At 44.0% G+C, this 53,757-nt stretch overlaps 4 protein-coding genes across 14 annotated transcripts in view; 1 reads left to right on the top strand and 3 right to left on the bottom strand.

Annotated features, from left to right (window-relative positions):
- Positions 1 to 550: 550 nt before the first annotated feature.
- On the bottom strand, positions 551 to 9,083 carry LOC142962763 (uncharacterized). Its single transcript, XM_076103398.1, has one exon. The coding sequence runs from the start codon at positions 9,081 to 9,083 to the stop codon at positions 1,068 to 1,070; it is 8,016 nt and encodes a 2,671-aa protein (XP_075959513.1). The 3' UTR covers positions 551 to 1,067.
- Positions 9,084 to 12,487: 3,404 nt separating this feature from the next.
- Positions 12,488 to 23,902, top strand: rmnd5b (required for meiotic nuclear division 5 homolog B). Of its 11 annotated transcripts, none has more exons than XR_012957393.1 (15): positions 12,554 to 12,643; positions 13,976 to 14,149; positions 14,349 to 14,491; positions 14,573 to 14,710; positions 14,914 to 15,014; positions 15,373 to 15,539; positions 15,783 to 15,948; positions 16,133 to 16,235; positions 16,318 to 16,472; positions 16,572 to 16,655; positions 18,842 to 18,897; positions 19,283 to 19,322; positions 21,140 to 21,444; positions 21,804 to 22,533; positions 22,622 to 23,902. XR_012957393.1 is itself a non-coding variant. In XM_076103905.1 (10 exons), the coding sequence occupies exons 2-10, from the start codon at positions 14,011 to 14,013 to the stop codon at positions 16,633 to 16,635; spliced, it is 1,176 nt and encodes a 391-aa protein (XP_075960020.1). In that variant the 5' UTR covers positions 12,554 to 12,643; positions 13,976 to 14,010; the 3' UTR covers positions 16,636 to 18,567. The 11 variants fall into 11 exon arrangements, 1 of the variants encoding a protein (XP_075960020.1); XR_012957396.1 differs by having other exon boundaries at positions 21,925 to 22,533; XR_012957397.1 differs by having other exon boundaries at positions 22,196 to 22,533.
- On the bottom strand, positions 19,693 to 42,452 carry n4bp3 (NEDD4 binding protein 3). The gene is made up of 10 exons (XM_076103906.1): positions 41,269 to 42,452; positions 24,644 to 24,915; positions 24,338 to 24,500; positions 23,533 to 23,742; positions 23,091 to 23,212; positions 22,752 to 22,947; positions 22,550 to 22,642; positions 22,204 to 22,455; positions 21,792 to 22,050; positions 19,693 to 21,348 (listed from the first exon to the last, which is right to left on the bottom strand). The coding sequence occupies exons 2-10, from the start codon at positions 24,880 to 24,882 to the stop codon at positions 20,963 to 20,965; spliced, it is 1,920 nt and encodes a 639-aa protein (XP_075960021.1). The 5' UTR covers positions 24,883 to 24,915; positions 41,269 to 42,452; the 3' UTR covers positions 19,693 to 20,962.
- A 10,719-nt stretch (positions 42,453 to 53,171) lies between these two features.
- The window catches only part of adrb2a (adrenoceptor beta 2, surface a), a 5,447-nt gene continuing 4,861 nt past the window's right edge, over positions 53,172 to 53,757 (bottom strand). Inside the window, exon 2 of the mRNA XM_076103128.1 lies at positions 53,172 to 53,757. This exon is cut by the window's right edge and continues 4,392 nt beyond it. The gene's annotated coding sequence lies outside the window, so the exon portion shown is untranslated.

The following is a 53,757-nucleotide window of genomic DNA, read 5'->3' on the forward strand; positions in this document are numbered from 1 at the left end:
GTCAGGGGTGCAGCTAAATAAATTGCTTCTTTTCAAAACTGGTCTCAAAGCAGCAGCTGTCGAACATTTGATGCATTATAGTGGAAATATATAAATATATTTAATGCATTGTCTAAACTCATAAATGTTTTAAGATAGCCTCATTTATATGGTATACATGTGTAAATTTGGTGTAGTGATGTAGTGTGCCAGCACTATTGTCTGTGCACGGCCCACACCCTAAAACTTGTTACACTAACTCTTTGTTATCCATATAGACAGATCTCTCACTGCTTGGTTTACCATTTGATTATGAAAACCACTGACTTCATAATATTTGTTAATGCATTACAATATTTTCCTTAAAATAATGCATTGCATTTTTTGATTCTGAAATTAATACAATGTTTAATGCAGTTACTGATTCAAATACCAATGCATATGAAGTTTTTGCAAGACTATATTTGCATGACAGTTTTAGTATTTGACACCGTAGGCCTAATTACATGATGAACCACAGAAAGAATCTATATATAAATAGATGAAGGCATGGGAGAGCAGAGCATTTCATACATAACATGTTTTATTGGCATTGTTGTTGCAGACATCATGTGCACAAACTCACTCATCCAATATTAGAGTAACACAATAATAAAATAAACATGAGGTTCTTTTAAAACAGTGTTTTCAAGTTTTTTGGAGATATTTGTTGTTAAAGTACGCACGTCAGTAAAACCTAATAATTTGTCGTGCCTGAGCAATACTGGTGAACTTACACTATGACGTTTTTACCCTGTATCAAAAGTGACAAAAATTGTAATCGATCATTTTTAGATTTAAGAACACCTCATAAAAAAATCTCTTCCTCTCTTGTGTTTTCAAAACTATTAACTCAAGAATCAGATATCTTGCGCTATTAAATCAGTCCAGCACAGAACAAGCAGCAGCAAATAAACAACAACCAAAGAATTGCTTCAGTTGCAATGTGAAAACTCAAATAACATTACAGGCCAACATTAAACACCTCCTTTATACACTGTGTATTTAAAACCCAACAGGCTCCAGGAAGGCGGCCTCTGTCCTCTATTTCAGGACCTTTTCCCCCCTGTTGGGGGAAGGTTGGCGGGATGTTTGTGGTAATAGTCTGGTGGGGTGGGATTTGGGCTCGCATTCATCCCTGTAGGGACATAATACATGCTCTCCAGGTAGCTCTGGTCGAGCGGTGGATGGCTCTGAGGCTCTGGCTTGGACTGACCGGAGAGATTCCTATAGCTGACCCCAGGCCCACCTGGGTGCATTGCTGCAGCGGTAGAGGCCTCAGGATATCGGGGTGGCTGAGGCTGGGCCTGGGGGTGGGCTTGGGGAGGAGGAGCTGCATAGGGCATGTACTGTGGAGCAGGAGCGTACATGTTTGGGTTGTGGACAGATGTGTAGGGGGCTGCTGCGGGAGGATACAGGCCTGAATGTGACATTGCTTGCTGCGGGATGAGCACCTCCACATATTGGCCTGTCTCTGGGTCAAACAACATTTTTCTCAGTGGCTGCACAGGCACCTCGATGTAAAAATACTTCCCTGTCTCAGGATCCAGGAGCACTCTGCGAGGTGTCTGTCCATAGCTGCTCTCTGAGTACAAACTGGAGCTGTCACCCCCATATTCAGAGCCATAGGACGGCCCCAGGCTTTGAGGGCCACACATGTACTGCGGATCCATTGGAGGTAGGCCAGGAGAAAGGCTGTGGCCCGGATCGCTGTAAGGAGCCATGCCTGGAGGCTGTTGATGGGGGGATCTGTGGACAGGGGGTCGTCGAAGGTCAATATGCTGGGGTGGCTGCAGCGGGCGCTCAGCAGGGCAGGTCTGCATGAGTGAGGGGTGGGGAGGGCAGGGAGGAGGCTGGTGGAGAGGCTGGTATATGGCCGGTGGCTGGCTCGGACCAAGAGGACTTGATTTGGGAGAGCCGGGCTGGTAGCTCATTGGCTGAGCGTCAGGTCTGCACTGGTGGAGACGGAGAGGGGGCTGAGCCACCGGGTAAGGCAGCGCCTGGCCTGGAGAGTGTGGCGGGGCAGGAGGGGTGAGGTTATGGGGGCTGTGGTGATGGTGAGGAGGGGTGAGACCAGGGTGGGAAGGGCAGCCAGCTGTGCAGGAGCAGGGAGGAGGGCGAGACGAGGGTTGATAGCGATTTGACCTCCTGGAGGTCAGATCTGGGAGCATGAGGGGACTAAAGCTCTCTCTTTCATCGTAGCTCGGAGGGTCGTCTGAGGTATAAAACAGATGGTCATCTGTCCTTTGGGAGCGCTCGCTGGAGAGGGATCTGCGGCATGGCTGGGGTGTGTATCCTGGCACTTGTGTTGTGGAAACAGCTGCAGGTTGTTTTGTACTGTTTGAAGTTGCCGGCATAGCTTGTTCATGAGGGTATGCCGACCTGGTATACTGGGGTTGGCTGTCTAGATCCATAACAGCTGGCTGGCTTGGCTGGTTGGCTCCAGCTGATTCAGATCCAGGGACAGGGTTTGATTTGGGGTCAGAGACTGGACCCTGAGCTGAGGTGAAACCTGGCCCAGTGGATGATATTGGAGCTGTAGCTAAGGTTGTGGGTCTCTGTGTATATCTAGAACTCTGAAGTGAGGCCCCTGGCCTTTGCTGCTGACCTCTGTTATTAGATGCCTCTGTCTCTGATGCTGTTGACTGGTTTGAGAGATTGGAGATGGTGGTTGCTGTTGCTTTGCAAGATGGAGGTTTGAGGCTGGATACTGCAGACACAGCCAGTTTTCTTGTATAGTTTGACGTTGATGTGGACTCATTAGAGATCTTTCTATAGATTGTCGGTGACGACACAACAATTGTTTGAGGCCTCTCCTCACCTTGTGGCTTTACAGATGTTGCTGATGGTCTCTGCGTTTCACTTGGCATTGATCCTAAATCTGCTGGTATAAATTTGCAGCTTGGTTTTGGAGGCACTACTGGCTTTTGAGAAGTTTTAGCTATAGATTTAACCTCAATGGTTTGAGGCCTGCTGTTTCCTGTAACGTTTGTGGGTGTCTCTTGTTTCTGTGTTTCCTTAGACAGCGACTTAACCTCAATTGCCTGTGGTTTGAATTTCCTTACTGCAGGAGACCTTGGGGGGAAAGTTGGATCTAGTCTTTTCACTGCTTCAAAATCTCCAAGTTCCTTGTGTCTGGCGGTAGGTGGTGTTTGCTCCTGCGTATTCCTTAGCGGAGAAGCACTTTTTTGCTTTGCTGTGTCTGTTACTGTAGGCGTACTGCTAATGCCCTCGTCTTCTCTTGCCTTTGTAAGGGTGTCTGTGTTGTCAGATGCTGCTGAGGGGCCAGACATGGTGGATGAGGAGGAGAATGTCCTCTCTCTATGAGACTCCAGCCGACCTCCATGTGAAGGACTCGGGGTCTGAAGGGGGATCTCCAGGCAGTTCACATGTTTACGTGGAACCCCTTTACCCCCATGTCCATTCATGTCACCCACCACTGCTCCAATGTCAGCTTGGTAGCCTTTCTCTTTTAATAGCATTGAAACTGAGTGGCCACCGCTAGCATGGTTACTGCCGGGGGTAGTGGGTCCAGGTGAGTGTGAAGCAGCTGGGGCTTGGATTAGGGTGGGAATCTCTTCCTGGGATGGAGATGCAGATGTCTTGGTCTTACTGGATCCATCTCTTATTAACACTACAGCAGTGGACACCTCTCTTTCCTTACTGGGCAGTTTGTGGAGGCTGCCAAGCATGGGAGGCTTTCTGTCGGTCTTAAGCAGCACAGGTTTATCCTCATTGTCTGACACTTTATGTACATCCGTCGTAGTTTCTTGTGTTTCCGATGCCATGTTCACACCATGTTGACATGACTTTGTAATTGCCGCGTCTCCGGTTGTGTAACTCAGTGTGTTGTGTGATTCTCTGCTTACCTGTGTGACGAGCTTTTGAGCAGCCTGGGGTTTGTCACCTGGGTTCTCTGGGTCTTTCTTGCCGCGTGACGTTTTATTTTTTTCTTCTTTCCAGCAAACAGCCTTGTATTGTATTTGCATCGGCTGTGGACGAGACGGAGGACTTCCTTTGTTCTGAAGAGGTGGACATAAGGTTAGCAGCTTTGAGTCTTTTACCTCCTCTTTCTGTTCCTCTTTCCTCTCCACCCTGAACTCCTCCTCCCTCTCCTTCCTCCTTATCTCCTGCCTTACCTCCCTCTCCTCCCGTGCTGTGACCTCTTCACTCCTTTCATCTTTGATTTCTTCCCTCCTATCCTCATTTAAAGTGTTCATCCTTTCTTCGTCCACATTTGATGGCATTACAGCACTAGTTGCCTTGAAGGACAGGTTATATGTATTTTTTACAAGCCGCCTCACATCTCTAACTTTGTGAATGGGGACCTTAACTTTATTATTCCCATTTCCTTCTTCTTCCTCTGTTTTCTCATCCACACTGGTCTCTAGCCGTTCCTCCTTCAAATCTGGTGAAGAAGCCCAAGGTTTGCTCTCTGCCTCAGGTGTGAGACAGACATTTAGGGAGGCTCTCTTTTTCTCCACGGCTCTGAGTTTAATCTCCTGTGTTTGTGACATGTAAGCGCCCTTGGCATCTGGTTGCAGTTGTTTATGGTCCTCTGTGTTTTCACATTCCTGGTCTCTGTTTGTCACCCTGACTTGCATGCGGCTGGCTCCTGTGGCAGAAGGAGCTCCTGAGTTCCCGGCAGTGGCATTTGCTGAGTCACCACCCTCTCTTCCGTCCCATGTCTCACTGTCATCAGCTCGTTGTACTCCAGTTGTTGACTGTTTACTATCAAACGGCACTTTCAATTCTGATCTCATTGCGGATCTTAATGAGGCTGCATTCGTGCTTTGACAATCAGCCTCCTCACTCTCGGTCAGTGAAAAGTTAACACTTCGGCTGCTGCTGGATGAACTTGGCCTGTTACTGGATCTCGCTCTCAAGCTTTTTGGTGGTTTGGCTTCATCCTTTGTGCTTGGCTCTGCTCTCGCAGGGAGACCCTCAGATGAAAGTCTGTGATCTGACTGAAGACTGGAACTAAGTTTATGTGGGTCAGGTAGTGGGGACTCTTTGAGCGGTGCCGCTGCGCTTTCTGTTGGTCGTCTGTTTTCCTCAAAAGCGGGGCTCACTTCTTCTCCTGCCTGCTCATCAGGTTGATTGTCAACACTTTCCATCTTCTTGGACAACACACTCTTAATGAGAGAAGTGGCCATCTTGGTTTTAGGGCATGTTTCATCCAGAGAAGCAGATTTCTGGAGTTTGGATTTTCTTTCATTTTGTTGATTGCGCTCACGGCTGCGTTCAGAAATGTAGCATTCTTGCATTGCTGCTGGTGTACTGTGTTGTCTCATGAACGTCTCACTGGAATGACTCTCTAGAGAGGGGCTTTCCACCATCACTGGTAACCCAGGACTACTATTTTCACTGCTCTCATCCTGCCTCCCTTCAGCATTACTCATTCTCTTCAGCTGGATCTGTCTCTTTGGCACTCCTCTTCTCACCCTCCTGGAGTCCTCTCGTTCCAAGGCCACATCCACGCACTCAAAGCTACCCATCTCATAGCGCCTTGATGGATCTTGGCTGTCTGAGTAGTATGCAAGTGGTTGCTGGAAGGAGAGTTCATCATTGTCCAGCCTGGGAGCAGAACCCCTGAAGTCAGCATAGGCCGGCCAGGCGGCACTGACCCTGGCTGGGCTCTCCTGTGTAGATGGTTGAGAAATGTTGGTAGATGAACGTTGGCTGGAGTTGTACATGTCAAGGTAATCTACCTCAGGGCTTGACAGGCTGCTGAAAGCCAAGTCTGTAAACCATTTCACCTCATCGTCTGCCTCATCAAGCTCACTTCCCATGCTGGAGCTGGAACTCCGGCAGGGCCTGTTTACGGCCACGCGTCCAGGAACACTGCTCTTGTTGTGTGGTGAAGGAGGTTGACGCCGTCTGCTAGGACCACCACCCCTGCTGTCTTGTTGGGAAGCAACTCTAAGCAGACTCTGTTGTTGCTGTAGCTGTCTGGTGGCAGGCAAGCTCTCTGAGTAAGAATGCACTGTTGGCAGTCCCTGGCGGGTCTCTCTGGTTGTGGGAGCTGTACTGCGACTCGCAGGCCCTTTTCTATTCCTGGCATTGAATGACAGCTCAACCTGTTCCCCTCTGTAACTGGCGTCCCACTGCCCACCCTTCCCCTTTTCAGGAACTCGCTCCTCCCTCTTCTTTCTCTCTCTCTCCATCTCCCTATCCATTTTCCTCTGCCTACCTACCTCCCTTTCCTCCTCCAGCTCCATCTCCAATTGCCTGCCTTGCCTGACCCAATGGGCCTGGCTATTATTGTCCACATAGGCAACATTGGGGCTTTCCCTGTTTGTCGTCACTTTCTTTAAATTACCACTCGGTGAGGATGCTACAACCTGAGAGGGGCTACTGCTTCTGTTCTGCCACTGTCTGTATGGTTTCTCAGGGGCTATGATGTGGACAGGTGTAAACCTGGTGAGTGGCGGAGAGGGAGTCCGCCTTCTGTTTACATGGTGGGCCATGTCCTCTGTTAAACTCTCTCTGGTTTCTTGTCTAATTTTGGGCAACAGCTGTCTTCTTGCAGGCTCAGGTGTACAGGCAGATTTCAATGAGCTGCTGCTTTCAGAAGTTAGGGTGTACGTAGTGAATTGAGGCTGTGCGGTTTCCAGTCTCTGCACAGGTGAGGTGGTTGCAGCCCTGTGGACAGGTGAAATACCTGGACTCCTGTCTTTGGAGACTAGAAGATTAGGAGAAGCAGACTTTATTTCAATGGGGAGATTATTATAAGTGTTTTCTTTCTGACCAAAGGTGGGGCCAAGGGTTTGTTTTTCCTCTGGGAAACTTGAGTTATCCTGAAGGTTTGCCTCCTTTGGTGTTGCTTCTCTTTCTGTGCTTTGTTGTTTAAATACGGGTGAAACACTCTCTTTTGCCAAATGTGTTGGGTACTGTTTTTCTGTAATATCAACTGAAGAGGAATCCCCCTCAACCTCAGGTGTATTTCTTAGAGGAGTAGGCCGGGTACAATCAGGGTTGTGCTCAGTAGAGAGGGTCACTTGTGAATGCTGATGATACGTCTGCTCAGGAGATGGGGCAACAGGGGATGGATCTCTACTTCTGTGCTGAGGCGAGGGACTTTGATACGTGTCAGATGAAGGGGTTTGATATCTTGGCTCAGGTGAGGGAGTGTGATGCTCTAGCTGAGGTGAAGGTGTTTGATACCTGGGTTGGTGCAACAGAGTTATTTCAGGCTGCAGGACAGAGCTTGTGAAGCCCGGTATATGAGGTGAATCTCTTGGTGAACTGGTGGACTCTGCTATACTGCTCTGTATACTATCTCTGCTTGGGGTAGGGCTCCTTGCTTCAGGGGACACAAGTGTCCTATCAGGCTCTGGGGTGGAGAGGCGAGAGAGCTCGGGAAATGGGGGAGTGTCCCTGTCCTCGGGCTGAACAACAGAGTAAGAAATCCCTGTTATGTGTGGGGACGAAGTGAGGCTTCTTGATGAGGCAACGTCAAAGTGAGGATCTAGGAAAGGAGATGCAGCTGTTGTTTCCTCTTCAGAAGACGACTCTCTCCTACTGACCTCAGGGGAGGAAGCTGTAATCCTAATTTCAGGTGAGGGAGCAGTATATCTGTGCTCTGTGGGAGAGCAGCTGCTCGTAACTTCAGGTGATGGAGATAAGCTATAATTTACCACAGATGAAGAAACCTGGGTCCTGCTCTCAGGAGGTGTTAAAATGTGTCTAATTTTATGCGAGGGGTCGGGAGACGGAGTTCTTGTCCCAGTCTTAGCTGGAGAAGCAGCACAGAGCAGGCCAGGTGAGGGAGCTTTGTGTGTCAATTCAGGTGAGACACTACTCTGCACAAGTTCAGGAGATGTTGTTGTTGAAATAACAGGTGTGGGATGTGTATGTCGTGGGGCAGGTGTAGATACAGCACTGACTCCTGTATCCTGGCTCTCAGGAGTAGTCGTAGAGTCTCCTTCCGCAGTGGAATAATCTGAAATCAGCTCAGGGGTGTGGATAGAATCTTCGTTGTCAGGTGTTGAGCCTCTGCTGAGGAGATCAGGCAGGGAGACCCTCCCTCTCAGCTCAGAAAAAGGAGATGATGCTTGTGTATCCGGGGAGTAGGGCCTATTCTTCAGCTCAGGAGAGGCCAGTGTTTCTCTCGACTGGGATGATAACTCTGTAATACTGGATGAAGGTAAAGGAGATAAAAGTGTGACTCCAGAATCAAACGCTAACTCTGTAAAATCCAGAAAAAAATCTTTGGATGTGGTCTCAGGTGAGGGACTGCTTTTTTGATTAGAGCAGCTGCTCCTTGGCTCAGGGGAGCCTTGTTCGTCCCTGAACTCAGGTAATAACTGGGTGTTCACTGATTCACAGGAAGATGAGCTGACACAGTTCCTAGGCTCAGGGGAGGGACTTGGAGATAGAGACTGAAGTCTATCTTTGAAAGTGGGAGTGGTTATTCTTGGATCCGTTTCTGAGTGAGCTTGTCTTGGACTAGGTGATGATGGTGAACATCTTTTTTCAACTGAGGAGGAAGACAAGGATGACGCTCTTCCCTCTGTACCGAGGGTAAAGGGGCTATTATGTCCAGGAGAGGGGGTGCTTTCACCAGTGTTGAGGACTGATGACGATGGGCTCGCTGTACTAAACTGAGGTACTGGTGATTTCCTTTCTGGTTCTAAATTTGGGCTTCTGTCCTCAGAAACTTCTGAAAGCGCTGAGGTCAGTCCCTCACCCACCAGCTGCCTCCTCTTTGAAGACTCGGTCTGCAACAGGGGGCTGTAAACCCTTTCTCTTGAATCTTCAAATCCCTCCTCTCCTTCACTGGAGCCTGGTGCAGTGTGGTAAGAGCCCGAAGAGTCGTTCAGATCATCCACCAGAGCCCCTACAGCAGGGCTGCTTGAGAGGGAGGGTGACTCACAGTCGTCTCCAAAAATGTCACACAGGCAGGTGGTCTCGGAAATGGCACTGCGCTGACTGGGGACGTTGATGATGTCGAAGAGTTCAACGTGGTTGGGGGTGCCGTCACGATGGCACAGGGAATAGGTGTGGTGGGGTGCACTGCGCAGGAAGGAGTAGCTGTCCCCCTGGAGAGTCCAGCTGTCCATCGCTCGTCCACAAGCTCCAAATTCTCACTGTGGCCAGTCCAGTCTGCTCCTCTGGTCTGCTTTGGGCTCTGTTCCTGGACTGGAAGTAAGATATGGTCACCTGAAGGGTGTGCAGCTCATTCATTTAAATCACCAACACTGATGAATACTATTATGATGTAAAAGCTTATTCATAGAAAATATAGAGGCTATTAACTCTGCATTGTTCCTGTTTTGTTAGCTTGCCAACAACAAATATAGCTTTCAACCCTCAACTGTCCAGAGTATAACCGCCATATACGGAGATATTGCCAACCTCAAAAGGGGTTCAGAACAGAAATGAAACTGTGGGTATGTCCTAAAAAGCAATAGCAAGCAACTTGAAATTAAAACAATACAAACATACAGAAGATTTCATCATGATTTGCAACTTATTTTGAATGAGATTTATTCGTCCTAGATTGAAACTGACAATGGTTAGATTAGCTCCGCCAAATACATGCCCTTTATCTTAACTTTCCACTTTGCCTTGGTGTACGATGACAAGAGAGAGAGAACCTGCTCCCCATGCAAGCAGAGAAAGACAGAATGATTGGTACTGTACCTTCGACCAATGATGAGGCTTTACCGAGGGCATGGAGTTCCTCTGTGTTGCAATATCTGCCCCACATCCACCAAACTGTCTCTCAAAATCCACAGCACATTGCTCATTTGCAAGACCCGATCCAGGACTGAGAAGCTCTGTACAGCCCAGACTGGCAGAGCCACACTGGCTAGACAACTTCAGAATGTAAATGCACTGCCATGTATCAGACTTGAATAGAAAAAGCAAAGAGAGGCATCTCACTCAGACCCATTACATCTTCCAATGCTCCCATCTCTATTTCGGCCACTCCCCTCTGAGCTGGCCTCGGGGAAATTGCTTACAGAGTAACCTGGATCTTTTTTTTTCTCTCCGGGCTGAGGTTTGGTTGGACATTGGCTTTCCTGTGTGAGCTGGACTAGGGGGGCGGCACTGGGGGGTGGGGGGGGTTTATAGTTAGAAGCAGGTGCTGATCCGGCCAGGATAGATGAGTGTGCCTGGAATCTGACACTTACAGCTAGATCAGTCACAGGCTCGTCTATATATAGACCCATACTATCAGGGCCAGATAGCCATAGCTTCAGCTTCTCGCCTGGGAACGCTGGTGGGGAAAGAAAGGGGAAATACAAAGCTTGAAGTACAGCCCACACATTGTCCACTTAACCTCACATGTGAGGTTATACTTAACATTGAGGGTGTGGGGAATGTATGTATGATTGGGTTTGTATGTGTGTGTGAATGCTACTTTAAAGTGCAACTGGGGTACAACAGGTCAAAGGTTAACATAGACCACCCAACTTTGACAGCTCACATGCAGAACTCCTGGGCATGGTAGCTGACAACATTCTTTAAAGTGCTTTCACATGTTTTAAGTCACATTTTTCCTTTTTCATGTCTGGATATTTTATGTTCCATGCAGGATCACTTCCGCCATTGGACATTTTTTTGCTTCAAATTCACTTTTAAGCTTTCTTGTCATTCAACAACATATGCCAACACGTTTGATTAAAAGCAATCATGCTATTTCACTGTACTTATTATTGTTGCTACAATAGCAGGAGCCTCTAAGCCACGTTGTGGCTGTCTGGGCATGTTTGATGGTAAACCCTCTGTCCCAAACCTAATACCTCATGAGATTACCATTCATTCTCAGTCATTAAGTCTCTCAGGGAAAGCCAATGGAAAATCTTTGATTGCAGCCTGACTAAATAGCTAGTGCTATGACTGAGGGTATAATATCTGTTGAATCAAGCAGTTGATACAACACTAAAAAGTCAACTATCTATTAAACGTATGGCATTATACATTATGTAATTTGTCCCCTTTTACTGTCTGAAATGTCACACATGGCCACAAGTGCACATATTATTAGTGTGGCTGGCCAAAATAGGAACTCAGTCCATAACCTTGGTGGAGTTGTCTCTTTCACAGAGATATATACTATTATTTTTTTTACATCATTAATGCTGTATAAACTCATTAATTTACAAACCACTTTTAGAGATATCATGTAAATGATTTCATGTTTCATTAGAGGCTCTAATGACATGGCAAACATAAATCATCATCGCTTTAAACTCTAGGCACTAAGGAGAAGATGGATGATAACAAAACATCCAGTAAGCACTATCGCATTATGTTATAAATAAACACTGATATTTGAAAAACACAGAGTGAAAGTGTAAAACATGATCATTCAGAACTGTAAAGTTTCAAAAGGTTGGAGAGGCCAACATGTGTGCTGGGTAAGAGATAGTGTGAACTAAAGTGCAACGCAGTGCTGATATATTTGAACCTCTGTGGTTAATGGCAGAGCAGTAGGCTGGTGGAGGACTCAGAGGGAAAGAATGATGAGCACCTCAGCAATGAGAAGCTTTAGTGTAGATCACTGGTAGATTAGTCACACCAGCCTGCACAAGTCCAAAGACCTCACCCACCCTCAGCAATGCAACACACCATAAAGTTGTGCATAAAGAATACGCTGCGGGGGCCATCTATAAGCAGACAAAAGTATAACAGCACTTTCATATGTATGAAGACAAATAAACATGCTTCATACTTTTTCTGCTTGTGTCCTATTTGTGGGATATGATGCTAAACAAGGGTTCAGTCTCATGATGGCTATTTAAATGCCAGTATTTTATGACAAAGAATATAAACATAAGATCACATGTCAAATCTACCTTTTTTTAAAACTGACCTAGTTCCTCTTTTAGCCAGGCTCTATACAAGCCACATTTCTAATACTCAGTGGTGAATGTAACTATGTACATTTACTATTAATTTTGCTTCTTGTCTTAAATTACGTTGCACTGCATAGCTTTGAGGTTCAAACAAAAGTTGAACAAAATTGAATACTTTTTCTGAGAGTACTTTTTTCAATGCATGCTTTTTTACTTGTAATGAAGTACTTTTACAGTGCGGTATTGGTACTTTTACTTAAGTAAAGGATCTGAGTGCTTCGCAATATTTTAATTTCAGTGTTGGACAATTTTGAGGTATTGTACTCTACATGAATATTTATATTTATGCTACTTTATACTTTAACTCCACTCCCTTAAATATTGTATTTGTTTACTTCACTGTATAGATATGCATGCTATACTAACATTAATTATTTTGCGGTTCAAGACTTTACATACACAACACATGATTGATGAAACTACCCGAGTAAGTAGTTAAAATGAGCTCTACATTGACCAGCTGTAACATTAAAATGTTGTCTACATGCTGATACATGTAGTATCCTTACTGTGCCAACCTTTAAAGGATAAGTTGTGACAGCTCCAAGACGCCCGTGTGCAAAAGGGAGAACGTGAAAATCATATTGTACGCGGACAGCTGGTGTTTGATGTCGCAGAGAGAATAACTTTTATTGTGAAATGTCCAGTCTAGGCTGAATGCGACACAGGAAGATCCGCATTACGACTGCTGGTGAAGTGTTGCCATAACAGGCAAGTGGCTAACGCTAATGTTTGCTAACTAATTAGCAGGATAGGTGAGTGGTGCTTATTTCAACGTATCTTACAATTCGGTTAAAGGCGATAGATGTTTCAAGTGTTGGGATGATGCAAAACAATGAAGACAAGCGGGTTGTCATTCTCTCCTGAAATAATTTGGGCCTTGTCAGTCAGCAGCTGGCTAACATCAACTAACAGCTAGCCTAGTAGCTGCTAGCAATGGCGAGCTTTTGTAGCTAGCCAGACACTGACACCGTTTGTTTATGTTAGCTGTGCGACTCCTTCATGTTATAACTTACGGCATCGAATCAAAACACATAGTTAGTAGTTTGTGGCACTTAGTATTTATCATTGTTAGTGAGTAATACAAATAAGAAAGGTGGCATTTTCAATATTAAAATAGAAACACAGCTCGCGTTTATGTTGGTTAGCTCTATTACGGTTACTGCTAGGTGGACATTTTCTGTATTCGGCTTATAATGGGTGAGTTACAGCAAAGCTATACCTACCAATGACTTTGTGCTTTTTATAACAAGAAAGAAATACTACCCGAAGTCAGACCAGATGCGCTAACAAAATCACTGACATGTTCTTTCGTTGTCAGATAATTAATTTGTACTTCGTCTGGTTGAGAGCTAGTGGTGACTTACGTTAGTAAACACTAGGCCGCAGAGTACAGAGTGCCTGCGTTTAACGGTTTAAAGGCCTTGCTGGTTGCTAGCAAACTTTTAATCAGGGCAGTACTTCAGGGTCGGTTTGCATCTTTATTCTCTGGATAAAAAGATGAATGTCTACCAGCTGTCAAATGTGTTTTTAAAACGTGGTAGCACAGCGTAGACAGCTGTGTGACTATCATGGGATTGTCAGCATGATCAGATTTGTCAAATATTGCAGACAACTGGTTTGTGACATTAAAGTAATGGAATCAGATCCTACATCTTTTTTTACAGGTCCACAATCTAAATTTGTAGGAGTTTCTTTTGTGTTTTATCCACTGCAGCAAACTACAGAGAGCTGCAAACTAACGAGAGAAAACATACATTATTCCAGCCTGATCTATGCATTAGCTGGGCTAACATATCACTAGTGCGTGTCTGTTGGCCGAAGATATATTTGAGATAGTTTACCATGCCATGACATTGCACTGACAAGTTTATTTTTTTGACATTAAAGGTCACACCTAGTACATATCTTGGTCACAAATCTTAACAAAATAATTGTAATGAAAAAAGGATTTATTGTGCTTTGTATGAAGGTAAAATGATAGAAAAATATCAAGTTTTAATTAGAATTGATCAAATTATCTATATTGGTACTTTCACTAAAATAAAAATGGCTTTGACTTGTAGTTTTTTCTCTCTCTCATCCAGGTGTTGTTGTGTGTGTGCGTGTTCCAGTCTGAACCATGGAACAGTGTGCTTGTGTTGAGCGGGAGCTGGAGAAAGTGCTTCATCGCTTCGTAATGTACGGCCACCAGTCTGAGGAGAGGCTAGACGAGCTCCTGCGCAGCGTCTGCGAGATACGAGGACAGCTGGTCGCTTTTGGTAAGAAAAATTGTTTGCACACAAGGTGACTGAACACTCTGAAGATATTTTCTTAGCGTTTTTTAAATTTCTTTGTATTTAAATTAAAAGGGTGCTTTGTTTTTTACGCTTCATCCGAGCTGTATCGTAATGAATCGCTCACATAATATTGTAGAAATGCAGAGTGAAGACTTTTTTTTTTTCTTTTTCTCTCTTGCAGGAGTACAAGATGCAGACTTATCGGTCCTATCTCAGACTATGGCACAGTGTTGTAAGAATATCAAAGAAACCGTGCAGATGCTAGCCTCCCGACATAAGGACATCCATGGCAGTGTGTCCAAAGTGGGCAAAGCCATTGACAGGGTAAGGACTCGCGAAACAACTTTATTTAACATTTAACAATGGGCGGACATAAACTTAACCTTTTGACGTGCTTCTCTGCAGAATTTCGATGCAGAGATCAGTGCTGTGGTGGCAGAGACGGTGTGGGACACCCCGGAGAGACAGAAATATCTGAGTGAGACAATTGTGGAGCACCTGTACAGACAAGGGATGCTCAGTGTAGCAGAGGATCTTTGTCAGGTCAGTAACCGTGAAGCCATCAATATGTTTTTGGTGTAAATGCAGCTTGAACGGCTTTAAGATGATTCCTATTTGAAATGTATCGATGCAAATTGAGGCAACATTATGGGCCTTCAAATCTAGTATAACCCTTGTTTTTTTTAAGTCGGGATAACTAATGTAAGAATTCTTGATAATTCAAAATACACTTGTCTGTTTTCCAGGAGTCTGGTGTAGTTATAGATATGAGTATGAAGCAGCCTTTCCTGGAGCTGAACAGAATCCTTGAAGCTCTGAGGATGCAGGACCTCAGGCCGGCACTAGAGTACGTTTTATTTTTCCCACAATCTGTGTCTAGATGGTCATCATCATTGTAAAGAGAATAAAATGACTCGGACTATTTTCACACATGGATGAAGATAGATGTTATAGCTGCTTTACGTTAAAACGCACGACAAGAAGTACAAAAACCTTTATCAATACAATGTATCATGGGGAAAAATGCCATAAACGAGATAGTTGTTTGGTACTTCTCCCATCTGGCTGACTCCTCAAACTTGTTCTTTATTGACATTAAGATTAGGTTTACTTTGATCATGCCAAATACATCCCTTTTGAACACATGGTGATGATTAAATGAACACTGTCGACATAGTTGACTGTACTTATTCTCGTCTTCTTAGGTGGGCTGTGACGAATCGGCAGCGCCTTTTGGACCTGAACAGCAGTCTAGAGTTCAAGTTGCACCGCTTGTACTTCATCAGCCTGCTCGGTGGGGGAATCAACAACCAAATGGAGGCCTTGCAGTATGCCCGGCACTTCCAGCCCTTCGCCTCTCAGCACCAGAGAGGTAGAAGGCACACAGTGGCCTCATTGTGAAACCTCCCGACACAAACACACAAAGATGCCTAACTTGAGTTGTGTTTCACTGTTTTTCTTAACCTTGAAATAATTAAGAGACTCTTAATTGCAACGAATAAAGAACGAATGTGTTCTTAAGGCAAATACACGATTATTTTGAGGCTTACCTCACAAACTCTCATGTAATATTTGATTTAGTCGTTCTCCACACTTTACACTTTTGTCCATGCAGATATTCAGATCCTGATGGGCAGCCTGGTGTACCTGCGTCACGGCATCGATAACTCTCCGTACCGCAGTCTGCTGGAGACAAATCAGTGGGCCGAGATCTGTAACATCTTCACCAGGGATGCCTGCGCTTTACTGGGTCTCTCTGTAGAGTCTCCACTCAGTGTTAGGTGACAAACCCACGAACGACACACACAAGACTCATCTCTGACTCACTTTACAAACTTTACCAAAGTCATTTATACCAAAGTCAGGATGAAGTATAAACTGTGCCATCACCATGTAGCTTGTTTGCTTAAATTATTTCATCAAAAGTTGGACTTAATCAATGCTGCCATGTCTATTTCTCTGCAGTTTTGCATCAGGCTGTATGGCTTTGCCAGTGCTGATGAACATCAAGCAGGTGATCGAGCAGAGACAGTGCAGCGGAGTCTGGACGCACAAAGACGAGCTGCCTGTAAGTCCCTCCTGGTTTCCCAGCGACGTCTTCAACTCCTTTTTCACCGTTCAACTGACTCCCATCATGTCTCTTCCTGTAGATTGAAATCGACCTCGGGAAGAAGTGCTGGTACCACTCTGTGTTCGCCTGCCCGATCCTCAGGCAGCAGACCTCGGAGAGCAATCCTCCCATGAAGCTCATCTGTGGCCACGTCATCTCCAGAGATGCCCTCAACAAACTGACTAACGCTGGGAAGTAAGTCAGCAATACAGCCCGGTTCATTCATTGATATGTGCATGGGAGGATAAGGTTGTGTGAGTAGCTTTGGTTGACACTCCCCCGTCTCGTCCTCAGGTTGAAATGTCCGTACTGCCCCATGGAGCAGAATCCGTCACATGCCAAGCAGATCTACTTTTGATACCGCACATTTCCTCACAAGTAAGGATGAAGTTCCCTGGAGCTCTTTTGCGTTTCCAGGACCGTTTGCTCTGGCCCTTTTTCCTCTGTCCCTGGCCTCCTGGCCTTTTTATTGTAAGCATTAAGGTTTTGTCCCAGTGCTCCTCTGGACAGCCTTGGCCTTCCCGTCACCCACCTCGGACCCTCCAACTTTGCGTAGTGTACAGAGTCCAGCGGGGATGGTCTAACTACAGCCTGTAGTAAAGAGAGGAGTCTGTCAGTAATGAGGAGCATCCTCACAAAGAAGCACCTCCTGGAAAAGGTTCATTCATTGAAACTCATTTGCAAATGCCTGCAGAGTTATAGGCTTATCTTTCTTAAGTATGTAATACTTTATAGTGGTTTTTTTTTTCCGGCTTTATAAAAGTGTTTGAGTTGGATGACTGCTTCTCTTTTTTTTCTTCTTCTTTGTGATGGAAGCAGTTGAATGATTATGGATGAGTGAGTGTGGGTAAATGGTTTAGATAGGCAGTTTTCAGAATGGTAATAAAGTTCTATGATACATGAAAAAAAAAAAAAAACACAGAAAAAAAAAAAGCTCTTGATTGTGACCCATTACTTCTCCATAATGTAATAAAGGCCTCACGTAGCTTGAACGTCTCTGTTGGCTGATGTAACCGTTTGAGCAGCAAAATAATTCACCCATCAATGCAGGAACAGCTTTTCATTTTATTTTTTTATTTCTTTCTGTGACTGACTGCACCAGCAACATTTTCCTCATTGTAGAAGCTATTTGTCTTGTCCTATGTGTGTATTTAACAAACAGTGACAAAAAGGAAACACAAAAAATATATACTACTGTGAAATGTGCTTTGTTTCTATTTTTCATTGCAGCCGCCACAACGGCTCGTGTAAAAAAAAAAAAAAAAATAGTGAATTAAACTGACCGGCAAACATGCATAATCGACACTACTGCGCAACTCTCCGAAACATCGGCTCGACAGTTCACATCACGGTTGTGCCGTCGCCTCACTCTGCCCCGCATTGTGTGTCCTAAGCTTGCAAGCCATGTGATTTGGAGATGTAACGTGGCGTGATGGTAGCCGTACGGTCCGACTTGCAGTGACTGCAGGCTTGTGATTCAGCTTTACTCGTCGTGGGTGGGGAAGTCCTCTGATCATTGTGGCTGTTGTTTAATATATACTTAGAAAATGCCTCTTCTACATAGCTTTTATTTGAAATGGAGTCAAAATAGAAACAATAAAATCCATACATTTCCTCAGGGCTCATCGTAACAGTTCATACCACATTATGCAGTTAGTATTAAAGTTGTACATTTATATATATATATATATATAAGGAGTCTTGAACAGAGATGACGCATATTTGACTGCTGCTCATGGTTTGGGTGTTTATTGGAGTTTGTATATATTATTCAGCTGGTGTTGTGTAACCATACACCGGGGGGGAAAACGTGTCACATGGTCTGAGGCATTTGGGTGTACCATGTATGTTTTAGATCAATAATAAAAGTGCAAGTTCCCCGTGTCCTCTGGGAAATGGTGATGTCACCTCACACTCCAGTGAGGCAAATTTGTTCAGCAAGCACCGCACCAGCATAGCTCACACTGATGATGCAACATTACACTGTATTTTAATTGTCAGAGTTCAAGATTTTTTTTTATTTTGATCTTGGTTTCATTAGGAAATGTTTTGTGTGGACTTTTGCTGAATTTCCTGTTTTTCCTTTCTTTGGTTGACAATCATTCGTTGCTTCTCCGAGTGTTCCTTCAGATAGACCGCTAGCGCTCCGTATACTTCTGTCGTATTCATCTTTGTTGAATGTTTCATTTCCTGCTTGTGTGTGTGTTATGCAACTTTTATTGTAAATATTTACCCTCTAACATGTTTCATATACTTGCATCTGAAATTAAAATAAAAATTTATACTCCAAGTCAGTTTTGGAGGCGTGTAATGGCGTTTGACGGTGGCCTGCTCCCACCATAACTCACTGACCATTTATTTCCCTTCATGGATTTAAAGCTGCGCGGCCTTCCTTTCCTCGCTACTTGGTGGCGCTATTGTTGCATTATCCAAACTCGGACTAAATAGCTTTGAAGTCTATTAGACCTCAAGCTAAAGGGTTTTAAATGTGAATGAGTTTCACAACAAGGAACCATTTCTTTTCCTACATGAATTAATGTTGAATAATTGTGTGAATTCATCAGATAAGCTGCGTTGATGGCATTCAGCACTGCAGTCCTCCTACAGACTAACGTGTGAGGTAAGAATCCGTTCTCATCCCACTACAGTGAACCACGACTGGGCTGTGCGGTTATATTAAGCCCCAGTTTATATAATGTTTTAAATGCCAAGGTAAGGGCCCTGTGAGTCAGACACAGCTCATAGCTGATCAGATTTTGACCCTGTATAGAAAATAAACCTGCGCTGTGGACTTGCGTGTGCTATCCCACACTATGTAATGGATATACTTTCACTCATGCATAACCATAAGCAACCCATTTATAATAAAAAAAAAAGTCAAGTGTTACGCTTTCATCTCTGCCAAGATATCCTTGGAACTCCGTTCTAGTTTGCACATTTGATGGTTTCCATAGAAGTGCTTATTTTCTTGAGCAAACAGGGATCCTCCTATGTTTCCATCTCAGCTGACCTTCCACCTCCCTGCTGTCTGTGCTGCAGGAGATGGTATGTGAGGGCTGGCTGGGGGGGTGTGGGGGGGGGAAGAGAGGCTGAGATAAGGATTCAAGGCTCAACCTCTAAAAGCCACATTAGTCCCAGCAGCCTTCACCGCTCTGTTGTCCATTCTGCCATAAAGCCCCTGTCCTTGGGTTATATTGGCACGCTCTGTGGAGATTTTTAAGCCCCTTCAGAGCAGACAGGCGTCTGAGCTCTCGGGTGAATGCCATCAGTTACACCGCGAACATTTTGGCGAGTCTGAAAAGTTGAATTCAGGCAACGGTAGACGGAGAAGCATTTCACAGCCTTGATTTGCACAAGAAAACGACATCGGGGGGGGGGGGGGGGGGGGCCAAGCACCAACCAAACAGCTTTCACACCACTTCATAAACGTTTATTATGAATCCAAAACAGACATATATATATATATATATATATATCTATACTGTACAGTTTAAATTCCAGTAAATAGACAAGAGTCACAGTATGTTGAAGGGTCGGTTGAAAGCTGGCGTTTGAATGTTCACATATTAAAAACAAACAATACAAGAGAACAACTTCACCCATGCCATGCATTGAGTTGTAATTGGCTGGATATGTGCACCAATAAGCAGGGCAGTTATGTTCAGGATCCCTGTCTGTTGATCGCTTTCATTGCAATCAAAAGAAGTGGAAATATGCCCATTAAGACAACAGTGTGCTTGAAGTACCACGACTAAAGGCCAATCAAATCAAAATGACATTATGCACAAAGTATATAGATCTCACCTGACAGGAGCTGGAAACTGAATGAGAAAGAACCAGTTGTTATAAGTATGGTACACAGTTTTCTTGATGGCAAAGACACAGCATTAGTACCGTGGCACCAGTTCGCTTTAATCCTTGATACTTAACCCAGAGATGCACAGAACCTTCTGCACAGACTGAACAGGTGCTGAGATGTCACTGGGCCACACTAAACCCCCTTGAATCCTTTGGTTACCGTCAAGAAGACTATACAGCAGTCCAATCCAAAAAGTAACTACCAAAATATAACACAGAATAGTAACAATCAAGATATCAATTTGCTCATTTACAAGTTCCTAATTGGTAAGCGCGACAGTTTAGGTGTTTGGCTGCATTTTTACATAGTTGCCAAGGACAGACGAGGCACAGACGGTCCCTCTGTGCAGCTCCCCTCAGCAGTAGTGTGTTCTGTAGGATCTTATTGGTCCAGTCTTTGCAGGATCAGGGCATTTAACAATCAACAAGGGAATTGCAAATGGTTGGGAATCTATGGATGCCCATGTTCTCCAGGAGAAGAAGAAAAGTAGATGAAAAATGATGCATGACGAAAATAAAAACACTTGTCAGAGTTTTAACTTCGTATCTGATCATGTTCACGCAGCAGATCAAAATCTTGACTAAGGACTATTATTATTATTTTGTGTAAGAAAGCATTCTGATTTCTTTAATCATTTATTCACAATTTCTTAATTGATATCTTTCATAAATCTGACTTGGGTCACAATGGAGTCATTTTGACTATCTCATCATTTTAACGTGGTAAGTCTAGTTTTTTTCCTTCTCCAGTTGACACGGGCTTCAGTAGAAACCATAGTTCAGAGTGAAAACACTTTGCATTGCAAATACCAGTAAGTCGGTCACATTCAAATTTCAGATGATTCAATTCTGTCTATCCATGGCAAACCAGAAGAAGGTCTGTCGTCTTGTTTCTCGCCCGCTTTCTCACTCCTCAGCTCTGGCACTTCTGTTTCCAATGTCCCATTTCTGCTCCCTGCACCTCCTCCTCCCTCTCCTCCTCCTTGCTCTCTGCCCGCCCTCAGCTGGTGCAGTTCCCTCTCCAGCGCTTCATTGCGGTGGTACATCTCTAAGTAGCTGGCCTGCAGCTCCTTCTGGTAGCGGATGACCTTGTCCTTCTCCGTCTGCCACGTCTGCCTCTCTTCCTCGAAAGCCATGTCCTGGGCCTCGCTCTGGCGTCGCTCCAGCAGGAGCTCTGCGCGCAGACGCTCCTCTGTTGGGCCCCCGCAACCTCCTGTAAGCAAGCGGTTCACATGGCTTCAACTACAGTCCAGCAGAGCCGTAGGGGATGTATAATGAAATACACTGGCGGCAGAGAACTCATGACCTGGTTAGTCAAATAACCTGATTTGGGGTCCAAGCATATAAGCATCATAACTCAAAATAACCCACATACAGCCGTGTGGATAAGAAACACAGTTTGGATGCCTCACTTGCTGTGATATTAGAGATACAGACAGTGTGTAGCATGTAATTATCTTAAATTTTTTCCCATGAATGTCAGCTTGGCATGTGCAGGCTTAAGTAGGTTTGATAAAGTATACTGTATCAAATAGTCCTTATGGCGCCTCAGCATGACCTAAGCAATGTGTATTGCTTTTAACCATTGAAGCACACAGTTAAAACATCCCAGTGATGATATGTGCACTCAAGTAAGAGACAGACGCATTAATCTACCTGTTGCCCCAGCTGGAGGACTCTCTTCAGCTCCTTTTCCATCCTCGTGTGCAGTCTGAGAGGGGCATCTGCGGCGCTGTGTCCCCTGCACGACTAGCTTTAAAGCATCTATCTGGCCCTCCCTGTTGCGCAGATCTGTGCGGGTCTCCCTGAGCTGCGTCTTCAGCTGGAAGAGCTCACTCAGCTTCTGGGTCACCTCCGCCTGGGAGTCCCTCAGCTGCTGCTTCAACAAGGAGATCTCCCCTGATTTCTGGCAAACCTGAGGGAAACAAGGAACAGGGGCAGGAGAAACATACATTTTTACTGACTGGTTGTGATCATTTCCTCTCCAGTGTAGCCTGTAATTACTACTTTTTAAGTGCTTCTCTCTGCCTTTTTAAGTGTCCTCCCCCGTGTCCTCTCAGGGCCATACCTTCCACTGCGTCTCCTCCAGAGTGGGACTGGTCCGCTTCGCCATGGCTCCGTCCTCCTGGCTCTTTTCCCTATTCAGGCTGTCGAGCTCCTCTTGCAGTCGGCTCTTCTCCTGCTGGGCCTTGAACAGCTGCAGCTGCAGGCTGCGCTGGGAACGCTGGGCATGCTGGGAAACCTGACGCAGCTTGGCGGCATACAGGCGTTTCAGCTCCTCCACCTCCTTCTCCCACAGACGCTGTTTCCCTTCGAACACCTGCATGCGGCGGGCAGATGGGTCAAACTTCAAAAGCGAGGCAGATGGATGTATAGATTGATGGTGAAGAACAGAGCAGTAAGATATGGTTCACCTGAGCGATGGCGCCCTCACTCTCATCCAGGTTTCTCCTCATCTGTTTCAGCTCATGTTCTTTCTCCACCAGGCGCTCCTCCAGATCCCGGACCTGGAAAAGACAACATGAAGGACTTACCAGTCTGTAAATCATTCTGACCTGCTCATCCTCATCCTCATCCTCTCCCTCCCATCCATCCATCCATCTGTGCAGTGCTCACCACTTCCTCAACAGACAGGGAGAGTGTCCATTCATAAGGAGGTGGAGCCTCCCCTCCATATGGAGCCAGACGGCTCAGGGTTGCCATGCTCCGACACGCCATATCTCCTGTGGCCACGCCCCCTGGCCCTACAGCCTTCTGGGCCAGAGAAGTACGGTCCAGGGAGCCGATGGTGTTGATCTGGCCCATAGATGCACTGGGGTACAAATGGAAACCCATAAGGCCATTGAAATCTCTTCCATTATCACCACCCACACAGTCATTAAGTAACAAAAATCAATTATTTCAACACTTCTTTTAAATATAAAGTAAAGCCAAGACAATAACAGTGCGGCAGACCTGATGTGAGACAGGTGTGGGCGGAAGGGAGGCCGGTACGGCGGCAGGCTGCTCATGGAGTTATGGCCTGAGTCTGACAGGTTATCATCCTCCTGGCTCGTCCCATGCACCGAGGAGAGGGCCTGCAGTCAGGATTATACAGTTATTCATCACTGTAGCATTAATAGGTTGAGAAAAGATTCATTTTAGCCCAAAATAATGGCTGAATGAAATGACACATGGCGTGAAGTTCATTGTTTTGCTTATGTGATCAATGCACAAAGGCTGGATCCTGGATCCAAAACCTGATTTACTTGTTCCCCTGGCCAGCAGCTCAACTTTCCAAACGAGTTAAATTGAAAACTATGAGAAGGTGTGTGAGATATTCTAGTAAGTAAACAACCAAATTAATGGACTAACCACCTCCTGGGCATGGACATTGATTAATGGTGTGTTAAGATACCTTGTTACCGCTGGATGTCGGTCCGCCATGACGGGACGGTGAGGAAGAGGAGGAAGAGGTGGAGACGGCTTTGGGCACATGGGCGTAGGCTCTGTGCAGCCCGTTGGAAAGGCCATGGTCCACATCCTCCGACTTGGAAGCTGGATAGAGGTTTTGCATGGAGCTGAAATTTTTGGGGGTGACAGGCTTGAAGGCAGACCTTAAACGAGCCTGGAGAAGAAGAACAAGGAGACTTTTAGAGGATGCAAAGAGGGTAAAAAAGTAGCAGAGTGGAGGCTAAACGGGAGAGAGAGACTTTACCCACAGCGAAGGAGGCTGGGCTTCGGAACAATAAATCACAATGTTTCTATTAAATCAATGTTGTCCCACCCTTTGTGTTCTTACTGTCGATCAATTCAAGCAAAACAAAAAGGTGAGATTTGATTGCTGCAATAAAGTCTGCAACACAAAAAGTGGCAGAATCTTTAGGCAGAGATTTAGGGCTGATTTATGCTGATAGCAGGCTAGAGGGATGTCGTGCCACGCTGCCAGAGATGTATAAATGTGATACTAATCAATTTAACACAGCTCCAGCAGCCGGTCACTGGCTGTATATCATTTATAGAAAGAACATAATGGGAAGACATTCAGCTGCATCTGCGCCTGAAACCGTGAATGAGCTTTAGGATACTTTAAAGTACCTTTAATATGTCATACTTTCAACATTGCCCTGATTCTTTAAGTTATTTATTTTAGTCTTATAGTAATAGAGTTTAATAATCCCAAAGATTTGACCCTATGCAGGGTTTTATACAACAATATTCACCTTTTCATACTTTCCCCCACTTGGCAGTGAGTTCTTTGTCAGATCTACTTCGGTGCCGTCTTTATGGTAGACCTTGGCGTATAAGCCGTCCTCCTCACGGCCACCGGCAGAGCTGAGGCCAGAGATAACGTCCTTCTTACCGTCGCTCGCTTTAGGCTCTTTTCTGTTTGGAAGCACAGTAGGTCAACCGGGCTCAAGTCCTGTCATGTTTTATAGTACCTTCCAGTCCAGACTACTTCGCCTTCCAAAGGTGCAGCTTGTGAAATGCTCTATGAAAAGCGTCTGCTTCTTTACAGCAGCACTCACCTGGTGATGTTGAGGTAGTTGAGGAGCTCCCTTTGGGTGAAGCCTTTCTTCAGGAGGCCGTTGGTCTGTTTGGGTCTCACCTGGGGCACTGCACGGCTGCCTTTAGTCGGAGACACATCTGGCCTCTCCACCAGGCTGCCTACACTTCCCATGCCGCAACGGGACGAGACGGGCAACGGGTTATGGAAGTTCTTGTTGGGGCCGCGGGTCAAAGGAAGAGTTTGGACAGAGGTTGCCATTGGTTACAGGGCTCTGTGGGGGGGTAAGGTGCTCTGTAAAAAAAGAGAAAAATGAAGGTTTAGTAGGTAGACCTGTTTGTATTAAATAATGAGCCGATGACCACGATGACCATGCTCTTGACGGCAACATATCATGATAGGCTCTCTGTAAGATGTTCCCTGCTTCTTGGCAAACTGTACTTTAAGCACATTTAACATTTTGTTGTTGAGCTATCTTAGTCTGGACCAAAGTGGTGGAACGACCGACATTTAAATCAATAAAGCAAATAGAGCAGGTCTACACCGTGCTCTGTAGTAACTGAAATAAAGTCCACCTCTCGCCCCTTTACTGCCCTGAGTGGACGTTGATCTCTGGAATGAAGAGCACAAGCTGACAGGGCGTTTCATCAGCTGTGTTTCTCCGTACAGACAGCTGTCTCAGAGCACAGCTAGAACAACACAGCTTCCTACAACAGCATAGCACTTCACGACAGAACAAACACACAAAAGACCTCCATAAAAGACCCGATTATAGCAGAGCAGTGAATGTAATATTACGTCTTTACAAAGAGGACAAATCCCAAACCAATTTGAAAATGTCCATTTCATAATGCAGTTGTTACAGCATCCGCTTCCCTCTCGGAGGCTCATGTTATCCTTTCCTTTAACACAACAGGATCACATGAATGTGTGAGGGTTAGGTTGTTATTTTTTTGTATGTCAAATCTAAATCGTGCTTCGTAAATCTGATCCATTTAGGTTACAGCAGCAGGGCTCATTTCCTTAAAAAACAAGGTGAAAAACATTCAACATAAGTGCTTTGGTAACAATAGACATTATGGACAATGAATCAAATGCTGCTGCAGCAGCTTATTTTGTTTGCAATAATTTCCTGTCTCTCATGAACACCATGTGTATCCAAATGTACCGATCGCACAGTGTGCCTTCATAAGTCTAGCATGGCCTGAATACATTTCCCACAGATATGATGGCTGTCTGTGCGAGATCAAGTTCCCTGTCAGTCACCGTCACCGCAGGCAACATTTTGAAGAGAAAAGAAATGACGCCGACAAACAAGTTTCTCATGACTTCGACAAATCTAAAATCAGTTGCCAAGTTACCCCGACACCTACCTAAGCGGAACTATTGTTTTGTCGATTTGAGTTTGAGCCTTTTCAGCTCTACGCAGAAAATCTTCTTTCAACATCGTCTGTCACATCACCCACACATCCCCTCCCTTTCTTCTTTTCAGACAACCTCATTAAGGCTCACTATTGATTTCACCCTTCTGACCCTCTCTCTCTCCTCGTGCATAAACACCCCCAGCAGCCATAAAACATTCTCGAGACCATAAAACACGCTGCGGTCTCTCGGACTATAAACAGGACCAGAGGGAGGCAAATTCCCTTTTTGTGCTCGAGCTTATGTGGCGCTCCTAGAACAGGTAGAGTTCAAAGGTTCAGACTGGACATTCTGCTTGTATTAGCCCATTCAACAACCAATTTTAAATATCCAGCATTACTGTTCACCTTTCTTCAAACCCCGCCACAAATCTGAAGATTCATTTTGTTATTAATATCTCCGCCACGAGGATCATGCGATCGGTCACGTGTGCATTCGTCCGTGAGTGACTGTGCTCTTTCCGAGTTATATTTTTACTTTTGGCAGTATTGTATGAGGTTTGTCTTATACGACGACTTTGAGACAATTGCTTGCATACGTCGCAGCTTGTTTTTGAGTTAGAATGAATTGTGTTTGGTGACGCCTTACAGCTCATTGGTGTCCAGACTGGGGGGGTTCGCCAATTGCGCTCACTCATTTTCACCTGGCGGAGATCTGCACTCCAGTTATTTTAGGAAAATAAACCACGGAGTCTTAAACAATGCTTTAGGTTATCCATCACAAAGAACATGTTACTAATATGTGGTCATGCATTTTCCTTCTTCGTGCATTCAAAGACATCTGATATTTGAGACATGGCTGCCAAAACAACACTCCGGAAAGGTATGCTGTCACAAGATCCAACCTGAAATATCACCAGTAAGCAAACATGAATGCAGTTTTTTTCTTGCATTAGAAAGGGTGTTTGACAGGTTGACTCCTCAGATAAAAAAGTGTCCTTAAACACACCATGATGAGCTAAACCTGTTCTTGCTGGCAGAACTTTAGAGAAACCAATGGTCACTGGGATGGATCGATTACACATGTCAAGCTAGTTTCAGGTCGTTTTTTTTATACAGTAGTGAAATTAATTGAACCAAGTGGATGCTCTCGTCTAGAGTGCTTTGCAGGTGTTTGGCTGCTTGGGGCTCATCCCCATTAATGACTCGGCCATCCTTCCGTCTGACTCGGTTCTCAGTTAGTACACACTCATGACACTCAAGCAACCTTGAAGTAATTTCTCTCTCACTTGCTGTCACACAGACACATACTACGTAGGAGCACAGACGCCCGCAGTGACACTCCAGGATCTCCTCTTGCTTCTAATACAATCCACATTCATCAAGTGCTTTGCACTGCTGGCCTCGATAGTTATAACAATTATGAAAATGGTTAAAATGGGCAGAGAGAACTGTGCAACGGCAGCTCCGGCCCACTCCACTCTCTGGCTCTCAGCCAGTCCGAGATCAAAGCAGCCCAAGCGCTCATGTTTATATTCATGAGGTATGTAAAACTTTGCACTAAAGCATCCGGCTCTTAATAAGCCAATATAATACAGGCTGAACTCAGGCTAAGGAAATATGATGATGAATATTATGAAATATAATGTGACTACTTGGTAGCGCTGTGGTGCCGTTCGACCAGGAAGTCTGTGTCTCGGGTCAGAGTAAGACATGACGGATATGAGTCGGTGCAGGTCAGGAGTGTGTGTGTGTGTGTGTGTCTGACACCATAGGGATAAATCACGAGTGTGACAAACCTAATGGCCACGGGCCAAGGTCTGACACGGTATTTTTAGGAACGGTATTTTACTCCATTTGTGTCTTGTATCTGCCACAGACACGAGAGGCCAATCGATGCTTGATGGGAAGCCGGGGCTGAGGTGAGGGTGGGTGAGGCAAAGCAATTCCTTTTGGGTAGACAGGAGGGTGAAAATCATTTTATGCCGCAACCACAAATCTCGCAGGACTGAAGAAATCTTGCATCCAGTTGTTTTTCTTAATTGCCTTCTAGTTTATGGGCCCCCGAGTAAACCAGGAGACACAGCAAGATTTACAGCCCAGCCCTTCGACTAACCATGGGGCCCTGAAAGGCAACACACACACACGCACACGCACACATCAAAGCAGAGCTTCCAACCAACCTTGAACAGTTATGGTCTAACTGAAAAGTGCTCTGTTCTTGATTTATGCGTCTTTCAAGGCAGTGATGAGGTTTTTTTCAAAAGCTGCTCACTTTGATCGAGCGCAATAAACGTTTGACATCAGTGTATCAAAGTGTTGCGAAGGCAACAGGTGAGGCTCTCTATCCCTCTGATGCTGCACACGCTCACCTGCATCCGCTGCCGCTCGTTTCTGGTGGCCTCCTTGCTATAGTGAAATGCTGGAGCTCTAAAGTAAAATGAGTAGATGAATGGAACACATTTACTGACTTTATATCGAGTCAGCACACCTTGTCAGCGGGCTGAATGCATCAGTATAATTACTTTGTGGGGCTGCACAGTTTATCTTGACACAGGGAAAGGGCGATACTGAATATAGTATGAAAGCACATTAATTCGTACAGTCCTTGTGTTCTAAAGCAGTGCATACTAAAGAGAAAAGATGTGAACATGCTGCTGAGAGGTGTGCGTCTCTAAAGCCTCTCAGCAAGCATTCGCAGTTCTGGCTCGAGTTTTCTCAGGGTGATATCCTAACTCGTCTAGAAAACCGTCCAAGTGCCACTTTACTATAACAAACAAAGAAAACGACACATGCGGCCTTCAGGAGGAGGGTTTTCAAGGACGCGCTCTCCTAACATATTGTAATCAGGTGTCCTGCGTGGAAAAAAGAAAGCTTTCAATGAAACGCTTGAGCGTGAAGAGGGGACATTTCAAACCCTCAGAGACACAAAGGTCAGCGCTGGGACTGAGACAGAGGAGAGAGAGAGGGAGCCAAATTCCAAAGATGCTTAACAGAGCACAAGCTCGGGCTCGTCATTTGTTGATGAAAAAAACGCTCACTCCCACGGACCCGCTCACTAGCACTTGTGTGTGTGTGTGTGTGTGTGTGTGAGTGGGTCAGTCAACAAAGCCCCGAAAAAAGCATTTGCGTGGCTCCGCAGCTCCGGACCCTCTGCTCTCTTCCCCCGATCCATGATCAAAGTTTGTTTACGTTTGTGGGGTAACTTTGCAGGTTGCATCTAAAACTCCCACACGGCACACTGTTCCATTATATAAGCTCTATCCAAGCGGCGCTCGCTAGTTTTCACAGCTGTTAGTTGTGTAAAACAATATAGTGCGATTACCAAATCAGCCGCTGGCTTTATTTCATCTCACTGCAGTATTATATTTAACTCCTCCTCTGCCTTGACCGGATACAGTACAGTACATTTCAACATTTTGGACAAAAAGCAAGGATCTCATCAATTACCCAAAATAATAATGGATATTCTGGATGACCCGTTCCTACCACAAAGAGCACAGCATTTAAAGTAATGCAAATATCAAGTGTGACTGATATCTGACATCGCGGAGTTTCGGCTGTCTAGATCCGTCAGCAGGGTGAACTGTGCCGGAGGACGATCATAGGAAGGAACCATCCGGAGCGCTCCCCTCTCTGACTGGATGTTACACGCCAGCGTGTAATGAGTGAGTGTGAGAGTGTCTCTGGCTATGGGGCATGACAGCAGAGGAGTGCTCAGCAGCGGCCTCGAATTGTTAGCAGGTTATTCATTATGGATGGCAGACAGACCTCGTTCTTCTCCACGCACCCCGAGGCCTTTCAGGGGATCCAAGATGCTCCTTCCTTTTTTTTTGCGTCTGAAGGCAGTTTGGATGTTACACCTGTAAAATCTGACAAGCTACATGCAGACATGGAAATGTAGTCAAACGCCCAAAGCTCTCTGTCTTTCTTCTCTCTCTCAAGAACTTTGCGTAAAAAGGTTGACTTTCACTTCACGGCACTTGAGATGATGAGCAGTCTCTCTGTGGGAAACATGGGACATAATTCACTGGCGGTTAGACGTGGCGGTGCGAGAGCTGAAGGCCCAGTGTTCGGGCTCACACTCGCTCCATTGATGAGCAACACTTGAGTCTTTGCAGAGGTTAACGGGTCATATTTGGTCATGGAAGTATAGATACAGGGCGCTATTGAGCCCACAGACAGTTCAGAGCAGACACAGACGTTTTATTCAACGAGTTCTGACAGGGGGAGGAGTGCCACGTTCAAGGGAACACCGGAGCAGCTTGTGTACCATACTATACCATTGTATACAACCTGAGCTCATGATTATGAATGACATATGAGCCCAACTATTTGGCACTGTGTGATGCACTAATATGCTTTTTTTTGAAGCAATATTTTACTTTTACTGATATAATAAGAGTCTTAGTACAAGTGTAGTCGCTTAACAGCTTTACATACACACATATATACATATAATCTTAAGTTTAACACAGTGTACACACAACAACGCTCTTTCACTGTTTTGCGAAAAACAGATGAAAATAGACCTGATGTGTAAAAATATGCTGCGGGTCGTAGTTTCCAGTGAATCAAGTATATTTACAGTATGTTGGACCAATTCAAATCCCTCCTCATCAAATGCTGCCATGCCTGTCATCCGTCTCATTATCTTTTCTTAATATTTATATTAAACATTTTCATCTGATTTGAGCTGGTTCCTTCTCCAGTAGAGAAGATGCTATCAAACTCTCATTAATAATTTCCACAGCGGCCTCCCTTATTACTGACCCAGAAGAGAAAACCTTGAAAACCCAAAACTCTCATCATACTTATCATGACTGGCTGGACTTTAACCTGGACTCAATGCACGAAATCAGCAAACAACACTTCCTCTGAGGTGGACCAGCTGAGGTGGGTCTCCTCACGCTGCATCTATCCCATCGATGGCGGTCCGTACAGTGCGCCTTAACTGCCTCTGCTGACTTTCCGGTATTGTATTTCTGCACAGAATTCAATTACTGGCTCTGTCTATAGTACCAATGTTGGGTTATCTGGGGGGACTGGTTGAACTGGTGTTTCATGGAACCTTATTGATCTGGATCTGACTGATGAAAAAGCAGGCTGCTTCAGCGCGAGAAGATGGCACCCGAGGGAGTGTATTCACAGGCTCTTCACAGGCCCGCCTCTTACATCCAAATGTATTATTATTATTATTTATGGGAACATTTACTCAACAACAACCGCTTCCCTCCCAACAGTACAAAGAGCCTGTTTTGTTAAAAATGATTGATTGCATAATCCCTAACTTTGTTTAGATGAATGCCTGTGTTGGTTACAAGGTTAAACCATATGGGTGTGTGTGAGATAAAGAGAGATTAGTACTAGCGGCAAATGGATAAGTAGCTGACCTCAGTGTTGTTTTAAGTGACATCCACTTGCCCTTCACTCATCCTACACACACACACACACACACACACACACACACTAATCTACCAATTACCCAGAGTGGTAAAAACAACATCCTAACCGAATACATCTGCAACTAGAATCTGATAAAGGCAAATATGATTTAAAACAAACTGTGGTCCTTCACTAAAATCGAATTTCTAATTGTATATGTCCATCGGTTCTACCATCACATGAAATAGTGAGTCCTGCATGAGTAATCTGGGGGTTGAACTGAATTATCTCCAGGCAATTTGATTGTTTCTGGAGGAATTATCTCAGAAACAATCAAATTGCTCATTAGCTAAATTCTGCCCACCTTAGTTATTGTTGCTGCAATCTTTCTAATTTTGCATGGCAAATATACAATTATACAATTATAGTGGTGGCAGGTTCACCCAAGCAGGTCTATCTGCCTTTGAAGCGGTCGCAGTTCGGTTATGTTTAGGCTCAGAATCTCTCGTAGCGTGTTGTGTAGTTAAGTGTGTCTGCGAGACTGCAGATTGACCCCTCTTGGTTTGCTGCTACCCCTCAAAAGTCTTGAGTGAAACAACAGGTCCTTGATGTCGGCCAGACAAAAGCAGCCTCTCATTTCTAGAATACTCTCGATAATGCCGACTAACTGTCACTAGCGGATTTTAGCAGCTGTTGCTAGCAAGCTACCTAATGCTAGCACCATGACTTGCTCCAAAACACCGTCTCTGACTGACTCATGAGCTAATGTTACACGGTCTAGATAGCTAGCTACATGATAGTATGCTGAGGCTAAAGCTAACCGGTCCCAAGCAAAAAGTCAGCATTCTCACCAGTTGATGAAGACATGGCAATAAAGAGACAGAATTGATCTTGTATAGCAGTTAGTCATCAGTCTATAAGTAAAGATTCAAGATCATGGTGTTATTCTGTCAGCTGGGGTTGCTGACAGTGACAGAGCTCCTAATGAAAAAGAGAGAAATATGGATTCGAAAAAAAAAACAGCAATGTCCTGTGCTAAAGACATTTAGTATACTTTAAAGGTGATGGACTGCAGATGTAAAATGTATCAACATCTGCTGACTTGTGTCTGAGTGGCATTCCCTGAAGCTAGCATGGACGATGATACATCTTTACCAACTAACATGTCTACTTGTTTTGAGAGTATTACAGTGCTGAGATGAATATTCCTCCAGATTTTTTCCATATCATCTACTCGCCCGATTCCACCGGCAATATATCACGCCGGATAAAACAAGGAGTACAAAAACAGCACCATACAGAAATATTTCCTCAATAACTTCGTCAGAATTTGTGAGAAAGCAAACAACAGAGTGGCACGTCATTTCCTGAAACCAGTTTGAGTCTCTCTGTTGGTTTCTGTTCAACTTGTTAACAAGCAAAGCCTGTACAATGTTTGCCAACCGCTGCTATCAGCAGAGCATGTTCGACACAGAGCACAAGTTCAGAGGGAAGAATGTGAAGGGAGAGAACGATGTGAGGAAACAAACTCACATTCCATACATTTTTCACCAGGTAATTATTAATGTGCCTTCACAGAGCCTATAAAGCTGATGTGGTGATAGGACAGGGCCCTGTTTCTCTGCTGTGTTGTGGGTTACTTAAAAAAATAAAATGTCTGTTACCCAAAGCGCCTTAATTCCCATGAGAGCTAAGTTGGTAACATCAGACATTTAATGACTGATAATTCTACCACGTAATCAGAGCGGGGGAGTCATACTGTGTTAAATTGAGCTGATAAAGACAAAAGCTCGAGAGCCAGCTTCTTATTAAATTCATTAGAGCGAGGAGGATAGTGGGAGATGTGAGCAGAGGCTCTTTTCTCTCTGTGGCTCCTTTGTTTCCTGGAGCGGTTCATGTAGGAGTCACCACCGTTCTGTGATTACAGAGATAGAAATCGAGTGGTTCCCACATCGACCCACACCTGAACCAATTCCACTTAGCAGCTGCGGTGAGCGTGCGTGCATCCATCCAAACACCCCCAGTGGTAGACCACACACGCAGCGCAAACACAAAGAGGGAAACGTGTGGACTGCAGCTGAGAAATTGATTGGGATTCAGAGGAATACACAGATATGGATTGACTCACAGTATGACTGCTTTAAATGTTAATTCTTTCATATTTAAGCCTTAAATAAGCCGCATAGATAAAAAGTTTTACAGATCACATCCCAGCACACTTTTTCTTTGATCTCATCTGCACTGTAACACCAGAGGAAGAGCGGAGCAGCCTGCGTGTCAGGTAGTAAACACTGATGCTGACGCATGCTGATGCCAAGTCAGAGGATCAGCACTTTTTCCTCCTGTGGAGTTTCTCTGTAAATAAAGTGAGTGTTTGTTGTGTGTTAGTGGTGAGAAGCAGCAGAGTGGGCACGACGGAAAATCAGCTTGTTCAGCCGGCACAGGTCAGAGCTTTACTGTTAACAATGACAGCAAAGCAACAAGAAACAACAGTTACACGTCGTCATGAGGAGAATGTCACCTTGTGCCGCTTTGCCTCCAGCTACACAAGTCAATAGGAACATCTTGTTACCCAGCTTGGGTACAACATTGAGCCACGAATTGTCCTCAGGGGGAATTCCAGGAACAGAAATAGACCATCAGAACGACAATCACCAAAAAAACCCAACAAGAACTTAATGAAAAGAGTTTTATTTTCAGGAAATCATGCTACACAGCTCAGTGGAGCAGATAATCATATATACTGTTCTTTGAACACCATGTGGCTCCATTTTTGGGACATACAATAATTAACAGTTAATTAGCATATTGGTTCTGTGCTGCTGGAAGTGAATGGGGAGAATGAGGCTCAGTGTGACGTAATTCGCCCAGGAGAAAATATCTAGTTAAAAATTAGTTAATTCCAATTCAACCCTGTGGGATGAGTAATTAACAATCAGGCTGCTTTCCTCTTCTCTCTGCAGCTCAAGCTGTTCTTTTGACAATGCAGCCTTAAATCACAGTGAGTTCAGAGCGCGTTGAGCCGGCTGCCATGTAAATAAGTCAAACTTTCGCAGCAGCAAGCTCAGGAATGTATAAAATATACACACACACACACACACACACACACACACACACACACACACACACACACACACACACACACACACACACACACACACACACACACACACACACACACACACACACACACACACACACACACACACACACACACACACACACACACACACAGGTGAGCCGAGTTTTTGCTTTGATCTGAAGCCCAGTATGACACAGTAGACTGTAGAGTTCAGGTACTTTCAGTATCATAAGACCTTTTCTAAGTAAATAAAAATCCCAAATAACAGAGATAAAAAAGTCACTTATTTACCTGTCTGTTTGTCCACCTGAAGCTTCACTTCTCTGCTCCTGATCCCATGCTCACTCTATTTCTCTCTCTTTCTGTCTCATGCCCGCGCTGCTGATTATCACACCATGATTATGACTTCCTGTTTCTCAGTCTGTGATGCTGGTTGGGAGGTGTGCGGATGGGAGGGAGCTGCCCGGTCGTAACAGCTGACCTGCAGGCCAGGACAAGATGACTTTGCACTGATCTAAATAGAAGACTACGTTGATCTTAAGCTGTCTGAAAGAGGGAGAAATATTTAGGTCGACCTCTGCAGCAGCTATACGCCAGTTTCGACTCCCCTGAGAGAACCTGGTACTTTCCTGCCCACTCTACACACCCTATCCCTTTTCCTCCTCTTCCCCTCCTCACCTGCTCATCTCTTTGTGCTCTTTCAGCCCTCTCAGGGGCCGGCGTGGTTGGACTTGTTCTCCCAGTTACACAAACAAAAGCCCCGCATGTGAACCAGCTTTGAGGCGGTCAATCCAGAGCCTGCATTGACATACGAGAGCCAGCTTCACTGGACAAATACCAATAATACAATCTGCCTTGTTTGCTCACGAATAATAAGACAATAATGAGGGATCAGACTTAGGTCAAAAGGCAGACAGCAGGAACACAGAGAAAGAGGGATGAGGGTTGGAAAAAAATGAGAGTGCAGATGAGGAAGGAATGGAAAATGAGAACATGTGGGGGTTGTCTCAGCGTGGACCGTCTGGACAATAGTCTGAGTGTAAGTCCCCCTTCTTGAGGCTGGGTTAGTGGATGGGTTCTGCAACGTATCAAGTTACATAACTCAAACTGGAGCCGCTTGCATCTGAGGGGTGGAGAAAAGAGAGGACATTGTTCTCTGCTCCTTAGCCGGGAGAGAGTGACTCCTTTCTTCGCCATGCGATGTAGGCCGCCGAGCTGAGGGGAGTGAAGGAGGTATCTGGACTTCTTAAAGCTGGCACCGATAGGTGGGCACACAGGAATCCCAGCTAATAAAGCACCTTGCCAACCAGAGATGCACAATGTAGCGATTGGCACGCTATTAGAGGCATTCCAGAGCAAGAATGCAATGTTTTGAGGGGCCCCGCCGAGTGCAATTTGAAGAAAATCAGCTGAAAAATGAAAGGACGGGATAACCCCATCAAAGCTAGGCAGATCAGTCCAACACTTGAGCAGGTGCCGCTTACGGTACCCCTGTCATTACCTTTGGGCCCCGCAGGCATATCCAGTCTGAGATTCCACAGATTTTCAGTTGCAAGTCGGGATGGAAAAATGGCAGCAGCAGGAGGAAGGACAGAGCAAAGATAGAACAGGAATGTGGAGATGCATGGATGGAAATGTGAGGCAGAAAACAACAGAGAGGGACGAGTCAGGGCCTGCTTACAGATACTGTACCTGTCTGACCAGACAACTACACAAGACAACAACCCAAGCTGGACTCATTTCCTCTGCCTAAGCTCTTCTGGACAATAACATTACAGGAAGCAGCTATGGGAGGCATGCTGGATGTCTGGCTCTTAGAAATGAATCAAGAAATGACATTATCTTGAGCTCGGTGTGTCAGTTCTTTTAGAAAAAACACGATATGACATTTTGAAAATCTGCCAGTAAGGATTTAGAAGAAGATAGCGGGAGTATATAATTGTGCATGGACAGATTTCACATGAACAAATAAAGTTAAAGGAGTAGTTTGACATTTTGGAAAATGTGCTTTTTAGTTTGCCTGTAAGAGTTAGATGAAAACACTTATGACAGTAAATCCGAAGCATATATTTAGCTTAGCTTGGGTTAGCTTAGCGCAAGGACTGGAAACATCAGGAAACAGCTAAACTCTAGTCTGTGGGTAAAAAAATCCACTTAACAGCAACTCTGAAGCTAATTAGTTAACATGCTTATTTAATTCGTACCAAATCCGAAGTTAAAAACAACAAGACAGATGTTGTCATCTTCGAACACTGCCTGATATCTGTTTCCACCTGTTTCCAGTCTTTGCGCTAAGCTAAGCTAAGCTAACCAACGGCTGGCTGTATATTCATACGTAACGAACAAATACAAGTGGTATATTGATCTTCTAACCTAGCTCTCAGCAAGAAAATGAAGACGTGTATTTTCCAAAATGTCAAACTAATTCCTTAAAAAAACAAGACAAGGTACAAGGTCAGTGCCAGCGAGTCCACTTTACTGCCAGTGTGACCTGAGTGAGACATGCGCCGGTCACGGCAACTAAATGTAACCTTTAAATCCACCGTATTGATTTCCTGTAAAAGAACAGGATGTGACAGCAAACTGAAATGCTGTTAGAGAGAACAGAGCTGCGGCCGCCTCGACGACTGGTACTCGCTGATATAAATAAACAACAATGCCCACTTGCAGAGGAGGGCTTCGACTCGTGGCCTTGTGTTCTGCAATGCTACAACTCTTCAGACTAAATCAAAGAGACAAGGGCCAAGTACTCCGCGTGCACACAATTCATCCCAACACACACAAACACAGCGTAGCTATTACTGCTGCTGATATCTATAGAAGGCAGGTGAGTGCATGCGCTCCTCTCTGGGAGATAAGCCGGATCAATAAAAACATGAGGAAACGTTGAGGCTGGGCTGACTCACGGGGAAAAGAGGCTACATCGTTAACAAGACAATAGTCCCAGAATGTGAAGCCGCCAGAGTTAGCGGCTATTTCCGTCTGAATTGGTGACATTTAGAAAACAAAGGTCACAGCATGTGGTCCGTCCACCCTCCTACACTCGCAGACCTCTCCCCTCTGAAGGTCAGGGGGTCCCGCTTGTCCCATGAGGATAACACTATTGTTCAGCAGTCAGGTGACAGGTCAACCAACCACGCAGACAGTAATAACCCAGGAAATACTGGACACAGTACACTTATGTGATTAAACGTGAAATCATGCCAGGTTTATCTGGCAGCAGAAGAGATTTTGATGGAGGCCACTTTGCTAGCTCCTCTTTGTGCCAAATGCAGCAATGCAAAGTCACGCTGAACTTATTTATCATAAGTCTGTGATGTTGCGGGTTTTCCTTGAGTGTTGTGAAAAGTATTCAAAAGTTACTTGTTTTCTGGCAGACCGTGTGGCTTCATCTATAACCTTCTTCTAAAAATGAATAGAGAAATCACAGGTATGGCTACACGATCACAATGGTCATCTAATTCGCGTAGCAGACAGCAGGTATGATGTTTGCGGAAAGTGAATGGAGGCTGTGTATTTAAAGTGTCTGGAGAAATATGTGATCCCTTTGGAGTAGACAATGAAAGTAGAGAAGATGTATCTACATCAGACATCCCAGTTTGTTGCCAAAGTAAAACTCCCACGTTGGCTGAGACGCCTGCACGCTGTCCCCTATGCGTCTGTGATGTTTGCATTCCAGGTGTTATCTTCGGATCGTATGTAGACTTGGTTTTCCTGCCTTAACATGCCTTACCTTCTGCTTCTTAAGACAGGGACACCGATAGGACTTGACATTGACAACTATGACCCACGGGTGTTAAAAGTACTCCACAAAATGTATGCTTAGGTGCTTGTAGATGTCATTTTATTTGGACCCTTAGGGAACAAGGGAACAAGCTGTAAACACCAACACTGAGATATTATCACCATATTATTGCAAACTTGTTATCAAACAGTTCAATAGTGACTCTCCTTTTGGCTCTGGTTTGGTCTCCTCCAACCCTTGAGGGAAATAAATGCTGCACTATGTTCACTAGTCTCTAACTTGGTCTGCCATTGGGAGCTGGGCCGGTACCATACACTGGGTGTTTAGAGTATTTTGATGAAAACGCTGCCTGACAAAACCAAAACCTGAAAGCTGAAAGATGCTGAAAAGCTCCGCAGAGCTGAAGAGAACTGCAGAGCTCGGTGATGACTCTTCGTCATTACAAGCATAGTGAACTGAGCAATCCTCCAGCTTTAATGTGTCTCAAGGAGAAGTAGTTTAATTGAATTTATTAATTATAATCTAGTTTAAAATCTGTCAAGAGGAAAAGTCAGGAATGGCAACATACTTTGAAAGATCAATCTCAAGCTAAGGAAACACCTGTCACTTGGGGATAATGATTAACTTGGGTGTGTTCTCTGTATTGGCACTTGGAAAATAATTTAAGCCTGTGAGCCCTACGACTTGACCCCGCCGGAATTTGTGCAAAATAAATCAATGTTTTACTGAGGACTCGCACAAGACTGAGGATAACCGCATGTTTGACCGGTTAGTTCATGTGGTTAAACAACTGATTATGTAGTGCAGAATTACATAGGAGATACATTTTCAGGCAGTCACTTTCGATGGACACTTTCTTTTTGATTTTTCTAACAAGCAATGTCATGCGAACTATTACCATTTACTGTGTTAGCTTTGAGCTAAACCGCCTTACAACAGTGGGCCTGCACACAGTAAATCTTAACCCAGTCAGGTTGTAATTGCAGCGACAGACGGCCCAGAGAGAGGATCAGGCAGAGGGATGACCGAGGAGTGAAAGCTCGAAGAGTAAGACCACGACACTTTCTCCTCAGCGTGATCAGGCATGGTCTTTTTTCTATAAAGAGTCCATGAGCTGAGTGCACACAGGAGGGAGAGAATAGGATGATAGGACGAGCCCCAGATTAGCAGCAAACAGAGAGGAAATGGGGAGAAAGTAGAGGATAATCTGAGGAAACTGAGATGAAGAGTAGACACATACCGATGTAGGAGAAGAAGGGCTGATTAGTGTTTGATTAGCTGGCTGGCCTCAGGGGGAAACCTCTACCAACACTGTGCCATTATGACTGAGCTCTCCTCGCTCCACCATCTGCTAGACTGTCGTATGCATGACTGACCTGCTATGCACTTACACGCTACACGGAGGGGAAAAGCCTTACAGTGTATTGTGCTGGAGTTCACAGTGGTGATGTTGGATTTGTTGGATTTAGTTGCATTTTTATTCAAGATTTACAGCAGGACTAACATTGTACTGTGGGAATACGGAGGCGTGGAGTTTGTTCAAACTTCCTGAACAAGAAGCAAATGGTCAGCAGACATCTGACCGATCAGCAGAATTAGTGTTTCATCAGCTGCCAGTGTTTTAAGGAGACACACACACACACACACTCAGGGGAGTGTCAACCCCCTGGGAGCTAAAACAGCTGAACGAAGACATCACATCAGCTGTCTGGCTGATTCTGCAGAGAGAAGAGCAGCCAGGAGACAGACTGCGGCAATAGATTGTCGTGAGAAATCTCCCAATGAGCTTTCAGCTAACAGATGGGTTTTGTGATACTGACAAAATCCAGCATCATGATACTTTTGATCAAATACTTCCATGGCGATAATGTGGCAATAATCAGTGTCACATATTTGAAAGGATTTTAAATTGTATTCTCTTAATGTCTTAAAGATGATCACAAGATTTTGAAGTGACAAAAATGCAACCAAGTCGTCATCTTGCAGTCAATCCTGTCCTCACACAATTCTAGCCAACACTGCACTATTTTTTGGTTTCTTTTCCAGTTGACGGTAAAGGAGAGCTGCTTGCAAAACCTCATCACTCAGTCACCTCTGTGTCACAAAGAAGTGGGCCTGATGAGATGCAGAAATGCAGTTTTGTGCGGTGACTGGAACCCTAAACAGTACTTAAGCTGTCAGTGATCCGTCATACACTTCACACCACCATTATATCACCCCGCTATCACAAGTTTGCCTTCTATAGTCCATTCCTAAATTACAGGAATGGTTACCACGCAGTGTCCAACAACAGCTCGCACATCTATTGTCAGACCTGCTCCTTCACTTGCATCAGCACGCACACCCACAACCACCACAACCACCACACTCAAAGGACTCTTCCTGCATCGCTCCATGAGTCCTCAGGTCAGAGGTCACCTGTGGCCTCTGGTCTCCACGACAACAGCCTGGCTGTCCCCAAGACTGAGCTGGTGTCTACCCCTCCACCCACCCACCCACCCACCCACACACCCACACACACACACACACACACACACACACACACACACACACACACACACACACACACACACACACACACACACACAGCTTTTGTCCCCAAACTCCTGTGCATTAAAAGAGACCCTGGAGTGTGAGCTTCCACCGAAACATTTACAGCCACACAGGCCAAACACTATTGAATACACTGCAGTGGAGACCACCATAGCTGCAAAGTGACAGGAAATAATAGGCACAAAAAAAATACATTGTTTATCCATCAGTATCCATCTCTCTCTCTCTCTCTCTCTCACACATGGCCAGTTGCCAGGTCAACAGTGAAAACGAATTGTAAGGCTAATTGTCAGGATTAACCCTGATTAAGAGACTACAACTCTAATCCAGTTGAGTGATTACTTTACAGACTTTAAGCAACACATTGAAGCATTTCTAGTCGATAGAAAGTTTTGAACATGCCATCATCATGGACCACAACGAGCATGCCCCTAATACTGACACCGATCCTCGGGCTGCAGAGCTGCATGATGTGCACGGAGGGAGCGGATCACGAAAAGATTAGAAAAATTGGCGCTCACCATATTCTGCACGCAGGACATCTCTTGGACCAGCGCTGGTACTCTGCTGCAGTTTGGTCTCTCGCTGTGTTATATAATGAAGCAGACAGCGTTTACGTGGCTCCGCAGGATATTCTCCTGAACTTGGTGCGGAACGCAGCAGACAGTGATCAGCCTGCTGGCAGCGTGAAGAGCAGAGTCGGACTGTCTCTTTTCCCTCTCGGAGGTTTGAACAGAGTGCGAGGAGACACGAGAGGCAGGGAAACATGTGCCTGTCCCCCGGTGACTGGGTTGACACACTTCGAGTTGTGAAGGGGGACAGCGCCACCTGTCCGCGTACGTTTTGATAGTTTGTTTTCGTTTATTCGAAAAATCGAAAATAGAGAAATATCATGTTTTTTTTTTTCCCGTTTTTGTTGTCTGAATCCAAAAATGATAATACCAGAGAACCAAACTCAAATAACGAGCCGATTTAGTTTTTTTGCAAATCCCTCTTTTGTTTTTTTCTTTTGAAGAGACGCAAAGCAAGACAGTAGTACGGAAGTAAGAATAGGTCAAAATAAAAGCCAAGGCAATAGAATGAGCGCATGCAAGACAGGTGTTAGTCCATGATGCAAGCGCATACCAGGGTAACGTTAGGAGCAGTGGCGGCTGGTCAATAGAGGGCCATGGGGCCTGGCCCCACCTTGAGCCACACAAAAATAAAAAATAAATAAAAATAATAATAATAATAAATTATACAAATTGTCAATATTTGTGTTTTTGCACGACACGTCTCAGGACGCGCAGCTAGGGGGGCCAAATTGTTTTGGCACAAAAGAGGCGGGTCTATGAAGCAGTTTAGCCAATTGCTAATTAAAGATATAAATGAGTGACATACAATTTAGCCAATCAGCGTCCTCAAATAGATTCAGCTGCGCGTTCTCGTCAGGGCTAGTCTCGAGAAGCGCCATTTTAACGACATGACAATGCCGAGTGCGAGCATGGAGAGTTGTTCCCACAACACAGTGTGAAGTTCCCCGATTCAGCGCTTGAAACCACAGTGGAGGCATACCCCATGTTGAACCAGGCCAAGCTCAAAACAGAGCTGTCCCTCATCTATGAGAACAGTGAGTTCAACGCTTGCAGTGGTGCAGTACCTCTGTACCAGTTTTTCATGGAGAACAACCTTCAGAGCACCTTCACAGAGACTGTCGGTCTTCTCAGGATCCTCATCACCACAGCTGAATCCGAGAGGTGTTTCTCTACTTTGAAGAGGATCAAGACCTTCCTGAGGAACACTATGTGTATATGTGTATGTATGTGTATATATATATATATATGTATGTGTGTGTGTTTAAGTGTTATTTCCTGCTTTATTTTCATGTTGGAATAAAAGTCAAATATCTAACTGCAAAGTAGCAATGCGTGTTTGATACCTTTTTTTTGTGTATTAAATCATACTGGGATGTTTGCTGAAATTGATTGGATGTGGCACAGCCCTACCAAGAAACTTTTCCACCAGCCACCACTGGTTAGGAGAAAAATAAATACATATAAATAAATAAACGTGGGCTGATGGGACTATGTTAACAATTAATCTGCATTGTTTGATGCAATACAGTTCGTAATATAGTTTAATCAAAGTAATTTGATGTGTGCAGAGTTGTTGCTGTTGGCACTGATATTTAAGTTTCCACCGTATTGTGCTGTTGCTTGAGTGAACGCAGAGTACAGACTATAAAAGTAGACGAAGAGTAAAATGTTTTACCATTTCTACCACTAGATGGCAGTATAAGTGTATTTAAACCATGGATTTAGTTATATTTACCTGTGTCTTTTTGAATTATCTCGGAGGTTATTGATACAGATGTATTTAATGCAGGTTATTTCATCTGATATTTGATGTTACATTTGCAACCTAGTTGTATACATCATGTCTTTTTATGTCATGGAAGTGTGAGCATGTCTAGTTCATGAAGCAATAAATAATGACAATTGAACAAAAAAAGAGACGTTTGGGTCATTCTTACTAAACACTAAGCATCATTTACCTACCTCATTGATTTAATTGTCACTCTTAAATCCTGACTTTAATGGTTGAACAGAAGAGGTCAAAGGACCAAGATGAGAAGATATAATGTTGGTCAAATGCTGTGGTCCAAATAAAATGACTTCAGTTGAATTGCCATTGAGATACAGAAAGTTTGACTCTGGAATATTCTAAATGTTTTCCTAATCCTTGGGACAGGAGCAAACACTTCTTGTCTTGTGAGTGACCCCTCAGATTGATCTCTGAAGCTGTAGGCGGATGCAGACTACCAGATTTGTTACTATTTTGATAAATAGCTCTCTGACTGATTATAGAATCATAAGTAGGTCAAATGTGTCATTCACATGTACATTTGTTTTGCTCCCTCAAACCGTTCCCAAGCGTCTATTTTTTTTGTTTAGTTAAGTTTACTGCTAAATAACCGCAGCTTCATCGCCGCAGCGCGCAGGTTGTTGTTGCTTGTGAAGTCAGCAATTGTACTGTTTAAAAAGATAGAGGATAATATCCAACCCACTTCTTATTTACCCGAATACACAGCACACAGTGGATCAATACAAATATGTTGATGCATTTAGTTACGCCAACCTATGCGCACTTGTGAAAAGCATTCAAACTTTATTGTTTTATATCCTGTCAATTCTTTGGCACAATATTAAAAATACATAAGAGTATAAAGATGTGCAGTATCATCACACTCATGGCCAGACACTGTTCTTACATATTGACCTCAAAACCTCTGAAGTCTGCTGCTCGTCCTTACCCTGTTCTCCTGATCAAATACCTCAGTGACCGGTTCCTGTGTAGCAGTGGTCGACTACAGTCCAGTGGGCCCGGAGGAACTTCAGCTGAGTCAAGGAGACATTGTGGAGATCCAGGGTCTACTAGTCCGAGGCCTGGATGTGTTCATAGCAACGCACTCTTATTGGTGTCTTCTGTGGTTGGTTTGGGTCAGTGGTTGAGTGTCGTTCGCCCCATTGGGATGCCCAAGGGTCGGGCGTAACACTAACCTTATCCTTAACGATAGAAGAAATCGTTGAAACCTTTATCTGACAATAATAATAATAGTAATCAGAGAAAGAGGGAAGCAGGTTGGCTTTGTCACAACCAGGCCGTGCCTCCGGTTTTCCCTTGCGTTTCCCAGTGTTTCCCTCTTCCCCTGTGTCTCTGTGTGGGCGTGGCTCCTACCTGGTCTCCTCCCGGCTCCCTCCTGATTACGGCTCATTCACCTCACCTGTTCAGTCTGCTCAGCTGCCTTCCATCTTCTCATCAACTCAGCAGTATATCTACCCTGGCTTTCCATCCACTCATGGCCTTGTTGCAATGTGGTAGTTGGTCGTGCGTGGCCGTTAATTGTGAGTTCTGAGTTTATTCCTCGTGTTATTGCTTGCCTGTACTTGCCCAGTCTCTCTGGGCCTCCAGGATCATCCTCTCCGGTTCCCCAGCCCGCCTGTCTCGCCAGCTCATTCCCCAACCTGCCCTGCCTCGCTCGGCTCAGTCATCCACCATCGCCCTCTTACTCTCGGCCTCCGCTGCTCCATCTCAACTTCTTCACCCATTATCCCTGCCATAAACCTTTCACTTTAATTTACTCCCCTAGTCTTTGTCTGCGATTGGGTCCAAACCTACAGAACGTCAAAGGCTTCTTGCCATTTTATTTTGTATTTATTTGTAATGCCATGGTGTTTTTTGTAAGCAACTCAGATGGGCTGCTGTGGTGCTACAGGGACAATGCTGCTCGAGCTATGGTTTCACACATAACAGCCCTGTATAGCGTAAAGGATGACATCATTGACAGCAAGCCGATACATAGACCGCACAACCATCCACAAGAAGCTCACTGATTTTGAGTCACTTTAAATAGTTTCCAATAAGTAGCTCATGCATGTATCATGTTAGAGGGGACTACAGGTGATTTTATTTCCAATGCTTTCCACCTCAGAGCCAGAAAAGGGAGCAGTAGATTTGTTTGGACATAATTACTATGGCTTGAAAGCACCACAAGAGAGCGCTATCGGGTTGATTTTGGGCTTTGCTGTAAAAAGCCACCTCAATCGTTGTCGTTCCTCAGTTTAGCCAGAGGTGGGCAGTGAAAGACAATTCCTACAGCAGCCGCAGCCTGTGTTGCATCAGCTGCTGTAACCATTTATAACAGGTGAAAGGGGGGGGAGACAAAAGAGAATGATTTCTGTCATCTGACTAGCAATGGCAGCAATCCAAGGTGAGCACAAAGGAAAGTGTCGTCTCTGTCACATTTCAGGCTTGGGTTCACTTAAAGTCCAACAACGACGTCTAGATTTGTGCGGCAAGGTCCTTGTATGACACTGAAACAGGAGTGGATTTTATTTTCTCCTGACAGGATGTGTTTGAAATACAGACAATATCTAGTGATTTGGTCAGTATGGAGCTGCGTGAATTCAACCACATTTGTGAAAATGGCGTGTCGAATGTCTTGAACTACAGTAGGAGAATACAAACTAGCCTCCAATTTATGGAACTGGCACAGTGGAAAATGAAAGAGTGAGAGTTGAGGCAAGGCCAAACAAAGAGAGACTGTTAGGCATTAGGTCCTAAATCAATGTGCCAAATGAAGGAACGGTTTGCATACATGGCCTGCATGCTGAATAATGTTGCAAGGCTTCTTCCCTTCTCCCGCAGGCGTGAGTTCAAAACACGTCTGATTGTGCCAAAACAAGCATTGAACTGTTCTTCCTTTCTAAGTATTCCCGGGTTACTTTCAAAAGATCTTTAGGGACTAGGGCTTAACAAGTTTGCTGCTCTTCACTTCATTAAATGCTAATGTGGAAGTGAAGCTGGTTAATATCAACAGCAGAAACACACAAGGTTGAAAAATCGTATGTGGCCCAAAAACTTTCCAACAAACCACGTGAAATCCTAAGTGCATAGAATGTGGATTTCTTATTGTCTAATTTCTTTGGCACAGAAGATTGCGATGGTTAAGAATAATTAAGAAAATAAATAATTGATTTTGAATATAGTCTTCCAAGCTTGAAGCTTGAACAAAAAGCTATGATTACAGATAATGAAGTAACTGACTTTCTGATTATTCGATGATCTACCAGGATGACTTCCTTCTGAAACAAGAGGATCTTCAAGGCCCTTTTGTCGTAAATGACGTTCTCAGATTGAGAGATAAGTTTCAGGAAACAACACCACTTAGAAACCCATGGAGCTATAAACTAAAGGAGTATAACTAGTCTCAAGAACATTTAGGAACATGCTTTAGAATTTAAACTACCATATATAGCATGTGCTATTTAACTGTAGCACAACCCTCTCCTATTCACTAAACAATCAACAAAGATGCTGCCTGAACAAAAGAATAATCAATTAAAAACATTTTAAAATGTAGTAAGAAAAGACATAATACAACTGAAGAAATTGGCTAATTAGCAAGATCATTGATGTAGCTAACTGACTGACTAATAGTGGGTTTTGGAGGTACAAGAAAAAAAGACATACTTATGCTGTTCACTGTACATACACATTCAACCTACTATATCGGTGTCAATGGACTACTCTGAGGTACATGCAGGTAATGCAACAGCAACACAAATAGCAATTGATGACCTATTCATCATGTTTGGATTAGTAACCATTTAAGAACTACTTTGTGTTTTTTCTGCATTATCAGTTTGCAAAAATGACCAGAAATGATGTCAGAAAAAGAGGCGTGAGCACTCGGTGCCAACCAAGCCTTCAGGACAACCAAGAAGTTGCCCTTTTAGGGAACTTTGGCACTGCTTCTGTCACAATCACGGCCACACCACTGCACACAGTCAACACTTCCAGGATTTCTTTTTAAAGGAAAATGAGCCAGAACAGAATTCAAAGTTGATATAGAACTCACTGTGATCTTTGTTTCCACTTACATCCAAGACCTTCAGTTATTTGTCTTGTTCACAAAGTGTGAAGTCTGTTAGACGCCTTCTCTTTTCACATTGTGGTTCCTAATGGACTTTACCCATCATGACTACATTTGTCATGAAATGAAAGAAAAGAAAACACACTTTGTACATCGGGTATGCTTGACATCTAAGAAAGAAACAAGCTAATTTTGAAGTCAATCCTTTTACAATTGTGTTTCAAAAACTCCCACAGCATCCCTGCAGTCCTTTTATGGAATTATAGTCCCATGGTAGCATGTTCGTACTCTGGTTTAAGTTAAATGCCAATTGTCAAAGTTGATGGATGCAGGGAGGTCCCAAATGTAGACTGGCAGTGAAGATACTTTAATAGTGAAATTAAAAAAAAGGCAACAGGCAGGCAGATTAAAGGAAATCAAAACTCCATGCAACAATGAAGATGAACTGGTTGCTATAAGAAGTGAGTGACTACTTACAGGGGGAAGTGGCAACAGGTGAGCAGGAGGTTTGACGACTGCAGGCCTAACGAGGGACAGCTGAAACTAATCAGGGCGGAGCAGACAACCAAAACAGGCGTGAAAACACACAAAGGCAGGAAGTGAAGTGATCTGAAAAGAGAGGAGCGGTGAGTAATGCGATAAAACAGGACACGCAAAACCAAACAAAGAAATATTGAGGGTTAAATATCATTGGGAATATACTTTGCACCTGATTTGGTCACAGTTCAATGTCAGAACCTTTAAAACATGCCCAGTTTGCTGTACAGTTCAGGACACACAACAACACTCACTTCCTCACTTTTGTAACCTGCCCCGCCCTTCTGCATCTGTACAATAATTCCTCTGGCTGCATTATCTTAACGTTGTAAAAGATGGAGATGATCAGTTTGTTCTTTCATGGGAGACTGGTGACTGTGTGCGCTCTGTAATATCATGGAAGGGTTACTGTCTCACAGCAAACTGAAACAGTATCCACACTGTGCTCTTTCAAGTTCCTTGCGACAGGTCTTTGCAGGTGTTTCACGTTCCTTGCACTTGAACTGGTTTGAACGTAGTTCTCTTTGCACTAAAAGTACAACAGCAAGGTTGTCACCCGCAACTTAGTCCTTTTCATTTAATTTACAATTTGGTTATTAATGTATGTTACATTTAATGGTCTGGCTTTATATATATATAAAACATTTTAAATACATTATTTTGCCTTAGAAAACAGTATGTCCATTATATTGATAAAGCAGCAGCAACTGACATTTAATCAAACAAACTACCCATGCTTAGTATTTACTATTGGCCTGAGATGAGTTTTAAATACAATTCATAGCCACCATTTCACATGCAGTGCTCCATTGTTGAATCAGGTTTTACTCTTGTACACTTCTTTGCCACCGGACATTAAACACAAGCCTATAACGCCACACTTAGACACACTTGTTGGCATGTCACCATATCCATATCTTCTAGCACCTTATTATTTATCTAGTAAACACTGTGAGTATGTCGGGGAAAGCTGGGGGCGATCATTCTGATGTCAAAGGGATAAAGGGGATACAAACTAGTGACAAGGTTTTGATAACTCTGGCTGCGACCGGTCGGAACGAGGAATTTCCACTCTTTGGTAGGACGCTGCAAACATGTGACAATCATTCCGTCCTGTGTTTGTGTTTCTCTTGGATGATTGAAAACCTGTGAGATTTCCAGTTGCCTAAAAAGAGGAACATTTCCTGACGGGATCCACCCATTTACACACATCCACCAGTGAGTGACACTCTACATTTTGTCAAACTGCTGACATGTATCAATATTTTAGAAGTCAGGTGCTGGTTGGAATATATATATATTTGTTCTTCCAAAGTCAATTCCTGAAGCTTAGACCACACTATGCCATACAATGCTTTTCATCTCCCTCCAAAACGTTGTATTTAAACCAAACATAACTATTCTACAACATTGCAAAAGGCACCAGAGTGATACCTAACAAAGCCATCAACAAATACAACTGCTTACGATTAAGAATACAATATGTTGGAGCTGACTCAGAGTCCAATTGATTACTTGGAAGCAAATTATGACTGTTATTTTGTCAGATAATTGAGCCATTAGGAGAGAAAGAAGGGTATTATTACACTGCATCCTCCTTGGCCTGTGTCATTGTGCCGATTAATTCAAATCTACACCAGAAGTCATCCACCACCAGCAGCAGGATGAAGAAAAAGATGAAGAAAACTAGAAATAGGACTGACAGTCCCTGCTGACAGTAGGCAGTTAAGTTACTGCGTGTGACCTTACATTCAGTTAAACAACTTTCTTGACCTCGTGTAAACCAAAGCCGGAATGCATTTTTCATTAAAGAAAAGCACAAACAGATGTATTCAGTTGTATGCTGCACATACTGTTGACAAGAACACGGGGCAGCGTCTGTGTTCTTGTCTCTGGGAGAAAAAAAAAATAAATCAGGAGTCACATGAACCCAATTATCATTTACTCACAAAGAGTAAAGCAGCAGACATGAAAGTCAGAGGGAAGATAACAGAAAGAAACTGGAGATTAGAGGCAACACATCTACAACGACATTAACAACTAATTGAAGTTATTTCACTGGAATCAGTGAATTCACTCCACAAAACACATGTGGGCTGCTTTGCCGTTATATTTATGCTCATCAGAGCTTTTGGGGAATCCTATTAAATGTCACATTACTCATGTCCTATCCCATTGACATATTAGTATTTTGCCAATTGATGTCATTTGAAAATGATATATTTTTTTATACTGGGATCTATTAGATTGCCTAAGTCTCCCTTATTTTGTAGAAGGACTCAGGTAAAGAGATGCCAGTCCAAGATCCAGACTGTCCGTCCTAAAGCTTTGACTCTTGTAGAAGAGAGCATTAATCGACTGTCTCTTATATTTTGAGCTTAAAAATGGCTGCAGATTGGAACCAAAAGTTAGTTTGACACAGTAACCCATGAGGGAATTTACAATATCACCGCACTCATTGATGATTAACAAACATGTTGGCGGAATATCATGTTTGAGAAGTGAAATATTCTTGAAGTAATGTTTTATTGCGTTTTCATTGGCCTCGAAAACAGAACGAAGTACTTTTTTTTTTTTTTGAAGTTCATGTTTGCTTTTATAACTTTAGGTCGGGTGGAGCAAATCTTTCAGATGTGGACAAGCTATGATTTGAGATATGCACGCACAGAAATCCCCACGCTCTCAAATACACACACATTCGCATGCTAGTATGGCCCTTGGGAGTGAAGGGACTGCAGACATTGTGGTGCCTCGGTTACTGTACTCACTAAAGTGCCAGGGGACTTATCGATCCATCAGAGAACACTTTCACATGCTCACACCCTGTATGCATCAAAGCCATAAAATATCTGAGACCAAAACAAACTCTTGTTTCTAGAGAGTTTTCCCTCCACGGTGCAATAAAAAATAAAACCCACTCATAGAAAGTGGTTGGTCGAGATATGGGAAATTTCCTTTTCATCTTGCTCTTAAGAATCTGAGTCATTGAAGCCTGATGATATCTATTACCATGCATGGACTTATATCGGAAAGGCTGAGCAGACTGTTGGCAAAATAAGTTGGGTATGCTTTCTTCAAGATTCTTTGTCGGTATTGAAAATTGGCCATTAGGCTCCAGGGAGCACGTGGCATATCTCCAGACTTATGGTCTGCACACATCCCTGTGGATCGCCCACAATTCATGTCTAAGCCTCTTAAAGACATGGAGCATTTAACACGACTTGAACTGAAATTGCAATGTGACGCTGCAGGGAACCTCGAGTTGTAAAGGATTAGAGGGTGACAGGTTGGTGGATGATTTTACACTGAAGATGCCTATAAGTGAAATTCAAATGCAAGAGGAAGACATGAAAGATGAGTCGATAAATAGCTTTTTGACTGATTATAGAATCATAGGTATAGGTCAAAGGTATCATTCACATCTCTTGACTTTTTGTTTGCTCCCTCAAACCCATCGGAAGCTGCGCTCAAAAGCGAGAACAATGCCGTCGCTGCACCCAAGCGTTCCCAAGCGCCTATTTTTTTAGGGCCCCATGGCTGCGCCCCTCGATAAAAATAATTCAACTTTTGGAACGCTGCAGCGCGTACTGCATGTTATGTGACAAGGAGCGACCAATTGCAGCGTTACATTATTTTTCCTTATTTACGTCAATTAAAGTAAATATATGGAAGAGATGTTAGGGCAAGCCTAGTTGGAGCTTTACTATCAGTTCCATATTTTATTTGCTTCAACCTTGCCGTCGAAGGACTTCACAACTGACACAAAAAAAATCGAGCAATAATACTATAAGTAATTTCCTGTGCTTGTTTTGACTTTGTTTCGTGAGACTTTCTGCTTACTGCTTAGTAATGGCAGGTGTGATAGTAGCGTAATCCTCCCAAGCACTTCGGATAAAAGGATGAAAGTGGCACGGCTAGTGTTTTAGATGTTAACATGTGAACGGCCCCTGAGGCTGATTCCACAGAGTTTACACTCACAGCATGGCTCTCTGTAATTGACTGTTTGCTAAGCCCCCCCTGGTGATCTCATTAGGCAGTTTACAATGAAAACAGTCACTTCTAGCTCAAAACCACATGAAGCTCTAGCGTAAGTTCAGTAAGGAAGATTATACTCTTGCATGCCTATTTCACATACATCTGCATGATATCAGCTGTTTAGATCAGCTGGTCTCTATCCAATAGCACAACAAAACAATTACATCGTTAGCCTATCATCTTGCTGCTGTCTGTTTTTAATGATGACGCAAAGTAGTCTTCGCTGATCCGTCAGCTTTATCAACTCATCATTCTATCGGCCTCATCAGTGTCTGGACTCTACGGGGGGGATTTATGTTGCTGCTGCTCAGGGCAGTCGCCCCTTCGATTACAAATCTCCCTGTAGAGTCCAAGCGCCAAAGACTTTATCATCACATATCATCTGTTAATTATAAACAATTGTCTTTTCTTCATTTGACTTGTCTCTCCTGATTGAACTGTCGTCTGTTAGCAGGGTTTATCAGCTGTGGCCAGCTAAGTAATTCAGCCAACATCATGCGTCATGTATTGGATTCGCTGGCTGACTTTTAAAAAATCCCTATAAAGGGATCATTAATATTGACTGGATGCCTACATGGGTGATATTGTGCTGAAAGACTGAGGCTAAAGCTAACAGGTCTCAAGTTAAAAGTCACCATCCTCACCAGTTGATGGTGAATGTAGAAGAAAAGTAAGAACAGCGTTGTTTTTATGTGAGCTAGTAGATATAAGTAAGAAAAGGAAAACTCACATTAATCCTCACAAAAGGGTAACAAGGCAGAGAATCATTTTCCCACTCTTGTCAGTACATGTGTAAAAATTGTAAAGAGAATGAAAGTGTGACAGATAAAGAGGCAGAGAAGGCTAAAGATATAACAGAGAATATGTTCCATAAAGTATGACTTGTTATGAGGAGTATACGTTGTTAAAGGTAAGCGTCCGATATCATTGTTATCCATGACATCCTGATGTATTAATTAACTGATTTTCAAAACCTGCTGGATAAGTTGCTCTGCTCATGGATTTCAGCATTCCTAATTATAACTACATTTTAGGTTTCTAATCTTCATGCAGCAGATGAACATATTTGAATGCTTAAAATGAACATTAAAAACCCTTTGAACTCCAAACATCAAGGCATTTTTATGGCTCCATATATCTCCAGTGTCCTCCTCCCTTTGATTTTTGAAATAGAATTAGCTGCTCTGTTACTCGGAGCATTGGGCAGACATGCAGTTTCAACAGGAGAGTGGAAACATTTTCACAATATCCCGATCTCCTTCCTGTCCATCATTCCATCTGGATCCCGTGCTGATGACTGCTTTTCCCATACTGAAATAGATTTAACTGCTGTCAGTGTGCAGGCCTGATGCATTAAGGCGGCTCATACCTTATTCTTCAAGTTCTTCGTATTGTAGAGGTGGACTCCGCTACTCATTGTCATAGAGGACACATCAATGAGAACAGTACATGCAACATGTACATCATTTATTTCAATACAAATGTTACAACACTTACACTTGCGTTTTTTTCATAAATACCACAGGACACCACATGTTGTAACAGGCTTCATTACCTTAACAAACAGTGACAACAACTTGTGCAAAAACAAACACTGCAAACATTTAGTAAACATTCAGCTGAGTGACGACTTCTTTCACTCGAAGACAAAACAAAACAGTTCACATGTAATAGGTTTGTTTTTCATATGATGACATAAAGCAGTATATTTAACTTTCACAGAGAAATAACATTCTCAATTTATCAGGACAGTCCACCTTCAACAGCGTCTGTGCTGAGACTCTGCAGTTTCTCATGATTCTCGCTTTTATAGTCGCAAACAGGAAAGAGGACTTCCACAAAAATATTATGGCACAAGTGAACTCTGCAGCCAGTCATTGTTTATAGTTCACAAACTCAAACGTGGATTCAATTGTTAACATCTTTTTTTTTTTGCAAATGTTTCGTGAAAGCGCTATTGAGTGCTTAGTTAGCGAACGATCCTAATCTAAATCGTGGCGAGCTTTTTATGGGGGGGGGGGGG

The sequence above is a fragment of the Anarhichas minor genome, unplaced genomic scaffold, assembly GCF_050575085.1.
Source record: "Anarhichas minor isolate MPS153535 unplaced genomic scaffold, ASM5057508v1 ptg000028l, whole genome shotgun sequence".
Lineage (NCBI taxonomy): Eukaryota > Metazoa > Chordata > Actinopteri > Perciformes > Anarhichadidae > Anarhichas > Anarhichas minor.

What these genes read in the sequence shown, in the direction of transcription:
- rmnd5b (XM_076103905.1), top strand. Translation starts at nt 14,011, where the DNA reads ATGGAACAGTGTGCTTGTGTTGAGCGGGAGCTGGAGAAAGTGCTTCAT. An exon ending in AGGACAGCTGGTCGCTTTTG is followed by an intron (nt 14,150 to 14,348) that starts GTAAGAAAAATT and finishes TCTCTCTTGCAG; the next exon opens with GAGTACAAGATGCAGACTTA. An exon ending in AAACTGACTAACGCTGGGAA is followed by an intron (nt 16,473 to 16,571) that starts GTAAGTCAGCAA and finishes TCTCGTCCTCAG; the next exon opens with GTTGAAATGTCCGTACTGCC.
- n4bp3 (XM_076103906.1), bottom strand. Translation starts at nt 24,882, where the DNA reads ATGGCAACCTCTGTCCAAACTCTTCCTTTGACCCGCGGCCCCAACAAG. An exon ending in CCACACCTGTCTCACATCAG is followed by an intron (nt 22,948 to 23,090) that starts GTCTGCCGCACT and finishes TTTGTACCCCAG; the next exon opens with TGCATCTATGGGCCAGATCA. An exon ending in TGGAGGAGACGCAGTGGAAG is followed by an intron (nt 22,051 to 22,203) that starts GTATGGCCCTGA and finishes TGTTTCCCTCAG; the next exon opens with GTTTGCCAGAAATCAGGGGA.
- LOC142962763 (XM_076103398.1), bottom strand. Translation starts at nt 9,083, where the DNA reads ATGGACAGCTGGACTCTCCAGGGGGACAGCTACTCCTTCCTGCGCAGT.